The 72089-nt window shown below is 37.6% G+C and overlaps 2 protein-coding genes across 2 annotated transcripts; both read left to right on the forward strand.

Annotated features, from left to right (window-relative positions):
* The first annotated feature begins 6300 nt into the window (after positions 1–6300).
* LOC149178557 (F-box/kelch-repeat protein SKIP20-like) lies at positions 6301–7353 on the forward strand. Its single transcript, XM_089422139.1, has one exon. It carries the CDS (start codon positions 6301–6303, stop codon positions 7351–7353), a length of 1053 nt encoding a protein of 350 aa, XP_089278265.1.
* A 4865-nt stretch (positions 7354–12218) lies between these two features.
* LOC149178558 (F-box/kelch-repeat protein At1g80440-like) lies at positions 12219–57242 on the forward strand. Its single transcript, XM_089422140.1, has 2 exons — positions 12219–12346; positions 56153–57242. Exons 1-2 carry the CDS (start codon positions 12219–12221, stop codon positions 57240–57242), a joined length of 1218 nt encoding a protein of 405 aa, XP_089278266.1.
* The last annotated feature ends 14847 nt before the right edge of the window (positions 57243–72089 follow it).

Raw genomic sequence — 72089 nt, forward strand, 5'->3', positions numbered from 1 at the left:
TTTGGAGGGAGATTTCTTTCTCATCTACTTGGCTTCCTTAAGTGGAGTATTCACCCAATCTAAATCACCCTTGTGTGATTGCAACCTTCAACCTAATTCAAATATGTAATATTCACATGTGTGAGGATAGATTAGCCCACAAAAGGTCCCACAATAATGCCACACTTGATTATCCCTTTATTGCTTTCCCGAATTGTTTTCCTCGAAATGAGGTTGACCACTACTATATATAGTGGTTTTTCCATGACTATTAGGCAGACATGATCACTCGTGTAGGCCGACTTTATCTTTCTAGAGTTTTCCCTTTCATTATAGGCTGACTTGAGTGAGGACTAGTGACAAGTTCTTGGAGGGTGACATATAAAAACAAATTTGACTTTTACAATGTGTAATATGCCTTCAATACATGACAACGACTCTATATACTTTTATGAATAGATGAAAAAATCCCTAAAATATCTCAATGGGAGCCTTAAATGAAAATAAAATCCCTTGCTCATGAAACCCATTAGTGAGGCATCACAATAATTTTATTTTTATTCCTTACATATTTTACATAAAATAATTATTAAATGTGATTATGAAGACTGAACCTAGTTACACTTTTCAACGCTGTAATCCCTTTTGTAATTTTTATTATGAATTGTAATTCATGTAATGAATTGCGGAAATTTAAATACAATGAATCACTAAGCAGAGTGGACATGGATTTAGTGTTTTGAGGAGGATTTGCATGGAAAGTTGACAAGTCAAGGCTATGCATTAATGGCCACCAACCATGTGATTGAGTTTTAATGACCTCCATGGTAGGAAGGGAGATTGAGTACAGGATACCTAAATGGATGACAAGCCCATCACCCCCTTATCATACACCATTATTTGCATTGTGTAGACAAAACATGAGGGCCCTGCAAAGGGGTCGGTGGGAGAAAAGATTCAACTGAGACAGAATAATGGATAACGATTAGGGTGATTTTCACAAAACAACATAGAGAGAATGCACTACAAACTATGGAAAATAGAAACAACACACTATGAAATAAATGTGGGTTGTTTGGAGTAGGAAATCGAAAACATAGTTGTGGCTTTTGGGTTCTTTTATGTTGGGATACACATACAAGGGCTTATGATTAAATCTTCGAGAGTGAAGGAGAACCACTGGACGAGGTTGATGCTAGAGTGGAGGCACAAGGTGTAGCATAATGAAATGAAGGAATAGGTAGATACGTAGAGTATTTGGGAGCCCTATTGGGTTGAGGGAGTAGAATTTATGTGTTATTTTGATCCCTAGTTTGCAGTGGATTAGGGTTAAGAAAAATGCATAAGAACAACATAAATATTACTAATACAAACTAGATGGAGAGAAATTTTCTCCAAGACGATAGATGGAGAAAATGCATAAGAACACTATTGGTAGTTCCTCTCTGGATGTTATTTCCTCCTATTTCTACTCATTGCGGAAAGAAACCCTCACTACCTGACTAAACCATAATATACATGGATATGGATGCACATTTCGACTGAGAACCTCACCTCACAAGCCCATGCCTTCTCTAATCTAGGTATATTGGTTACATTGGTCATTTCTTGTATTTTTTGATGTAGTTTTACTTTTGGATGTTCTAATTTTTGTTTGCAAGAGGTAATATTTTTTCTTGCAAGTACTTCCCCCATCAATTTTTTTATCAAATACTTTTTCTTTCCTTGTCCCCTGCATTTGAATCTTATATGTTCGAGTAAATTGAGAGTTAAATTTTTCCCAAAATTTCGATGGTTCTCATCTACCATTTAGTATGCTCATCCTGGAAGAACCCAAGGTCATTGAAGTCATCATGGAAGGCATGCGGAACCATGGATTAGGGTTAAGAAAAATGCATAAGACCAAAATAAATATTACGCAAACAAACTAGATGGAGAGAAATTTTCTCCAAGATGAAGAGATTCAAGAGGACGTGAGAGATTGGGTTTGAGATACAAGAAATATGTATGTCAATCATATGATATATCTTCAAATTTTCATTCTCTACTAGCATATGAAGTCAATGTGGGTAAGGTACTTTTGGAGAGAAGTGAATTTGAGTAATAAATATTCATATGTGTTGATGCCATCTAGATATAGATAAAGAAATTAAATAACAAAGTGCCTCTCTAGTTGATAAGATGGTTGATGTGGTCTTCCCAAATTTAGTAGAGGAGAATGAGAATCCATAAGAAATACCTAGGGACTCTCCTTCATATATGTTTAGGTTGATAATTTTTGTTTATCTTGACTAAAAAAAATATGCTTCTCATGTTAATTATAGGTATAGATTATATAGTAACTCTACATTAGAATGTTTTTGTTCCATTATTGCATTATCATATCAATATAGTAATATCGACAAAAGCTCTATGCTTGTGGTATGCTATTGTTGTTGTTTTCCTAATGGTTGGCCAATAGCCACAAGAATGTACCTATTTTATTAGTTAATATGAAATTGTTGCTTATATTAGACAGAGAACCAACATAAAGAACAAAAACTAAATTGGATTTCAGAGATCTGTGGTTTGAGTTTTTTGAATTTTTGACCGGAGATTCCACAGTAATAGGATTTTTACACCAACGTTTCGAATCCCAAATGGGATCCATCATCAGGGTAAGAGAAAGATGATAAAAAGAAGAGCCAGATGGAAGAAATAAATACTCATGAGGAATGCATATTAAAGGAACAGCACAGGTCGGCAAGAAAGATTTATAATGAAACCTAATTTTTTTTTTTATTTTTTTTATAAATTAATATCATATATTTATTTAATTTTTAATTTTTAATTTTTATAATTAATATCATTTATTTAATATATATAAAAACTTTAAACTAAAAACAATATTAATATTAATATCTAAAAAACTAATATATATATTAATTAATATTAAAAACATAAATCTATATATATCCTAAATTCCAGTTAATATTAAAAACTAAAAGAACTAATATATATAATAATAATATTAATATCATAAGCCTTAATATCTATATGACATTAATACTTATTTAACCTAAGGACTATCCAACTTAATATTATGAAATTGGATCACTATATAACTTAATATTTATATAACCTAAAAACTATATAACTAATATATATAATAGTATAATAATAAAACCTAATATTTATATCAATATCTAAAACTAATATATATATTAATATCATAAACCTTTATATAACATATATATATATTCATACTAATATCATAAATCCTAAACTATATAACATTAATATTTATAAAACCTAAGGTCTATAAAACTTAATAATTTTTATAAAACTTTATCACTATATAACTAAATATTTATATAACCTAAAATCTATATAACTTAATATATATAATAGAATTAATATAAATAAAACCTAAAATCTATATTAATATCTAAATAAATTACTATTAAAATAACTAAATGAATTAATATTAAAATAACAAAAATTCTATATTTAATTATATATTAAAATCTAAACTATATTAAAACCTACATTAATGATAATATTAAAGTCCATGCTTGTAATTATATTAAAAAGTAGAGCTTAAATAGAATATAAATAACCTAATCCGAAAAATATTAAAACTATGCTAATTTCTATAATATTTATGTTCATATGTAAACTTATATTAATATCTATATTAATTACTATCTTACCTCTTCGACAACTTACCTGGGGCCGGGCAGACGATTCTTGATTTCACTGATCAGGGGCAGCCAGCTACCGCTAATCTCCAAATCGCTGTCTCCGTTCAGATTACAAGGATGCTTCAAGATTTCGAGGGCTTCCCTGATTTTCCGTCTCTGATGCTGCTCTTCTCTCGCGATAATTGATGCGTTTTCTAAGCAAATGTGGTGTTTAGTCTTCGAGGAGTGCTTTGCCAAGGCTGAGGTACGAGATCTTCCATTCCTGATGTCAGCGCCATGTTCTTATGATGAGGGAAAACTCTTGCCTTAATGCTTCTTTTTCTTCAAGAGGGAGGTTGCTAATCCCATCTTCAATGCTACAAATCATCTTTTCAATGGGGAGGCTTTTAGGGGCCATTGCAAACCCCATCCCCTTACTGAGAACATTAACGGCTACCTGGTCAAGAACCTCGGAAGACAGGTTAACTACTTTTCTTCTTGATGTTGATGTTGACCCATATGAGTTTTCACCAGCCTCCTTGTCACCTTTGCTTAGCATATTGCATTTTGCCAAATCTTTATGGATAAAATTGTCATTATACGTGTTTAATTCTAGCCTTTTCACATCCTCATAGAATTTTCTGATACTGTCATGCGCTGACATCAGGAATGGAAGATCTCGTACCTCAGCCTTGGCAGAGCACTCCTCGAAGACTAAACACCACATTTGCTTAGAAAACGCATCAATTATCGCGAGAGAAGAGTAGCATCAGAGACAGAAAATCAAGGAAGCCCTCGAAATCTTGAAGCATCCTTGTAATCTGAACAGAGACAGTGGTTTGGAGATTAGCGGTAGCTCGCTGCCCCTGATCAGTGAAATCAAGAATTGTCTGCCCGGCCCCAGGTAAGTTGTCGAAGAGGTAAGATAGTAATTAATATAGATATTAATATAAATTTACATATGAACATAAATATTATAGAAATTAGCATAGTTTTAATATTTTTCAGATTAGGTTATTTATATTCTATTTAAGCTCTACTTTTTAATATAATTACAAGCATGGACTTTAATATTATCATTAATGTAGGTTTTAATATAGTTTAGATTTTAATATATAATTAAATATAGAATTTTTGTTATTTTAATATTAATTCATTTAGTTATTTTAATAGTAATTTATTTAGATATTAATATAGATTTTAGGTTTTATTTATATTAATTCTATTATATATATTAAGTTATATAGATTTTAGGTTATATAAATATTTAGTTATATAGTGATAAAGTTTTATAAAAATTATTAAGTTTTATAGACCTTAGGTTTTATAAATATTAATGTTATATAGTTTAGGATTTATGATATTAGTATGAATATATATATATATATATGTTATATAAAGGTTTATGATATTAATATATACATTAGTTTTAGATATTGATATAAATATTAGGTTTTATTATTATACTATTATATATATTAGTTATATAGTTTTTAGGTTATATAAATATTAAGTTATATAGTGATCCAATTTCATAATATTAAGTTGGATAGTCCTTAGGTTAAATAAGTATTAATGTCATATAGATATTAAGGCTTATGATATTAATATTATTATATATATATATTAGTTCTTTTAGTTTTTTATATTAACTCAATTTAGGATATATAGATTTATGTTTTTAATATTAATTAATATATATATTAGTTTTTTAGATATTAATATTAATATTGTTTTTAGTTTAAAGTTTTTATATATATTAAATATATGATATTAATTTATAAAAAAAAAAAAAAAATTAGGTTTCATTATAAATCTTTCTTGCCGACCTCAGCTGTTCCTTTAATATGCATTCCTCATGAGTATTTATTTCTTCCATCTGGCTCTTCTTTTTATCATCTTTCTCTGGTGTAAAAATCCTATTACTGTGGAATCTCCGGTCAAAAATTCAAAAAACTAAATTATTAAATAAGATCACCTAATTCATAGTGAAGCCTTGTACTAGAGATTTCAGATCCTAAAAAGACTAGATTTAATAGAATTTATAGTATTTGTGATATTAAAAAGGCTGAAAACTAATAAATTTAGTTAAATCCATGTTAAATGTCAATTTCAAAATATTGAAGATGCCTTGTTGATCTTTTCTCTCCTCTCTCTAGTTTTACTTCCTTACTTTTTATATTTGTAATTTATATTACTTTAACTTGTATTATGCCAAATAAAAAATGTATCATCCACTCAAAATGTTAAATAATTTGAAAGTATTTTATATAGTTTATATCTAAAAACATATAGCACAACTTTAATATTCATAATAAATACGAAAATTTAATATTCATAATAAATACTCATAAATATAAATATGACTATTTTAATTATTAATTATAAGCAAATTAATATGGATGGACATTTCTGGGCTTTAGGGAACAACGAAAATGGTAGTCATCCATTAAAGTCGGCCAATAGTTCACCTCAGGTCAACTGCTCAAGGTATTAATAGAAAGAATTATATCTCAATATAGACAGCCAAGAGACAAAAGCGTGTTAGTAGAAAGAATAAAATCTCCATATACCCATCCAAGAGACAAAAGGGAGTTTCTGAGGTAACACTCAATTTCTAAGCAACATTCACTTACCGAATCTCTCATCATTGCCAATAATGGAAGATTTTCTGAATGTTCCTACTGATATCCAACGGCAAGTGTTGTTGCGCGCTCCTTACATATCACATGATGAGTTGAAGGATGTGTGCAGAAGCTGGAAGGAAATGATCTGTAGTCCCCGGTTCTATGAGGACAGAAAGACCTATGGCACGAGCCAACATTTGATATGTCTTATTCAATCAAATCTCACTCCCGCTGTTTATGGAATAACAGTGTACGACCCTGTGGAGAAGACGTGGGAAAGGACACCACCTATTCCTTTTGATCGTATTCCATTTGCGATCGTGTTGGTTTGTGTGAATGAAAAGCTTGTCGTGTTTGGAGGATGTTTTATCGAAACTGAGATGTGGGTGAGGTTGGACGTTGTTGTCTTCATCTATGATTTTGTGTCCAAAAAATGGCGCCGCGGCTCCAACATACCCACTAGTCGTATCAACTTTGCTTCTGCAGTTTCTTCTTCGAAAGGACTTATCTACGTCGCTGGTGGCGAAGATGAGAATGGCAACTCTCTGTCCACTGTGGAAGCTTACGACGTGGAAGAAGACAGGTGGGAAATCTTGCCTCCCATGACTCAAAACCGCTGTGAATCTGCGGGCGTTTACCTGGACGGGAAATTTATGGTGATAAGTGGAAAGCCATCTGGTGGAGCAGTCGCAGCCTTAAGTAGCGCGGAAGTTTTTGATGAGGAGACGGGCGGTTGGCAGACGCTGGAAAACATGTGGAGTTTACGAAGGCGTATTATGAAGCAGGATTCCGATGTTGTCTGTATATGTGAGAACCTGTACGTGATCGTTTCAAAACAAGTGATGAAGTATGATGCTGAGAAAAATGCGTGGATGCCTGTAGCTTCTGTTCCACAAAATTTAGAATTTATTTTCTGTGCTGCACCGTGGCGTGAGTGGATTTTTGTAAGTGGCGTTAATGAGAAAGATTATCCGATCACCTATTTCTTTCAGCCGTCAACTGGGCAGTGGAAGGCTATTGAAGCAGGGCAAGTGTTTCCTCGTTATCCTTGTCCTTTTGTATCAGCTGTAACCCTCGAAATCTGAATATTCCCTTCTCTTCCATATGTTTTATATTTCGCATCATAAATAATGTTTAGTCATTTTTAAATGGTAATATTGAAATTGCGTTTATGTTATTTGATCTCTCGGACTCTGACTAGCGTCCTTCACTTATTTTGCTTTAATTATGAACCGTAATTTAATCCCATTTTGAAAAGGAGCGATTATCATTAATCTCTAATCCCATTTTGAAAAGGAGCGATTATCATTAATCTCTAAGACTTGTTCTTTAAACAAATTTAACTTTGGGACAATTAATGTTATGCCCCTTACTGTGATATATAGAGTTTGGTTGTTCTATTTTTTTTATATAGCATTACAATATATTCAAGAACTTACAGGAGGTTCCCCTGCAAAAACATTACCCATAACATTCGAGCATTAATGGTGTCTCTGTAATAAACTTCATTGTTATCATTCATGAAGTCATGGACATATGGAAGGTACAATATGCAATTTTGACTCTTTTCTCTAACGGTTAAGATGAATCGACTTTGAATTAGGTACAACGTCTTTGTTGATAGATTACGAGTGTAAGATAATTCTCTTTATAAGGATTTGTGAGTTTCCATTGGTAATCCCACTTTATAGGCATTTTCAAGGAGAACTCAAATAATAAGTGATGAGAGAATCTGAACATTAAATTCCAAATTTTACAAGAACTACAAATAACTTCATATTAGAACCATCGCAATATAACCACCTATAAAAACTACATTGTTTTCGAATAACATATTATTTTATGTTTTTCTTAACAAATCATATTTAATCTACACTTTCCTCGAAAATTATCCATCTCAGATTCCTTTAACATGAAGTGAGAGGATCTAGAAATAACTATGAATAAAAAGAGAACTATGACCCTATCAAGTAAAATGCGGGCTTCATTCAGGAGATCTAGATTCCAAACTAAATACATTTCACAATATTGCCAATTACATAAGACTACTATGGGACATCATTTTGAAAATCCTATATTTCGCATTTAATATATGCCTAGAAATAATTAAACGGAATTTTGACGAGTTTTATAGTAATATTTTGTATAAGAATCTCTTAAATTTAATTAACTTTCAAGGTCTTTTGAATTATATTATTACAATGAGGATATATTTTTCCAATTATTAATTATTATAATATTATGTTTTATATTTACTATAATTATTATAATATAATATTTTATATATATATTTTTTTTTTCTGGTAACTATATGTATAGAATATTTGTACTAGCTATGGATTATGAAACATAACTTTGCTAATATCCACTAGTTTGTGTTTATGGAGAAAAAAGGCATCAACTAGGTGTTTGGTCAATTTAGTGTGATCTAAATTGCTATTTATAATGTCAATCCGGGGTTCGTAAACTGACGAAGTGAAGTGTCGTTTTTGTTTTTTTTTTAAGTTTGTTTTTGGATTTATCTTTTCCTAATGTGAGATGATGAAAATGTGATAAAGCAAGTGGAATATGGATGATTATGGTGATTTCTAAGTGGTTTTTCAAAACTTAAAAGAAAGCAAGCTTTAAAGTGACTGAAATGAAATCAATTCTTAAAAAGATATAAAGACATCAAACAATGAACTAATGACATCGGCCCAGTATCTTTGTTGCTGAATGAAAATGAAAATGAAATCTACACTAAACTCAATTAAAAATAAGAACAACTAATCCACACTATTTCAACTCTTCAACTCAATCTTCCTTGTGAAAAGATATCATGAAATGTTAAGCAATGTGAAATCTAAAAGAAGTTAAACTGCATAAAAGAAGCTAATCACACTACTTTAACTCTCTTGACCTTTTGCCTTTCAGCTTAATTTACCCTGTGAGAAACAATCATGAACAAGTCAAGCAATGTAAGGTCTAAAGTCTAAAGCAAGCTAAATCAAGCTATAATGAGTTATATTCTGGTTCCTAATAAAGTTACTTGATTATAGAAAGAAACCATCAACAGATGAATAACATGATATCTAAGAACAGAAAATAAATGTACTAATCAAGGAAATGACAGTACTGGAAATCAAACTTCAGAAAACAAGAGTCAGGGACAAAGACAAGATGATCTCGTATGCCAATAGTGATAAAAAGAAAAGGTGAAAAATTGCCCCGGGCTGCCTAAGAAAACCTGCAGAAAACACTGATCAGTTCTAACCATAAAAGAGCAGCAATGAAAATGTAAATCAACAGAAATCAAAAAGCTTTGTTATGTACAGCTAATATACATGAAGAAATAAAATGCAACACTTAAATGACAACTGTACAGCTAATATACATGAACAGGAAAAAAATAATGCAAGAGTTAAAAGACAACTGTACAAGGCTTCATTAAGCAGGGGCCCTCTGCCACTTCAACCAATTCAACGAACAGCTACACGCGGAAGTCTAAACCAGTCTTCTCATATATTAAACAACAACGTAAAAGTGCAGTGGGGAAATACAACAACGTTGAATTACATTAACAAAAGATTAATTTTTTCAGCGTTCATGGATGCGTTATTTATAAGGAAAGAGAATTAAACAGATTAACTAAATCTACGCTATTAACCACGCTGCTAGAGACACGTAAATCCTCCTCAGCCCGGATCTAGGTAACTGTCATCATGTTTATTAAATCCGAGAGGTATGGTTGTTGGATTCATGCTACCAGGATGTCTTCGTGGCTAAAGACTGTGCCACGTAGCTTCACGTGCTCAAAAACGGAGCTACGCAGAGTCGTGCCACCGCTGAACACTTCCGTTGACTGTCCTTTTCCCCCCGTTTGATCCCGGGCTTTTATGGCCGTGCTGGATGATCTGAAGGGACACGATCCATGTCCTTGACTCCTGGAACTTGCCCATGTGGCTCATTCCTTCAGAGGACACCTGTAGCATGGTGTTTGACAAAACGGCTGCGGAATCCTGTGTTGGCTGCAGAATCCTGGGTCGGCTGCGGAAACCTGTGTCGGCTGCGGAAACTGAGAAGCTTCTGCAGCTGTCTGAACAAAATTCTAAACCAAACAACAGTCATCAGCGTAGTTAGAAAATCATGTCAAAATCTCCTTTTTAAACTAAAATACAATGATTTAATCAGCTAGGTGGATGAAATGAGTGGAAAAAGAAGGCTGAGAGGGTGTATAGGAAAGTGCAGGTTCGAGGCTCAACATACCCCCACTGTGAAGGTGTTGCATGTCCTCATGCAACCAAAACTTAGTTATTTTCCTTTAATCCATGTGCTCTGAGGCTTCTGCAAGAACATCTAGCCCTCTTCTCTTTCTCTTTGATGCTAAAACAGTCCTTGGTTTCCTGACTAGACATTTGAACTTAAGATTAATCAATGCCATGCTCAGATTTTTACACTTTCTCTTCAGCTTCCTGTTCTTCTTTTGCCACAGTCCTAAATGGAGCATAGTGTTATCATGGACAATCTTGTCTACCTTACTCTGCTCTTTGAGTGCTTCGTTTTCCTGTTTAATGTGCCTATTTAGGACTTCCAATTCAAACACTTCCTGTTTTAAAGACTGTACTTGTGCATCAAGTGGCAAGGTGGTGCTTGGTCCTGCAGCTGAGTGTTCCAAGGACTTTAGGTAGTTGTATACCTCTTGCTGATTAGGATCTAGTTCTGGTGTCTTTCTTGGGCTAGGCTCAAAATCAAAATCTGGTGGAGGAGGAAGACTATCCTCTCTTTCTGGCTGAAAAGGGCTTTCATCACGTGGAGGACTTGGCTCAATGTCTGGCTGAGCTGGACCTTTTTCAGGTGTTTCTTCACCTAAATCAATAAGTGTGATTGTTTTTCTTGGGTTACACTTTTCTTTCCTTTTAGCCTACTGCTCCTCCTCACATGTGGACTAGTGCTCTTTTCCTGTGCACTTTGTTTTCCTTTTTGTTTCTTTGCTATGGCAGCAGCTTGAAGATGTGCTAATCTTTCTGCCAAAGTTTGAGATTCTTCCTCTATGGATGGTTTAGGGGATGGATAGGTTTCTTGAATGATTACTTTGCCCTTGTCCTTCTTCTGTTTCTTGTTTTTACCTCCCTCTTCTTCTTCTTTCTGAATAGTTTCCTGAATGTCTATTATAGGAGAGTCTTGTGCTGTAATATTCTTTTCTTTCCTTCTACTTCTCTTTGGAATTTTTGGGGGACTGCTTCGAGAGGCTTCAGTCAGTTCTTGGAAGTGGTTTCTTGTCAAAAAAATTTCCCAAGTATCCTTAGTGTTTTTCAACTGTTCTTCAATAAGGATTTTTATGAACCCGTGATGGTAAAGATGGGGTTCAATATTACCTACGTGTTTTTGAACAGTAAAGCTCATTTTCTTCAAGCTTGATAACAGAAAATACGGCAAATTAAGGGTATAAACTTCCATAAAATTCATCATTAGCCTGGCATGATACATGTACATGGAGCCAAAATGACCCTCGCATGTGATAAATTTCTGAATAAGTAATAGCAGAGGGGACCATTCTTCTTTTATTGTATGCACAGGGATTCCTTTTGTAAATACAGAGGTATCCATACCTGGGTTTTGTAGCATTGTTCTCTATATTTGATCTTCCACACTTCTGTTTTTGAACCACCTTTCACCTTCTTGCGGAAGACTTGTTGCAGCTGCTATTGTGGCCTCGGTCACTGTAAATTTCAGGTCTCCAACCTCCACTGTTTGTCCATTAAAAGACCTTGCAAAAGATTTAGTCACTTCTTTGTTATAGCCCCTGAACTTTTGAATGAATCTCAGCCACCTTGCTTTCTTCAACGACTCCTTCGTTTGAGGATAACCCTCCAGGTATTTTGCTCCTTCTGGTTCAGCTCTTAGCAGTTTTCCCATCCTCGGCTTTAAATTCCGACTGGAAATTCTACTGCGTATGACGGTTCTGAAAAAAATGGCTGATTACGGGGTTCTTAGGGTAACTGGAGTGGCTGTAATCGAGGTTCGGAATGTATGTGGTGACTATGGCCAGGGTTTGGAGCAAGCCGTAATGGATACAGCGGAAATGGAGAACAGGGAATGGTATGAGTACCGAGGGAGTAAACAGTAACGAGTTCAACATCGAATGCATGCGGGAGTGAAGTGATAAATGGGTAGAATAACGGCTGAGTCCCTTTGGGATCGGATGACTTGCGCACACGTCTCAGCAGACAGCTGCGGGAATTATGGTGAAGGAGAGTCGTAGTACAGTCGGTCACGTCTCCAAAGTACGGCCAATAAATGGGAGAGCAGTCCATAAATTTAGAATGATTATGGGACCGTTAGAAATGAATAAGGTGTATATGGAATGACATCGTGGAAGAGGAGTGGTATGGGGCTTGCCGTATCAAATCATTGCATTTAGTGGAACTTGCCATGGTTTAATAACTATGCATAATAATGACATTGAATTGTTATTTGGTAGAGATTTTTGATCATACCTTTGGAAGTTTATCATTTCTTGATTAAGGCTTCTGACCCATGGTTGTTCTTTGATCTTGAAGATGCCCCATGTCTTTGCTGCACTTGGTGATGATGACACTAACCTTTTACTGTGATTTTTTTGAAAACAGAGTGATGCCGGCTGTAAAGACAGAGTGATGATGGCTGCGGAAATTGTTTCTAGCTGCGGAAACTGGTTCTGGCTGCGAAAACGGTTTCCAGCTGCAGAAACTAAGACAACACCCCTTTTTACTGCACAAAGATAGTTAGAGAAGAACTAACTAAATAAAATAGTCCTGAGAGGGACTTTTATTGATGGAATGAAATGAAATGAGTGGAATGAGATGGAAATGAAGTGGAGTGAAGTGGAATGGAGATGAAAATGAGATGGAGGTGAAGTGAAATGACAAGTGAGCTGGAGTGAAGATGGAAAGAAAGAGAATTTTTTTTGGAAAATATAGAGTGTCAGGTGTCCCTGATTTTCACTCTACATTTTCTGTATAAGACTGCCAATCTATGATTGGTTTTCAGGCTTATACAAAAGATTATTTTTTTTTTTTCTCTTTTTTTTTTTTTTCAACTGAAAGAAACAAAGACTAGGCTGATGGAGGAGAAGGATTCCTCTCCACCAGCCTCATTGCAGAATTTTCTTGAAATATTTTGACAAAGTCCTCTTTTGAGAGTGGCTTATGATAAATTTTCAATCGGTGGCCATTCACAATAAGAGGAGTTTGAAACTCATCAATGGTCTTGACTCGAACTGCTCCATTACTAAAGACTTCGTCAATCTCATATGGTCCAAGCCAATGAGTCTGAAATTTTCCTTTGAAGTCTTTAAACTTGGAATAAAACAGTAACGCCCAATCTCCCTTTTGAAACTTTTTCTCTTTGATATATCTGTCATGCCACTTAGTTCTTTGGTGCTGAACTAGATCAGTCCTTAAAATTGCATCTTGTCTTATTTCATCTAGCTCATTCAGCTGCTCCATTCTGTGCTTTTGGGCTTCTGATAAATTCATCCCCAACTGAACTGCCATCTTGAAGGTCTTGACTTGAAACTCAATGGGGAGCAGGACTTCTTTCCCATAAACAAGTTCATAGGGAGAATGTCCTGTTGTATTCCTCCATGTAGTTCTATAGGCCCATAAGGCTTGAGGAAGCCTTTCTGCCCAATCTCTTCTATGTAGATGAACAGTTTTGGTGATGATGTTCTCAAGGACTTTGTTTGTAGACTCCACTTGGCCATTTGCTTGCGGATGGTACGGAGTAGATTTTCTATGCTTGATTTTGTATTCCTCCATCAGCTTCTCCATCAAATTAGATGTGAGTTGACTTCCCTGATCTGTTACAATTTCTCTTGGGACACCAAAACGAGTAAAAATATCCCCAAAAAGAAATTGAACAACTGAATTTTCAGTGGCAGAAGGCAATGCCTTGGCTTCTATCCATTTAGTAACATAATTAGTGCAAACTAATATATACTTCTTTTGTTTAGATGGTGGATTAATAGATCCAATGAAATCTAAAGCCCATTTTTCAAAGGGTTCGATGAGTACATGTGGCTGTAATGGCATTTCATTTGAAAGAGTTGGTCTCCCAATTCTTTGGCAGCTGTCACACCTCCTGACATATTGTTTTGCATCTTTGAAGAGAGAAGGCCAATAATATCCTAAAGAAAGGATTTTATAAGTTGTCCTCTTGTCAGCGAAGTGCCCACCGCATGGCTCATCATGACATGCCTTGAGGATGTCAGGCATTTCATCTTCTCGAACACATCTTCTGATCACACAGTCTAGCCCTGTTTTGAACAATTCATTAGAAATCCATGAATAACTCGAACTCTCCTGAATAATTCTCCTCCTTTCAATAGGAAACAAATGTGGAGGTAGTTTCCCTGTAACCAAATAATTAGCGATATGTGCATACCAAGGAATTTTAGTAGTTATTGCAAACAAATAGTCATCTGGAAACTTATCCTCTACAGGAGAATCTTCGTTAGTATTTTGAATTCTAGAGAAGAAATCAGCTACTGTATTTTGTTTCCCTGGTCTATCTAACACAGTAATATTGAATTCTTGTAAAAGTAAAAGTCATCTTGTAACTCTGCCATTAGTAACATGTTTGTTCATGAGATATCTAATTGCAGAATGATCAGTATGGACAAAAGTTTCATAGCCTGTTATATAATGTCTAAACTTGTTGATTGCATGAACAACAACGAAGAACTCTTTTTCAGTCACAGTATAATTTAACTTAGTGGGAGTCGAATTTTTACTGGTGTAGTAAATGGCATAAGGAACTAAATCCTTTTGACCCAACACAGCTCCTAGATCTGTATATGAAGCATCTGTAGAAATATGGAAAGGAAGTTTCCAATTTGGCCCTCTCAAAATGGGTGCTTCAGATATTCTTGTTTTTAAAGTTTCAAATGCATATTGACAGTCAGGATCCCACTTGAATTCACAGTCTTTTGTAAGTAATTTGAAGAGTGGAGATGCTATCTTAGTGAAGTTTTCAATAAATCTTCTATAATATCCAGTAAATCCAAGAAAACTTTTAACATCTCTTTGACAATTTGGAATAGGCAACTTGGAGATGACTTCAACTTTTGATCTATCAATTTTAATCCCATCTCCTGAAATATGATGTCCTAAAACAATCCCTTCAGTAAACATCATAAAACATTTTTCATGACTTAATGAAAGGTTTGTTTCTTTACATCTTATAAGGACTTTTTCCAAATTCTCTAATGCCTCTTCAAATGAATTACCATAAACTGTAAAATCATCCATATAAACCTCTACACAATCATGAATTAGATCAGAAAAGATTCCTAGTACTGCCCTTTGAAATGTTGCGGGTGCATTACATAATCCAAAAGGAAGTACTCGGTAAGAAAAAGTTCCCCATGGACAAGTAAATGTGGTCTTGTCCTGATCTTCAGGTGCTACCTGAATCTGATTGTAACCACTAAAACCATCCAAAAATGAGAAATACTTTTTGTCTGCTAGAGTATCTAATACCTAATCAATAAAGGGTAAAGGAAAGTGATCCTTCAAAGTTGCTTTGTTTAATTCCCTGTAATCAATGCAAACCCTCCATCTACCATTCTTTTTAGGTACTATAACCAAGGGAGAAACCCATCGGCTATCTGAAATTGGATAAATGAAGTTTACATTAAGTAACTTTTGGAGCTCTTCTTTCACTATCTCCCGAAGGTTTGGATTCATCCTTCTTTGAGGTTGTCTGATTGGCCTACTGTTTTCCTCAATGTAGATGTGATGAATGCAAGTCTTAGGGTCAATACCTTTCATATCGGTATACTCCCATGCAAATGCAGTAGAATGTTTTTGCAAGATTTTGGTTAGCTCTTCCTGTTGTGATTTTTCCAAGTTTTTGTTGATATTCAATGTTTTTCCTGGAAAAATCTCAATGGCAGAACTACCAAATTCTTCCATAGAGAAAAGAGACATTTGTCTAGATGATAGACACTCGATGTCAGAATCCCACTGAAATTGTGTGTGGTCATATTATGAAGATGGTTCAAAGTTTTCTAATGTGTTCAGAATTTGACTATCTTCACTGATCTCAGAAATGGTAAAGACAGGTTGTATAGTATCTTCATCATCAACCCACTCATTATCTCCTATTTTTGTAATTGCTTTTGCTGGAGGATACAGATTGAACTTCTTTGTCGAATTACCATCAGAAATATACATATCCCCAGACCTACAACTTATGAAAGCATCAGCTGTGGCTAGCCAAGGTCTTCCTAAAATAAGAGGATGTCCTCCTAGATTACTCTTGGGAGTTAAAATCATGAAATCCACTGGATATTCCCAAGAGTCTAAGGAGACTAGAATGTCTTCTAATACACCATCTGGTTTGATAATTGATCGATCTGCAAGTTGCAATAAAGTAGGTGTAAAGAGAAGGTTAGGAAGTTTTAGATGTTCCATAGTCTGTCTACTCATGATGTTGATAGAAGCCCTTAAATCAATCAAAGTATTTGGTATTTCTACCCCATTGATATGTGTTTTGACAATTGGACTACCGGGATCTACATATTTCTGCATAGTAATTTTTCCCATCATGATATCTGCAATTTTCCCTACCAAGTGGATTCTTCTGGTATCTCTTGGTTTCCTTCCTGGTCTTTTAAGGCACAACTCCTTTATTGTTTTTGCTAGAATAGGAATCTCTTTAATGGCTTGTAACAAGGGAATCTTGATACAGACATTCTTCAATTCATCTAGAAAATTATAGTCAGGCAACCAAATTTGTTTTTCCACTCCTTTGTCAATTTGTAATCTTTCAGGAAAAGGAGGTGTGGATAAAGATGCAGGTTGCTCAACTATGGGAGTTGTGGGGGTTAACTCTTTTTCCTTTTCTTTTTGAGTACTTGGGTTTTGAAGAGATGCTTCAGAACCCTTATTGGCTTCAAGAGAATCTTCCTCAAAAATGCTTTGCTTTTGAGCATTTATAGAAGGCTTATCTAAGACTCTACCTGATCTGAGTTGTACATCATTGAGAGGAACAATCATATAGGCAGGAAATTGTTGACCTTCCATCATGTAAGCATTTTGAGGGTTTTTGTTATTGGGGTTTGGCAATGGCTGAGAGGGAAGTTGATTTGACTTTTGTTGGAATGGAAGCAAGAGTTGAGAATTTGGATTCTGTTGAGAAGGTTGTTGTGGAAATGGCAATGATAGTTGTGGATTTTGATTTGGAAGTTGTGGAGCTTGTTGGTTTTGAAAAGATGGGGGATATTGATAAAATTGAGCAAATCTCCCATAAGGATTTTGCATACCTTGTACCCATGATTGAAAAGTATTTTGAGGTTGGGACCAAGGTTGTTGCCAAGGATTCCAATTTGGTGGGGGTTGAAAATTCATAGAGTTGCTAAACCCTTGATTTTGTTGCCCCTGCCAAGGTCTCCTTGCAACAAAACAGAGAGATTCAATTGTATTTGGATCTTCTTGAAATACAGCTTTGAGCCCAGGAATTGAAGGACAATCCTTGGTCTCATGATTCTCTGAACAAATTACACATATTTCTACAACTTTTGCATCCAAGGGACATTCCCTTAGAGCATGTTTCTTCCTACACTTTGGGCAAAAGATGGCCAAAGCCTCAGCTTCTGCTTTCTGCTTATTGTGAATCTTAAGGGTGTCTAGTTTCTCACTAAGACTCCCTAAGATGTCAGTTTTGAATTCATCAAGCATGTTGCCAATCTCAGCCCTACTTACTGATCTAGTTGCAGATTTATTTGCTCTGATGAGAGAAGGATCTCTAGGCCCTTTTTGAGTTTTAGATTTCCCCCTTGAGAGATGGACACATAACTCTGCTATATCAGAAAGTGGAAGTTGAGATATATCTCCCTTTCCCATCATGTTCAAAATATCTATCCATTCATCTCTAATGGCTTTTAATAGAAGGGATTTCAAGGTCTCCTCATCTAAGTTACTCATTTTTGCTCTTTTCAGGTTATATTGAAATCTTTCAAGTAACTCCTCCAAGTTTTCATCCTCTTTTTGCATCATTTTGAATACCTCATCCTTGTGATTGGTGGGCATACAATAGTCCAGGTACCTATCCAAAAATGCTTGTTTCATATCATTCCAAGACCTAATGGATTGAGTGAGTAATCCCATGAACCATTTGAAGGCTGCTCCTTTCAATGTTGAAGGAAACAATTTGAGTTTTTGAGAGTCTTCCAAATAATCATAAGTTCGACACGCGACCTCAAACTCAAATAGAAATGTTTCAGGGTCCTCATTCCTGAACCCATGGAAGTTTGGGAGGACAGATGGTGAGATGTTTTTCATTGTGGCTCGGGAGTCCTCATCGACTGTAGGAAATCTGAATGAGTTATCCCCATCCCTATTTCCCCCAATGTTACCTCTAACTCCTCCATTGTTTCCTCCTCCTCCTCTACCTCTACCTCTACCAAATCCAGTTGCTCCTTCCTCTGTCATGATAGTTTCCCTGGAGACTTCAGAGTCTTCTGGTTCTTCTACTAAGGGTAAATGAGAAGGAATTTCTCCCTCTTCTTCAGATGATTCTACTTCTTCAATTACAATTTGTCTCTCTGTAGAAGGAAGGAAAGGATCTCTTTCTAGTTTAGATTCGATGGAAGATGTGGGAGAGTCGACTCCTGCCTCTTGAATTCCAGGAATCCTAGGGCTATTAGTGTAAGTTGGAGATGATGGAGGTGTCTCTTGTCTATTCCTTAAAGTAGATGGAGTTGTAAAAATCGAACTCTTGGCTCTAGCTAAAAACCTTCCCCTAGAATCTCTTGCTCTATGCATGTCATTTTTTTTATTTTTCTTCAAGTCGGGCTAATAATTCTCTTTCTGATCTTCTAGGTCACTCTAGGTGCAAGAAGAGAGCATACTCAAGAAACTATTAAACCAATAACTTTCTCTTTTCTGATCCTCCAGATCACACTAAGTGCAAGAGGAGAGCATACTTTGAGAGGTTATCAATTTTCCTTTCTTGAAATTTTCTTGTTTTTTTTTTTTTAGAAATTGGCTACCTAATTTCACTTCCCCGGCAACGGCGCCAAAATGTTTGGTCAATTTAGTGTGATCTAAATTGGTATTTATAATTTCAACCCGGGGTTCGTAAACTGACGAAGTGAAGTGTACTATATGTACTAGATAACCATTTCCTTAGTCTTTTGTCGTTTTTGTTTTTTTTTTAAGTTTGTTTTTGGATTTATCTTTCCCTAATGTGAGATGATGAAAATGTGATAAAGCAAGTGGAATATGGATGATTATGGTGATTTCTAAGTGGTTTTTCAAAACTTAAAAGAAGGCAAGCTTTGAAGTGACTGAAATGAAATCAATTTTTAAAAAGAAATAAAGACATCAAACAATGAACTAATGACATCTGCCCAATATCTTTGTTGCTGAATGAAAATGAAAGTGAAATCTACACTAAACTCAATTAAAAATAAGAACAACTAATCCACACTATTTCAACTCTTGAACTCAATCTTCCTTGTGAAAAGATATCATGAAATGTTAAGCAATGTGAAATCTAAAAGAAGTTAAACTGCATAAAAGAAGCTAATCACACTACTTTAACTCTCTTGACCTTTTGCCTTTCAGCTTAATTTACCCTGTGAGAAACAATCATGAACAAGTCAAGCAATGTAAGGTCTAAAGTCTAAAGCAAGCTAAATCAAGCTATAATGAGTTATATTCTGGTTCCTAATAAAGTTACTTGATTATAGAAAGAAACCATCAACAGATGAATAACATGATATCTAAGAACAGAAAATAAATGTACTAATCAAGGAAATGACAGTACTGGAAATCAAACTTCAGAAAACAAGAGTCAGCGACAAAGACAAGATGATCTCGTATGCCAATAGTGATAAAAAGAAAAGGTGAAAAATTGCCCCGGGCTGCCTAAGAAAACCTGCAGAAAACACTGATCAGTTCTAACCATAAAAGAGCAGCAATGAAAATGTAAATCAACAGAAATCAAAAAGCTTTGTTATGTACAGCTAATATACATGATGAAATAAAACGCAGCACTTAAATGACAACTGTACAGCTAATATACATGAACAGGAAAAAAATAATGCAAGAGTTAAAAGACAACTGTACAAGGCTTCAGTAAGCAGGGGCCCTCTGCCACTTCAACCAATTCAACGAACAACTACACGCGGAAGTTTAAACCAGTCTTCTCATATATTAAACAACAACGTAAAAGTGCAGTCGGGAAATACAACAACATTGAATTACATTAACAAAAGATTATTTTTTTCAGCGTTCATGGACGCGTTATTTATAAGGAAAGAGAACTAAACAGATTAACTAAATCTACGCTATTAACCACGCTGCCAGAGACACGTAAATCCTCCTCAGCCCGGATCTAGGTAACTGTCATCATGTTTATTAAATCCGAGAGGTATGGCTGTTGGATTCGCGCTACCAGGATGTCTTCGTGGCTAAAGACTATGCCACGTAGCTTCATGTGCTCAAAAATAGAGCTACATAGAGCCGTGCCACCGCTGAACACTTCCGTTGACTATCCTTTGCCCCTGTTTGACCACGGGTTTTTGTGTCCGTGCTGGATGATCTGGAGGGACACGATCCATGTCCTTGACTCCTGGAACTTGCAGATGTTGCTCATTCCTTCAGAGGACACCTGTAGCATGGTGTTTGACAAAACGGTTGTGGAATCATGTGCTGGCTGTAGAATCCTGGGTCAGCTGTGGAAACCTGTGTCGGCTGCGGAAACTGAGAAGCTTCCGCAGCTGTCTGAACAAAATTCTAAACCAAACCACAGTCATCAACGTAGTTAGAAAATCATGTCAAAAGCTCCTTTTTAAACTAAAATACAATGATTTAATCAGCTAGGTGGATGAAATGAGTGGAAAAAGAAGGCTGAGAGGGTGTATAGGAAAGTGCAGGTTCGAGGCTCAACACTAGGTATGGATTATGGACCATAACTTTTTTAATATCCACTAGTTTGTGTTCATGGAGAAAAAAGGCATCAAGAGACCTGGTGTCACGCCCCCAAGCCTGCGGTAGTCTTTCAACCACTCTAGGCGAGGTGCGGCACCACCGAACACTTTCTTTTCACCAATACTTATGTTCGTGGACTACGCCTAACCACTTATTCCTACTTAGTTTGTGTTTCAGAACCAAGTATTATTAATGGTTCCTTTATACCAATGAACACCCATACACATTCATTAACATCAGCAATTATAAATGAAGAACACAATTGCACAGTATAAAGGGAGGGGCAATTCCTTGAACAATGAGTATGCCCGATAATATATTATACAATCTTTTACAAGTTACAAGCTTTAAAAGTATACTTGGAAACTCCAAGTTTCATACTTAGCCAAATTTACAATCTTTGGCAAACTCGGTTGCCTAGCTCGTCGGCGCCTCCGCACGGTCGCCGCACGACTCACCAACCCTTCGTTCACCTTGTCGCAGAATCATGTTGTTTGCCCAACATGGGTGCGCCTCCAAGTCGCCACACATGGGTGCCTCCACCTGAGACACACCTTTGTCCACATTCTCAACACTTCACCAAGTCACCGTGCACACATGTACGATAGGCGGGCGCTCACCCGAGTCACCCAAGAACCCATGTCAAGTCGTCGCACAAACTAGGCGCCCACACTTGCACTCCTTTCTCCAACCAGTGGGCAACCTTGCCCGCGCCCTTCACCCAAAACCAAGAACGACACTTAACTTCGTGCAGCCTTGCCTAAGAACGGGCGCATCATCCAAATTTGTGCCTTCACCTCTTGTGCATCCACCTTCTAGTTCTACGCCTTCTCTTGACATGAGCGAAGATGTTGTGTGTTGAGAGATGGCCGAAATGAGTCCAACACATCTCCAATATATACCAAAGGTAGGGTGAAGTCTTAGCTACCCAGCCGACTTGTCCAACGCCCCAACTCCATCGCAATCTCGCCCAAGATACATGTCAGCTTACCCATGTTCGTAGGTTGGCCTCCATACATTCAAACCCATGCCTCCACACATATAAACTCATCGCTCTTCCCTCCTACGCACTTCATTATACCTTCGCGTGCCAAGGTCAAGCTTGCACTTCAATTTTCCTTCGTCGCACTTCAAGCCGAGAGCGCTCAAGGATCGCAGGTCCTTACATCCTCATCCACCTGAAGTCATTGTCGTCCTCGACAACATACCATCCTGGTAGCCATCCACCAAGATCAACATCAATCTCTGTCTCATCCTCAGCCCATGATGTCAACTCCTCCACATACTGCAAACATCCCTACAACATATGTAGAACTCCCATCTTCATCATGTGTCATCCTCCTCCTGTGAACTGTCCTCCTCGTCTGCCTGATGTCAACATCTCTCTAGTACACTGCTAGCCCCCATGACTTGAACTAGTCGGGTGATCAATCCAACTGTCACGCTCAAATCATAAGAATATCCATCCTTATGCCTTCACCAATCTATCTCGGATTCTGCCACATCTCAGACTCACCAAGAATCTCTCCCATGCTCAGGTCCATGGAAACTCCATCCCATCTGCAACATGCCATGATGCTTGATTCCAAGCCATCCCTGCACCATCTGCCATACCTGCTCAACCTGTTTTAAAGGACTCACTGCCATGAGTAGCTAACAATGAGCCCCTTCTTTTTGTCATATAAGAAGATGTGGATGGAGTAGAGCCTGGAGGCTCACCCTCACTAATCATCCCAATCCATCTGTCAGGATCTTCTATCTCCATCCTCTGTAGATAAGTGACCCGATCCTCCTCTCGGACATTCGGCCTCACATATGCCTCATCATCATCATCATCATCCTCGACCACCCTTAGCCTTCTTGAAAAGTCTAAGATACTATCAGAAAGAGTCTTGATGACCAATGACTGCTCGGTAAGCTTTGTCTCAACCATAGACAACCGCTTACTCATATCTTCCATCTGCTTCTTGTCCTCCATCTGCATCACTGCCAACTTACAATCAGGCCTTGTCACTCCAATGGTTGGAACACCAATGGGTACATCTTCCCTTCCATCGTAAATGTATAGCCTCTTCAAATGTGGAACAATCATAGAATCGAATTGTTTAAAGAATTCCATTCCTAGCATAGCCTCATAGTCATCAATCCACACTATAGTGAAGTCGACCTTCCGTGTCCACTCACCTAGTGTTGTGTCGACTTTTTCAGCAACAATAAGAACACTATTAGGAGGAGAATTGACTGTCTTCATCTATGCCTTCACCGGTACAAATTTCAGTCCAATTCTTCTCGCAGTATCTTCACCCATGAAGTTGTGAGAAACCCCACTATCCACCATAGTGAGTATATCAGCACTCCCAACCTTCATCCGAACATACTCCAACTTGTTCCTCTCAAGATCCCTCTGAGAGATCACCTCTGTAGCAGTAGCACCACCAAATATTTGCATCATCCCCACAGAAGCTTCTTCATTCTTCGCATTAGATTGTGGAATTGCAACCACTTTCAGTCTAGAAGGGAAATTCTTCACCATATGCAGTCTAGCACATATCCAATAGTTCAAGGCTTTCTTTGTCTTCGAATTATCATCCGATTTCGAAGCATCATCCTTCTTCTTATATTTTGGCTTATCAGACTTCTTCTTCCTATCATCAGAAGTCTCATCATAATGCTCGACCAACCTATCCATAGCAGCAAAAGCTTCCTTAAGTGTTCTAATACTCTGCCTCTTCACTTCGTTATGCGCCCAAGGCTTCAATCCAATAATGAAATTGAACACCTTGTCCCTCTTTTCCATGTCAGGAAGATAAAAAACCACACTTGAAAACTCCCGTTGATATGTCTGAAAGTTCCCGGTCTACTTTATGAACTTTATTTTCATCCTTGCTTCCCATGTTTCATCCTGAGGACTGAAATGGGTCTGCAAAGCTTTCTTCATCTCATCCCATGAAGTAATGTCACCAGCATTGCCATTGGCAATCTGATCCATCCTCCTTCGCCACCACATCTTAGTATCTTTTGTCAAGATCTGAGTAGCTACCTTGACCTTCGTCTCATCATCAGATAGACCCAATCGTTCCAAGTATTGCTCCATGTCCCATAGAAAGTTACCAAGAGTCTTTGCACTTCTTGTACCATCGTAAGATTCTGGTTCCTTGAATTTCACATGAGGCACTCCTCCACCTGAGTTATGCCTCACGGCCTTCTTCAACACCATGATCTCATCTCTGGCTTCGTCAATAGATTTTCGCAAGCCCACGATCTCTGCAAGACCTTCGTCTCTTGCCTCTTCAAACTCCTTGACCCTTACTTCAAGTTGTGTACACAAAAGATCAGTGTACTCGTGTTGAGTCCAGAGTTCCTCAAGCTCTTCCCTCATTTTCGAATTGGCCTCTTGATCTCTCTCGATCAAGTCCATCTTCTTAGTCCAAAAAGCTTCCAAGTCCTCCATCTTCTCCAACACTTTTTCCATGAATGCCATAGTAGCATCCTTTGCACCGTGACTAGACCTAGCCTGAGATTCAGCTGCCATTGCTAACAGCTTCCTTCTTCTTTGCGATCTAGTTTTGACCATCCAATAGCTTCACCAAGATGCCTGCAACCTGAACTAGCACTTGTCTCACTTGTATGTGAAACAACTTCCTTCACCTGCAAGTACCTGCTACACTATCTTCAACTGTCAAGATTTTTCAACCCTGAATCAACTTCAATATTCAACACCAACTGCAACTGAGCTCTAATACCAACTGTCACGGACCCAAGCCTGTGGTAGTCTTTCAACCACTCTAGGTGAGGTGCGGCACCACTGAACACTTTCTTTTCACCAATACTTATGTTCATGGACTACGCCTAACCACTTATTCCTACTTAGTTTGTGTTTCGCAACCAAGTATTATTAATTTTTCCTTTATACCAATGAACACCCATACACATTCATTAACATCAGCAATTATAAACGAAGAACACAATTGCATAGTATAAACGGAGGGGAAACTCCCTGAACAATGATTCTACCTGACAATATATTATACAATCTTTTACAAGTTACAAGCTTTACAAGTATACTTGGAAACTCCAAGTTTCATACTTAGCCAAATTTACAATCTTCGGCAAACTCAGTTGCCTAGCTCGTCAGCACCTCCGCACGATTGCCGCATGACTCACCAACCCTTCATTCACCTTGTCGCATGATCGTGTTCTTTGCCCAACTTGGGCGCGCCTCCAAGTTGCCACACATGGGTGCCTCCACCCGAGACACACCTTTGTCCACAATCTCAACACTTCACCAAGTCACCATGCACACTTCCACGATGGGCAGGCGCTCACCCAAGTCACCCAAGAACCCATGCCAAGTCGTGGCACAAACCGGGTGCCCACACTTCGTGCATGCCTTTCTTCAACCGGCGGGTGACTCTATCCGCGCCCTTTACCCAAAACCGAGAATGACACTTAACTCCGTGCAGCCTTGCCCAAGAATGGGTGCATCATCCAAATCTGCGCCTTCACCTCTTGTGCGTCCACCTTCTAGTTCTTCGCCTTCTCTTCACATGAGCAAAGATGTTGTGTGTTGAGAGATGGTCGAAATGAGTCCAACGCATCTCCAATATATACCAAAGATAGGGCGAAGTCTTGGATGCCCAACTGACTTGCCCAACACCCCTACTCCATCGCAATCTCGCCCAAGATACATGTCATCTTGCCCATGTTCGTAGGTCGGCCTCCATGTGTTCAAACCCATGCCTCCACGCATATAAAATCGTCGCTCTTCCCTCCTACGCACTTCATTATACCTTCGCATGCTAAGGTCCAGCTCGTACTTCAATTTTCCTTCGTTGCACTTCAAGCCGGGAGCGCTCAAGGATCGCAGGTCCTTACACATGGTCTCCTTGAGATTAGAAAATTAATCTATGACATCCAATATGACTTTTAGAGATGGAAACTTGTCATTTGATTCTGATCTGGAAAATCTTCGGCCTTGGAATTATCACACTTAACATAACAAATTGATCCCACAAGCATCGCGCTTGTCCTCAGAGATCGTTGTGTAATTTTTGACAGTCAAAACAGGAGGAAAGATCCCACATGGCCACACTATCTCGAACTCGGTCAAGGATCGGTTGGTTGATGATGAGGCATCCTTCTATTCATGTGGATCTTTCAACCCTATCTCCAAGCTTCCAGCTAAACCCATGAATAAATAGTTAGCATATAGGGACATGACTCAAAAATTCACTTAAATTCAATCAAAAATAGAAAAATGATGTGAGTTAAGTGCATTTAACTCTTAGTCATGTATGAGTAGGGTTTAGGGAGTGATGTAGCTAATAGGGTAGGTAGTAGGAGTACTTTCATAGGAAAAAGATGGTGAAAATAGGGATAAGAGGTAGAAACATGGGGACAAAAATGAGTACCAACATCCCCCCATGCTGATTCGAATGCATGTCCTTACGGATGTTTCCATAGTATGCCAAAAATAGTACCGACGTGGTAGCAAAAGAAACTTTGGTCAAAGACTAGCGGCCTTAACCAAGACCTCCAACCCATGTTTAATTGGAACAAAACACTTCTGAAACTACAAAAAAAACTCTTGAGCACTTATCTTTTTGGTGGGCTTCGTCTTGGAGATTTTCCTAAGAAGCAATTTTTTGTTTTTTTGCTTCATCTCATCATTCCAGGAATACAACCAAAGATTAGTTTCTTTGATTTGATGGTTAACTTCTCCAACATACTAAAATAAGGCTCGATACTTGTTTTCTTTCTTACGAAGTTTAATAGTCTTTCTCTGCAACTTCACTAAATGAATACTCGTGTTTTCTTCTGCTATAGGAGTCATATTTTTCATGGGTGTTGTTGATTAGTGAGAGGCGCTACCTTCTAGTGTTTTTATATGACTTTTCCCTCATAAGGAAGCTCGTTGAACTTCTCTGTTGACCTTTTCACTAAGATTCTTGTTGGTTAAGGACTAAATAGGGGACTGTGTTTCCAAATCTTGTGCAATGCTGAAGGGGATGTGTGTTGTAGATGCTAAGACAAGACTTTCTTTAGGGGAAGAATGCAATTCCTTTCCATCTAAGTCAAGAGAGGAAATAACATCAATAGACTCAGAATTTATAACTTTAGGTGTCTTAAGTTTGTTCATGCTTCTAGTTCTTCAACGACCTTGGATCGAAGTCTCTCCCTTGGAAATTGCTAGAACTTGGGCTAGAAAAAGAGCTTTCCTCCACTTAGGCTTTGGTTTGGCCCCTGCATGAGCTTCAGGAGTTTTCGATGCATATATTTTACCTTTCAACCATACAATATCAGTTGGATTAGGTCGGTCTTAACTACTCCTACTTCACTTGTTCCTTCACTTATTTACCCTTTTGCCTTTTGAGGATGACCTCTCTTTCATAGTATTAGAATAGGGTGTCGATTCATGAGGGTTTTTGAAAATAGGAGAGACAAGGTTATCTATAGGGTAGGCGTCATTTGGGAATGTTATGACAAGGTCTCTCCTCTATGCTTAAGTGACTGTCCCACCAACCATTCTCGACCTTTGAACTATGTCTCTTCCCCAGGAAAATTTTCAATTAGGAATTCTTCTGAAGACCTTCGCCGCTTTGTAAGCTTAGAAACAACTACCATTTTAATAAGACTGTGGTGATATAAGGTTTTCTCAAGGTTCCTGCTCGCTAATTGTACCCCTAGATACATTTTATGCAAGCTTAACTTCAAGAAATGTGCAATATTGATCTTGATATCTTTTACAAAATGTGATAATAGTCGAATATGATATAAAAACAATATAGCATAATTTCCCTCAAAGGTAACAAAACGATGTAACATGGTGATTAAAGGGTGCCATTTCTCTTCGATACAACTCGGTAGTATACGTTTCATCGAGCTGACTAACTGATAGAATGGCTCTAGGAATGAAGAACAATTTGGAACGTGTAATTGGAAACCCTTTAAGAATGGTTCACCCACGGAGGGTAACCCTATACTGTGGCTAAGAGACTCCTTGATAACCTTAAAATCCAAATTAACAACTTTAACATGCTCTCCATCAAAGTTCTGAGAAAATTTAAGGGCTACTTTATCATTATCTCCTTGAAATTCTCTTAAAAATGGAAACCATCCCCGCTACTCAAGAACTTCATTGCATTGTTGATACTCAGAGTTGTAGGAAAATTGCCCAAAGATTGGCTCATGAAGATCGACCCCCATGCTTGTGTAAAACCACAATTTCCAAATCCAATTGAAAATTTTAACTCTCTGCTTGTAATACTGAGATAGGAATACAATTCCCTTATGATTGAAAAACAAATTGGTTGCCTTGATGTTGATGAGAATTGTCCCCATTGTGTCGATGACTCCACCCTCATAGTTCTAATGATTTCACCCTCATCGTTCCTCCATGGGAATGGTTATCACGGTGACAAGTAGTATAATGCTGAAGGTGTGATAATAGCCATGGTTCATATGTGGTTTAACTGGATAAGATTGATAACGATTAGGATGACAGGGAGGATTTAACATAAGATGAAAGGGTTGACAGGGGTGTTTTAGGAATGATGATAGGGATAAGGTAATGATTATAAGACAGAGAGTGTAAGGGATTTGCTATGAAATAAAGGGTACAAGTGTTTAGGGAACCAGTGGTTGCATATCACTCGACAACATTTTAACTATTATAAATTAAATATAAAAAAATTATGAGAACATACCTTACTAACTCAAAATGATTTAGCATACTGAGCTGTAGAGATCGACCATCTTTGGTTGATAGTAGAAGAGGACACTGATGATGAAGTGATGCTTATGAAAATGAAGCATAAACACCAAATTTTCTTTAAAAATGTTGTTCCCAAAATACATTCACAATAATAGACTTTATTTTTTACATATTAGAGCACATAAAGTTGTTAAGTACAACAAAACTTGGAGTACAAAATCTACAAGTTTCTCCTTGATTGAATGTCATGAAATCTATTGAAAGTTGCCTTCAAAACATGGTAAGCCTCCTCACCATCCCATAGATTTTAACTAGGCAAGGGATGATATCTACCTGAGGAATTTCATATTTAGAGAGCTTGAAATGACCAAAAGGAAAGCTCTAGGTGGGTTCCTTTTCAATAATTATTATTCTAAGCCTAGAAAAGAATAATTCTATACCCAACAAATCCCTAACTACTGCTACTCTATAATTTTAACGAGCCTAAAGTAGCCACTAATCGAGGTTGTTATATTTAGAGATTCTAAACCACCCAAAGGAGACTCCAAGGGGCTTCTTTTCCGTAAGTATTTCCTTAAGTTCAGAAAATAATAAATTTGTACTCAAGGAATCCCTAGGCTACCATTGTTCCATGTAATTTTTACGATCCTGGATCAATCACTTCTTAGGAGTTTTGATTTTTGAGTCTGAAATCATCCAAAGAAGACTCTGACAGGCTCCTTTCCCATAAATAATATGTCAAGTCTGGCTAGAGTAATAAACTTACCCAAGACAAAATTGTCCTTTATTCTACATGAGTTGTGGGGAGAAACACCTAAAGATATAAAAAAATCACATCCCACTCATTATATATATATATATATATATATATATATATATATATATATATATATATATATATATATATAGATAGATAGATAGATAGATAGATAGATAGATAGATAGATAAGAAATCAACCCAATGAACTAGCAAGATGTTGTTCATTTTCTTGGACCAACTCCTTCTCTGGATCTCCTCTTACCTCCTGCAGAAATTGTTGTCGGGAGAATGGTTGGTGATAAATCTTGAGTCGACGGCCATTTACTACAAAAGAGGTGTGATTTCCATGAATAGTTTTAATGTAGAATGAGCTATTTTCATAAACCTCATCCACCTCATAGGGACCTAACCACCTAGTGGAAAATTTACCTTTGAATTGTTTGAAATTACTGTCATAAAGTAAGGCCCAATATCCTGGATGTAAAATCTTCTTTTTAATAAACTTATCATGCAAATTAGCTCTTCGATATTGCACCAACATGGTTCGATGGAATGCATCCTCTCTAATCTCGTTAAGCTCGTTCAACTACATTAACCTTTGTGCTTTGGCTTCATTAATATTCATCCCGAGTTGAGTGGCAGTTCGATATGTTTTCACTTGGAACTTAATAAGTAGCAACACATTCTTACCATAAACTATCTCATATGGGGTGTTCCCTGTCACATTCCTCCAAGTTATGCGGTAAGCCCATAATGACTCCAACAACTTGTCAACCCAATCCTTGTGATGTAATTGAATGGTCTTTGTTAGGATGGATTCTAACACTTTGTTTGTGAATTTCACCTACCCATTGGCTTGGGGCTGGTAAGGAGTATAATTTTTATATCTCATTCGATATTGTTCAGTGAGAGCCTTGACCAATTTCGATGTGAACTGTGTAGCCTAGTTAGTAAAAATCTCTTGGGGTAATCCAAATCTAGTGAAAATGTCTTCAAAAAGGAATTCCATTACTGCCTTTTTGGTTGCCCCATACAAAGCTTTCACTTCCACCCATTTCGTAATATATTTAATGCAAACTAAAATATACCTTTTCTTCTTTGACATAGGGGAGATATGTCCCATGAAATCTAATGCCCTCTCCTCGAAAGGTTTTATTGATATATGTGTCTAAAGGGGCATCTAATCCAAAGGAACTCACGTTGCAATCCTCTGACAAGCATCACAACTGGATACAAACTTTTTGGCATCTTTGAAAAGCGAGGGCCAATAATACCTGGTACGAAGGACTTTGTATGCAGTCCTTTTCTCTTAAAAGTTCCCCCACATGGCTCACTATAGCAGGCCTTCAACACATCAAATATCTCATTTTCTCGCACACATCTCCTGATTATCAAGTCGGGCCTAGTGTAGAACAAGTATCCATCAATCCAGGAGTAGTTGGCACTACATTGTATAATGTTATGTTTCACCCTGGTAGACAGATTCTGAGGCAACTTCCTGACACCAGGTAGTTGTCAACATCTGCAAACTAGGGAGTAATGGTAGATATATAAAACAATTCTTCATCTGAGAATGGTACTATGTTTGGTACATTTTCCGCCATGAAGTTAATTCAAGACAAGAAGTCAACTGCAAAATTATCTCGCCTAGAACTATGAATCACAATTATATTAAATTCTTACAAAAGCAGCAACCATCTAGTAATCCTACCATTAGTGATAGGTTTGTTCATCAAAAATCTAATGGCATAACCATTAGTATGGACAAAAGTCTCATAAGTAGTTATGTAATGTCTAAATTTGCTAATGGCATGAACAACTACTAACAATTCCTTTTTAGTAATAGTTTAGTTTAGCGGGGGAAAGATTCTTGCTAACAAAGTAAATAGCATAAGGAGAATGATCTTCCCCTTGTCCTAAAACTACTCCAAGTGTGGTATTAGAAGAATCCTTGCAAATGTGGAATGGTAAGGACCAATTTGGTCGCTTCAATACTCGAGCGGTGGATAACCTGTCCCTTCATACCTGAAAATCATGTTGACAATCATCATTCCAAACAAAATCAATGTCCTCAGTTAATAGTTTAAATAAAGGGGTTGTAATTCTTGTAAAATTTTTAATAAATCGAGGATAGTAACCCGCATGTCCCAAAAAGCTACTTACCTCTTTTTGTGTACTAGGAATTGAAATATTGCGAGATCACCTCAATATTGGTTGGATCAACTTTGATTCCTTCAAATGAAACATGATGGCCCAAGACTATCACCTTAGTTTGCATTATTTTACATCTACTACTGCTAAGGGCTAGGTTGGCTTCTTGACATCTAATCAACACTTTTTCTAGATTTGCAAGAGCTTGGGAAAAGTCATCTCCATATACCGTGAGGTCATCCATATAGACTTCTACACAGTCATGGATCAAGTCAGAAAAGATGGCTAGGACAACTCACTGAAAGGTGTTTGGGATGTTTAAAAGGTGAAAATGAAGAACTCGATAAGCATAGGTACCCCAAGGGCAAGTGAAAGTGATATTCTCTTGGTATTCCTTAGGTATTTGAATCTGGTTATACCCTCTGTACTCGTCTAGAAAAGAGAAATACTTTTTACCAGAAAGTGTGGAAATTACTTAATCAATAAATGGCAGTAGAAAATAATCTTGTACGGTGGCTTTGTTTAACTCCCTGTAATCAAGACATATGTGCCACTTAATGTTCTTCTTTGGAACTACCACCAAAGGTGACGCCCATTTGCTATCTGAAATAGGATAGGTAAAAATTGAAGCAAATAACTTCTGAAAATCATCTTTTACAATTTATTTCAAGTCTAAGCTCATGCATCTCTGTGGCTGCTGGATTGGTCTCATCTCTTCATTGGATTAGATGTGATTATTTCATGTATTTGGGTGTATGCCATTCATGTCCAAATAGTCCTAGGCGAAAGATCTGGATTTTTCTTGAACCATGCTCAACAGGTTTCTTTCTCTTCTTCATTTAGTTCATTGCCAATATACAAAAATTTTCCTTCACTGATTTCAATTGGCTCCGTCGTGAGGTCATTGTTGTCCTCTATTGTCGTGAATAAGGAAAATATAGCTAGATGATAAGCTTCCTGAAACTCATTACTGAAAACATGTTGATAACCAATAAAAGAAATTCGATAAACAATATAAGAACGATTAGAAAAAAATTACTGCAAAATATGATCTTCTGATTGTTCCCGGAGTCCTCTAGATTGTTCTAATGATAATAAAGGAAACATACAATCCTCATCTCCATAAGGACTCTCTATGCATAAGACTACTTCAACAACAGTTTGAGCACGGGGGAAGACTAACAAGATTTGATTATATGAACCATTGGAAATGATCATTTCTCCATTTCGGGACCCTATCACAACATCCATAGTAGCTAACTAAAGGCATCCTAGGACTACAGGGTGTCGTGGTTGTTTAGGAGAAATGAAAATGAAATCGATGGGATATTTCCAAGAACCAATGGTGACTACTATGTCTTCTAGAGTTCCCATGGGTTTAATAATGGATTTATCTGCTAATTCTAAAATAATAGGTGTAGGTTTCATCCCTTGAAATTGTAAAGATGTCATGGTTTCAAAAGTCATAGTGTTAATTGTTGCTCCTAAGTCTACAAGGGTGTCTGGCAGAAGTACTCCATTGACTTTGATGGTCACTATGTGATTTCCTGGGTCAATATATTTTAATGGTAAATCTGAGATCATTATGGACATTTCACTCATGACTTTTACATTTTGGTTCTGGTGTCCTTTCCTTCTTGGCTTCTTAATACAAAGGTCTTTAATGATTTTATTTAAGATTGGAATGTCCCTGATGGCTTGTAATAGAGGAATTTTAATAAAAACATTCCTTAATTATTATTCTAACTCATATTTGATTGGGACCTATTCCTTCTTAGCAAGTATTCTTTCCAGGTAAGGAGGTTCATTTGGTTCTAATTTTTGTTTTTTTTTTTTTCTTGTTGAATGTGATTTTCAGTTTGTTCTTGAGGGGCCTCTTCTTGAATAATGACAACTAAATTTTCCTTATTTATTGTTTTCCTAGATCATAGTTGAATCTCATTTATTGGGACAACAATGATCATATAGGTAGGAAAAGGTTGTACTTCCATATTTTGTACAGGCTGAGGATGTCTATTATGGTTGGGATTAGCTATGGGTTGTGTAGGAAACAAATTAGGACGAGTTAGGTTCAATGATGGTGGTGCCTGCGAGGATGATTGGTTTGATAGTGCAGGTAAAATATGGTGGAGAGGAGGAAGAGGCAGTGAGTGTTGTTGATAATGATTTGTGTTGTACCCTTACTTATAAGGTTGAATGTTCATATTGTAGGACGTACTAAGCATGTTTGATTATGGAGGATAAGATTGTTTCTGGGTCTGAAAAGTGTTTTCATAAGGATTTCCCCTCCAATACTGATTCCAAGGAGTGTTTTATGATTGAGGATTGAACCAAGGAGGAGAAGATGGTGGGAAGCTCCAAGGTTGATTCTGACCATAAGCTTGAAAATTGGAAACTTGAAACATGTTTTGATTTGGGTTCCTCCAAGAGGTGGATACTTCATGGTTGCATGTTCTAAAGAAATAATCCGACAAAACTAAATAACATTAATGGGACAATCCCTCTTAGCATGCTTATTTATGCATTTAGGATAAAAGATTACCATGGGAACCCTCTCATCTTATTGTTTCTTTCTAAGTTTTATTGTGTCAAGTTGGTTACAAATAATGTTTAGGATATTTGTTTTGAAGTTTTCCAATAAGTTTCCTAATTCCACTCAAGCGACATCATTGTGTACATATTTTTTTATTTCTTGGCACATAATATTGGTAATTGTCATGGAGCTTCTTTCCTACTTCATATCATCCCAAGAGTAGATGGTGTGTTCACCTAGGCTCATAAACCATCTAAGGGTTGCATCTTTAATGGTGGATGGTAATAGCTTGAGCTTATGTGCATCCTCATAATAATTATAGATCCTACATAAAATTTAAAATTCAAATAAGAAGGCACCTAGGTCTTCGAAGGACATACTGCAGAAGAGCGGATGAGATGCCTTTGGTATTTTTTTTTAATAGTGATATTAATGGTTACATCGAGAATAGGAAACCCAAAAGTGGTTTGTTCTTCTCCTTCTTCTTCTTCCAGTCCTCCCCTCAGTCCTTCATGGTTCCCTCCTAATAGGTTGTGATGTGGGCCTTCTCCTTCCCCTCGATGTTCCTCATTGTTTATGTTCTCTCCTTCCTGGTTGGGCATGTCTACTATAGGTTCTTGAATAGGTCTTCTCATCATTACCTAGTCAACAAAAGGTAGTGAAGGATGTTCCTCAACATTAGTTGATTCTAGATCTGTGACTGGTTCTTCTAATACAATTCCTTTTGTACTCCCAAAAATAATGTGTTCAACTATTTCCTTCTCTTGATTTAGGATCTCCCCCTCCAAAGCCACTTTGTTGTCAACACCTCCTTCTTGTTGCTTTATTCCTCGATACCGATTCGTAGGATTAGTGATTGGTGTGGTTGTTGGACCGAAAGTTGTAGGAAACTTTGAACTAGCAATAAATATGCCTTGACTATCCCTAGGCATACTTCTACTTCTATGGATAAAGAAAAGGAAATACAAGTTCAAATATGAGCAAAAATGATCAGAATTTGGAGGAACCCCACAATAGTGGATGCGTGGCTCTTCACTCATATCTTACTATACTCTCTACACCCTTTGACTACTTGCAATACCCTTGAAAATATGTAATAACAATCTTACCTGAACCAATTAGTGATTAAACCTCCTAATATTTAATTGTCATCCAGGACTCATAAGCATGAGTTGTACTACATTTTTGGCTCAAGATGAATTTCAAAGTATATAATTTTCCTTGATAATGATCGTTAAGTACAAAATGATGAAGAACACTTATGAATCAAGAAAACTAGCACTAATCTCATTTTGAGAAAACATAAGAAATATAAAAGAAATCAAATTAACTCAATTGTTATACAACCAGCTCACAAAATAGAATAAAGAGATATATCAACAACTTAAAACATAGCCTCTTCGAGGGGGAATCCTCCTTTACATTACACAAATGAAAAATTATTGGATGATACAAATGACAAGACTTCCTTTCTATACACAGGAGTCTAAGTGGTCACAATATAATCAAAGCCGACATAACAATAATAATGTAAGGGCACAACAATAACAATAGTGGGCTTCTATGGGGCATAATAATAAAAATATGGGGACAACATGGGCACAACAATAACAATAAGGGGTACAATAACAATAATAATAAGGAATACACTAGTATTATAGGGACCTAACATGCCCCTCTCCTTCAAAAAAGTGGTTTCCTCAATGCTTGAGTAGTTTCGAATGATTTTGTATAATATTCTCATCCTACCATGTAGAATCTTCAGTGGGAAAGTTCTTCCACTTGATGAGAAACTCTAAAATTGATCGATTTCGCAATTTTCAAGTTCTTCTTTCTGTGACTGCTTTAGGTTCCAATATGATTTTTCCTTCCTCTTCAAGCTTTGGAAATATTGCTTGAACATAGAGCTTGTCACCTATAACATTTTTTAAGCATGAAACATGGAAAACTGGGTGCACTCGGGAAGATGCAGGAAGTTCAAATTTGTATGCCATAGTACCAATCTTTTGCAACACCTTATATAGACCATAATACTTTGCTAATAATTTATTATCATTCTTAGCTTCCTTGAGGGACATTTGTTTGTATGGTTGTAGCTATAGAAATACCCAGTCACCTACATCAAAACTTCTTTCGCTGTGATGTTGATATGCCTGTTGTTTAATTCTATTCCACACCAAAGTGAGGTTGTCCTTTAAGAGTTGGAGAATTTTTTGTTGATTCTCGATGTGATCTTCCACTACTTGAACCTTAGGATTATCTCTAAAATATGATCTGATGGAAAATGGATGATATCCATAAAGCTCTATAAATGGGGTCATTTTTGTTCTAGTATTGAAGGAAGTGTTATACCACCATTCAGCGAGAGGCAACCATTTGACCCATTGTGTCTATTTATCAGATACAAAGCAACATAAATATCCATCCAAAAAAAATTTCACTATCTCAGTTTGCCCATCTGATTCAGGATGCTAAGATGAGCTATGAGCTAACTAAGTACCCATAAAAGAAAATATTTTTGTCCAAAAATTTCCAGTCAAATAGGATCTCTATCACTTACAATAATTTTTTGGTTTCAACGTAGCTTTTGAATTGTTTCCATAAATGTAGTAGCAACCCTAAGACCTGATGAAAACATGATTGCAAATTGACCATGAAACCATAACTGAAGACAACCTGAAGAAGGGTCAGCAAGTATACTCTATGAGGGAGAAATTTAGATTTTCTAAAGAGAATACAACCATCAGTGGATCAGTTTGACATGACCTAATTAAATGATGTAAAATTTCAGTATGAGACTACTGAAATGAAAATGCAAAGAGAAAATTTTTATCCCTAATGGAAGTATGCAAATACTGACAGTAACACTTTCAATGCAGATCCCATTAGAGGATCTTGAGGATATTTCATATCATATTCTGCAATTGTTACCCTTTTGATGGATGTATGATGAGCCTTGTCCTCGATGATTTCTTCCTTTATTCCATAAGTGTCATTTGAGCTTTCAATGAGGTTTCCAAGTGCTATATCATTCATAGTTGACTACCATAAATTTTGTCCCTCCTTGATATTACCTATGGTGATGTGATGTGCTATTACTTGTAGTTCTTCTACCATGGTGTCATTTTCTAATATGACTTATCCTATATTATTTCCAATGATTCCTATCTGCATAGCAGTAATTTACACAACTGAAGAGTAATTTAGTGCAAGATATTATCTTATTCATTAGAGAGATCTCTCGCTTCCTCCTTCTTAAGCTTCTTCATCTCAGGTTCTTCTTTCTTCGGTAATATGGGCTTCTTCCTTATTTCTCTTGTTATTGTCCTTCTTAAGTTTAGCACAATCTCTTCCATAGTGCCCATATTTGTGACATCCATAACATTGAACCTTAGCCATGTTCTTCTTTTTCTAAGGACCAAATTTACCAAACTTTCCTTTTATCTTTGTGATAACAACATATGCTTGAGTTTTCTCATTTGATCCTATCTTATTTTTTTCCTTTATTCTGGTTTATTCAATCTTTCATAATTACCATAGATCCTGGAAAGGAGTGGCTCCATTCTTCCCATAAATACTTGAAGTGAAGCTGCCCCATTCCTCTTGTACTACATTTAATACTATAATGGTCATTTCTTTGTCAGGCATTATTTCACCCAGATCTTGAAGTTGATCTCCTATTTTTGAAATCCTCATGAAAGATGAGGCTATTCTTTCTCCCTTTCAAATGTTCAACTTGTAGAGTTATTGTCTTAGCGAGATGACTTCTCCTGCAGTACTTACGGAAAAAAAAAAAAAAAACTCTACCAATTTGTTATATATATCTTTAGAAGTGCTTAATTTTGATACACATGGGATGGGAGAGTCCTTAATCAATTCTATCCAAATCCTCTAGGCCCCCACTACCCTTTTCATGTATTCAATAGATGATTGAGAATATTATTTAGGAGGTTGGGTTATTTACCCTTTAATGTGTTTTATGACTTCATTCTAATTAAGGTTTAGATGTGTTTTTTTTTTCCATGTAGGAAAATTTGAAGCCCCAACTAGATTCTTTATCCCCTTGTCAAAATAAATTTTGATAGATTCAGATGAAGTCATAAATATACTTACTTGAGTAGATGTTTCTTTCTCTAGTTGCTTCCTCCTTTAACTTGATAGTGGTATAGATAGTAGAAGGCTACTTCTTGATAGATTCTTTCTACAAGAGTAATCCTTGATCCATTTTCAAAAGGGATCACTTTTATGGAGTTCTTAAAAGGTTAACGTTATTCTTTAATGAGAGACAACTTGCTTAAAAAAGCCATTCGAAGCTGATGACAATTTTATTTGATCTAGAATTATTTGGTCTTTTGAAAAAGCTTCCACTCCTTAGATGATGGTTGAGAGATGATCTTGGAAATTCTTCTAGGGTTTTTGGTCCTTTTTTCTGCTTCCTCCTTGATGATGATCCCAAGACGTTTTCTGAAGTAGATTTCTTTGATCTAGGGTTTTGGTATGATGTATATCTTGAAATTTCACTTTGATATCCTTCCACTAACCTTGATGTCTCTATTTGATTAAATTCCCGTTCTAGACTTTGTCACCTTAGCTCTGATACCATGTTGAGAAATGTAGGGCATCGATAGTTAGGTGCTTTCTCTACTTTGATAGTTTCCTCAGGGAGTCTTTCCACTTCTTGATTATGATATTCTATTTCTTATGTTACTATTGTGTTCTTTTCATCAAGACAATTACCAATTCATGAACAATAAGGAGACAAGAGACACAGTATATAGGTTGTTAGCCATGGCCAAAACCTCTCAATCTTTGCTAGGAAAAACGAAATAAATTCTTCTTGTAGAACCTTCAGTGTACAAATACCAAGACCATGAAAAAGACCCTTGACACTAGATTCCTTCCAAGGCCAATTCACACGCCTCCTCTTTAACCTTAGATAAATGCTCTACTTCTTCTTCTTCTTCTTTGATTCCTTTAGAATTTTGGCCCCTTCTTGTAGGTCTTCAACCTTTTGCTTCATAACAGAAACCCTAGATCCACTGTTTGATCCTTGAGTGGTCTCCTTGTGGAGGGAGATTTATTTCTCATCTACTCAGCTTCCTTGACTGAAGTCTTCACCCAATCTAGATTAGCCTTATATGATTGCAACCTTTAGCCTGATTCAGATATGGCATATTCACATGGGTGAGGGTAGATTAGCCCACAAGAAGTCCCACAATAATGTCACACTTGATTATCCCTTAATTTCTTTACTGAATTGTTTTCCTCCAGATGAGGTTGACCACTGCTATATATAGTGGTTTTTCCATGACTATTAGGCTGACATGATAACTCGAGTAGGCTGACTTTATCCTTCTAGAGTTTTTCCTTTCATTATAGGCTGACTTGAGTGAGGAATAGTTATGATTTCTTGGAGGGTCACATACAAAAACAAAATTGACTTTTACAATGTGTAACATGCCTTGAATACATGAGAATGACTCTATATACTTTTATGACTAGATGGAAAAATCCCTAAAATCTCTCAATGGCATCCTTAACTAAAAATGGAATCTCTTGCTCATGAAACCCATTAGTCAAGCATCACAATAATTTTATCTTCATTCCTTACATATTTTACATAAAATAATTATTAGATGTGATTATGAAGAATGAACCTAGTTACACTTTTCAACACTATAATCCCTTTCGTAATTTTTATTATGAATTGTAATTCATGTAATGTATTGTGGAAATTAAACACAATGAATCACTAAGAGGATTCGACATGGATTTAGTTCTTTGAGGAGGAGCTGCATGGAAATTTGACAAGTCAAGGCTATGCATTAATGGCCGCCAACCCTATGATTGAGGTTTAATGACCTTCATGGTAGGAGGTAGAATTTAAGTGTTCTTTGGATATCTAGTTTGTAGTGGATTAGGGTTAAGCAAAATGCATAAGAACAATTTAAATATTAATAAAAAAAACAGATGGAGAGAAAATTTTGTCCAAGATGATAGACGGAGAAAATTTTGTTTGCAAGAGGTAATATTTTCCCTTGCATGTACTTCCCCTATCAATTTTTTTATCAAATACATTTTCTTTCCTCATCCCCTCCATTTGAATCTTATACGTTCGAGTAAATTGAGGGTTAAAATTTTCCCAAAAGTTCGATGGTTCTCATCTACCCTTTAGGATGCTCATCCCGAAATAAGCCAAGGTCATTGAGGTCATCATGGAAGGCATGTGAGACCATGGATTAGGGTTAAGACAAATGCATAAGAAGAAAAATCTATGACGTGTTTCTGTCAATTCCACTTTCGTAAGTGACTCATAGTGTGTTGAATCATAACATAGTAACTTCTCATCACATGTTTACCCCGGTTGGTCGATTACTTGGGTAGATGTGGGAGGAGGGTGTTACACATTTGATCTCAAATTCTATCGCAACATAATGATTCTCCTAATGCTATTGATTTATTAATTTATTCCAATATGATATATTATCCAAGTACTTTCTTATTGTCTTAATAATGGTATACATTTTCATCTAGACACCTTTAGAGGTAAGCTATTCTAGAGTGTATCACAAAAATTTGGATTTGAATGCTTGATACTACATTTGAATTATTTTTATATTCTCTTTTCAATTTTCATGGAGAAATATATATCATGTCCAACATATTCACCTTTAATGACATCTCTAAAGCATAGATAGTAAATTAGATCCTCCTTTATTAATAAACAACTTCCTTTAATGACCCATCTATGTTCTCCAACTACATTTTGGGTATCAAGGGCATGTTGTACCTTCTAGACGACCTCCCTACTCATTGACATACGTTATAGATTTTGTAGGACACCTTTGCATCATTGCAAAGTGTGGGCCCCCATAATCATGTGTGCAAGATCATTTGCACCATTTCCCTTTCTGGATAATGGTGTCCATATGCACTTGCATGAACCTCAATATGTATCATAGGTCGCTCATGCTCCAATATTTATGTGTGTAATCTATCGCCTGCATGCAACTTATACAAAAAAACTACAATGAGCTAATAATCTATCATTCTCACCACCAGTTGCTTCCTTCATGTGATGGCATACCCCTCTCGTGCTATACCCATCCTCAACCAATGAAAAACCTTCATAGAATAATCATCTCCCATAGTAACATGAACCTTCTATGCATTTCACAGATTAACTTTTAAGCTTCCTCCATCTCTTCCTTTGGTCATGTGCGATAGATGCTCAAGTCCTATGTTCAATTTTCTTGATGGGAACCCTACTTGAAAGTCATATTCTTGGGAACACAAAAACCCCCTGGAGATCATCTCCCCTAACATAAGCTTGATGATGAGGTATTTCAACAAAACATGGTTTGTGTGTAGCCTGAACTTGTTCCCTAGTAAGGAATTCCTAACCTTCTAGAGTGCATACATCATTGTCAGTCCTTGATCCTCTATTGTGGTATCATTTTTCTTTGTTATGGATGACTACTTTATGGAAAATGAGGTAGGATGAATCATGTACCTTTTTCTAAGTTGTGCATCGATGAGTGCATCTCCTCTTATAAATTTGCAGTAGTATATAGGGAAATCCATCCCTATGTATTTTTCCCTAGTAACCCCTAATATTGTGCAATGAAACATCCAACATTGCAATCCTTAATTCCTCTAGAACCGAATCCTCGAATTCCTCCAAAAAAGTAGTTACTTTTGATAATCCATCAAAACAAGGTGGGTTATGCACCTTAGTCCCTATCCAATGCGCTGCCCTACTAAGGTGTGCACATATTTCAGGCTTTACTTCATGTAACCTATTTTTCCAATTTTTCATTGTAGCTTTAGAGTCTAAAGCACGGGATCTCGTACAAAGCCAACTAAGTACCCATTTCGTAGTATGGATTCACATAATGCTCCCTATGACCTGTAATGTAGTAAATATTGTTCAATTCATCCCCACTTAAATCCCCTATAACCAACTCAAACTACCACTCTCCCTCACTTTCGTCTAGAAACGTGATCACTAAAACTTCTCCTTCTTGGAAGATCATCAATTACTTCTTTAAGTTGATAATTACCTAGTTGTTAAATGGTCGATCAATTCCCAATAGGGAAAGTTATGGTACAATATCGTCCGCAATTTATTTGATATCAAAATATACACTACTGTTGACTCCATCGATATCCAATGGTACATTTGTCAACCTACTAATGAGAAAAAATTGGTACTAATTTTCTAAGCTCAATTGGATAGGGGACCAAGTCAATTTTTGCTTCGGGATAATTTCCCAAGTACTTTTAGGTAGAATATTCACATCAGATCCTAGATCAAATATGATATTTTGAATTTCATAATCTCCTACCTACGCATCGAATCTAAATTCCTTACTCATCCTGTTTGATTGTGTAACCTGGTTTACAACGTATGGTGAAGTCCACACAAAAGCCACTTTTGTCTCCTTAACACATTGTTTGACCATTCCCTTGAACTTTTCCAATATTTTTTCATCCTCCATTAAATTCAATATAACTTTTCAATAGGTTCTATATTTTACCTATCTTTGCCTCCAACTCTCTATGAGAAGTGTTCTCATATACAAAAGGAGTTGCATGTTCGTGAATACCCTCCTGTCTATCCCTTTCTGTGGTGAATTTTTTATCTATGCTTCCTCGTAGGCCTACTTCTCCTTGATCCGATCATACTTTGGATGGGTTTAAACAACCTTCCTTACTAATTATAGTTGTTGGACCCCTTTCTTTACAGCAAAAACCCCTATCATGGTGCTTCCTTGCGTTACTAATTCAACATGTGGCTAATTTCTATGTCATGTTAGGTGTGGAGCCTGATTATGTTCATTATTCAAAGGTATTGCAGCATTGGACCCCAGTTCCTAATGGGGTGGCAACATTGTCATTATTTTTTCTCGAAAGGGGGTCCAGGGGGTGAAGTTAATCTAGGTCGTTAATTAGGTGAAATTCTAACAGTAGAAGTAATGTTTAATTTATGGTTTTTGGATTTAGAAGGTGACCCCTCACTATATATGATGGAATTTTATTGCGGCTATGGAGGTGTGTATTCTGAGTGACAAAGAGAGAGGAGATTGTGTAAGAGCAAAGAGGTTACGACAGACCTTCTGTAGGTTGTATCTCTTCGTTTAGCTTGATAATATAAAAGGAAGGACTAGTTTTTTCTCTGTGGACGTAGCCCAAATTGGGTGAACCACGTATATTTGTGTCTCTTTTGTTTCATGTGTTTTATGTGTTTATATTTCTGCAATATTTTGTGTGTTCCATTGCTCTGTAATATATAATTTTATAACGTTTCGTTTAGCCACGATCATCTAAAAAATCAAACCATTCTTTTCCTGCCACTTTGCAATCAATTGGGGGAAATTGTTCATCCCATGGTTTAGTGCCCTATGATAGGTATATCTCCAACAGGGTTTATGAAAATATTATGCAAGATTCCCATGTTGTAAATAATTATAATAGACCATGGGTCATCAAACCTTCTCAAATCTTCGTTGTCCTCTTGTTGGCCCTCCGAGATCTCTAGCGAACATCCCCTGTCCCCAACTTGGCTATTTATACTAACAAGTTGAATTTTATCAGTACTAGTTGAAGCCTATTGTTGTTTCTTCAATTCCCTTTGGCCCATGCACCCAAAAGAAATCAAAAGATAATTTGCACATTAGATGTAGTGCATGGTAATGGTGGATATCGTGCCCAACTAATTTTAAAAATTAATAAGAGAAAATACACGTAGAAGTCTCATAGTTCTGCATCACAGGATAATTTTGTGAGGTGAAACCCTAAAATCGACATACCTCACACCACAAACCTTTTCCTTGTGCAAATCAGTTAGATACACTTATTTCCATGTAATTTATCAGTAGCTTACACTCATTTTCATGGTGCCACTCTATTCTGTAAATTGTACACCAAACATTCTCCTACTTCTCCTTCTGCTTAGTCAAATTTTGCAGCTGAAGAGTTAAAGTAGCAAGTTACATTTGAACATGCACCATTCCACTACTTACCTCAGTTCCTACGCGAGAGACCTCTAGCTTTGGCATGATATCCAATGACTCTTGTTGTCAATTAATTTGTTATTGTGTTAGGGGAATTCAAATGTGTGGGATTACTTCGATAATGAACCACTCCATTTTTTATGCATATTGGGTTTCAAAGGATAATTTTCCCTTTAATATTTTGAATCTCTTGTCAAACTCCCTAACAAACTTGTTTTGAAACTACTTAATGTCTTTCAATCCATAATACATTGATGTTTTGACTTCGACTTCTAAAATTTCTTAATCAAAGACTACTTGATTCCCACCAATGGCTAGATCTATCCATATTCAGTTGTGCTTTTATACTTGATATACCAAGTTAAAGCATAATCCATGAAGGTAACCTCTAGTTTCCTTATTGTGGACCTAGTTCACTATCTATATGACCTCACAAACAAGAGAATTTTGTTTCGCAATAAAAATTAACAACAAGATGAAACATAAGAATCCTCATCTCTACTCCCACCATTGTGCTCTGGGTAGTGCCTCCTAACAAAGGGTTTCCTAGTGTGCTCACTTTAGTACCTAACAAATGTCTGCTACTCTACACAACAAAGTGAACTAAAACACTTTGTCACAACCTCTCTTGATGTCTGACAAATGCCTATAAGTAATCAACATATTATGACTGTAATTACCTACTACCATATTCATCATGGTATGTTGAGTCTTACCTGAATATTCTTTGAAATGTGCGAGGTGGTGTGCTCAACACCATCCATGGTCTTAATAGGTGAACCAAGATGCATAAACTGTGTATTCCTTGGGCTAAGATGTTGGTATTCTTCCTCCTATGCTTCAATGAGTGGCGTGATGAAATACATTCCTTAGATACTTTTGCCACTTGCATTTCTTCTCATGCTCCATTGGCCTTCTCTTGCCCCTCTCCCCAGGTTTCTCATAGTGGCAGGAATTGATGTTGATCGATTTCCTTCTACATAGTTCGACTAAAATATATGTCCACTTCTCAACATTCCACCTTCCATTATTTCTACCTCCATTATGTCTTTATGATGCCTTCACATATGCAACTCCTCCAACAACCTATTGCTTCTAATGCAATATTCCAACTACATCATAATCCATCCCCTTCCCTCCTTTTGCATCCTTGTTCTCTTAAACTTAGACCACCCCTAGCTCTTCCCAAATTTACCCATAGTGCATGAATGGATTAGCCATCCATAGCATAATATTCCATATGAAAGGTTTTGCAATCACATAGAAACATTTTAATTGACATAAATATCGACCAGATAAATCTCCGTTGTGGAACCTCCAAAAAAATTCATTACATTACACTATGTGATACTATGGGCTCTATTGCAAACATGACAATATATGTTTTCTAGCACACTTTCAAACTAGAAGTTTTCAACATGAAAAATATTGTTTCTTACTTATTTCAAGTGGCTCTCCCTTTTTGGAGTCCACTGTCTTAGCCCAACTTGTTGATAGTTTATATTATCATCCACTAGTTGTTGAATCTAGTTTGTTAAGATGATCAGGAATTCTGTAAAGAATATATTCTGGAAAACAGTGAGCACGTATTTTTGCAAACAATATTCAATGCTAATTCTTCAGTCCTTGTTCTAACTCACCAAAAAATCATGTTGCTTCTGCTCAAACAAACTAGTACTTTCTACCTTCTTTAGATTCCATGGCTCCCACATCCTTCTTACCTAATAATCCCATCATAAAATGATCCTGGGCCTTGCGAAGGAACCCGTTATTGGCACGGGATTAGTCAAAATTGTATTGACATGTAGTCTCGACTAATAAAGCCTTGTCCAACACTCACCCTTTTGGAATCACGAATGAAGTGGATGAAGTCTCACTCAAGTTGCCTATGGGGGACAAATAGAACCAATATTTTACAGTTAGATGGGAGAGTTTTATATACATTCTTAGGTTTATAAATTGTTTTAATATACTCACAACATGTTCATTATAGGTTTCTAAAAGGTGTGATTAATTCATATGTTAGAAAATACTTTATGAAAACATAAAGCTAACAATATTCTTTCTCAAAAGACAAAGAAACAATTCCAATTCATGACTCACATATCATGATAAAATAACACCAAATCAAACATACAAAGCACCCTAGCCATAATTTCCATTACTTCTTCAAAAATATTCATGATGCACTACAAAATTGTACTCCAAAATGTGAGCCACAAGCCTAATATTCTTGAGAAGCAAAGAAAAGTATAGACATTAGTGCAATAAAGTATTAACCATCTCTATGTTTGTTAAACATTCAGACACGAGACTGGCATAGAGACTCAAGCATTAAAAATTTAGACACATAACCATCTCAATCCAATGAAAACAAAAATGGAACAATAGATACCAAGCTAACTAAAATCATCCCCACTTGAACTCAACGATAGAGTGACTGGCTAAATTGAACTCCACTGAACTCAACCCCCTTCCTCTCAAACCCCCAAAATTGAAGAAATATTATCCCTTTATATATTTAAAAACATCTTTCTTATCATCATTCATTCAAATTCCGTCCAACTTGTCAAGTCTCCCATGTTGGTCTAACTGCCTAAAATATTTTGACAACATCGTCTAGTTGTCCCATTCACCTTGCTCGATAAGTAATCCATACTTGAAATATCCCCTAACAATTCCTTCTCCACTTATTAACTTTCCCTTTTCAATAAATTTATTTCAACCTAATCTCACCATTGTAATTCTTTTCACTTATTCATCTCACCATTGCAATTCTGGTCCTTTGTTTGCTACATGTGATATTCCTCCTACTTAGAAAATTTTCAAAATTATCAAAATTTTTCTCCATGGCCCTGACAGTAACCATTGACTTTGGAATCTTGGATTATTTGGGCATTTTCTTTAAAAAGGAATTAGGGAGTAGGTTTTGTGCGAGCTCTTGGGCTAAAAGTTTTCAAGACAATTAGTTTTCAAGATAAGTGGTGGTGGAAATGGGCATGGAGGTAATGGTTTGTGTGGCCTTGTCTCTGTAAACTTGATGGATTAGAAATCCATCAAGATAAAAAGTGATAAGGACATGTAAGAAAGGTATGGATTTATCCAATTCAATTTTGATGCCAAATTGAATGTGGAGAGAAATCCTATTAGGATAGGAGAGAAAGGTGTTAAGAGTAGGTAGGCCATGTTCCCAGATGAAAAAATTGTCATGTAAAAATTGATATCAACACTTTGACTATTGATGCCAAGTGTAACAACCCTTCCTCTATGTTGAGGAAACTAGGGCATCGATAATTAAATGATATCTCTGCTTTCATAATTTCTTGTGAGTGTCTTTTCACTTCTTGATTATGACCTTCTTATTGTGTTTTTCTCATCAAGAAAATTACCAATTCATGAGCAATAAAGAGACAAGCTACATAGTATATAGGCTATCAACGAGGGCCAAAACCTCTCACTCTTTGAGAGGAAAAACCAAACGTTTTCTTCTTCTCAAACCTTTAATTGATGAATACCAAGATCATGACAAAGACCCTTGACACTAGATCCCTTCCAAGCCCAAGTCATAAGCCTCATATTTATCCTTAGATCAATGCTTCTCTTCTTCTTCTTCTTCTTCTTCTTCTCGACTTCCTTTGACCTCTTCTTGTAGGTCTACAAATTTTTTCTTCATAAGAAAAACCCTAGATCAGTCTTCTGATGCTTGAATGGTCTCCTTATATAGGGAAACTTCTTTCTCTTCTACTCGATTTCCTTCACCGATGTCTTCACCCAATCTAAATCACCCATATATGACTATAACCTTCGGACACCTTCAAATTCATAATATTCAGATGTGTGAGGGTGGATTAGCCCAAAAACAATCCCATAATCATGTAACATCCTTCACTATCCTTTCTTCTTTATTTTTTGATGTTAAGGATCCTTCTATAATGAATTTTACACTTGATTATCTCATACTTTCTTAACCAAATTGTTGTCCTACAAATGAGCCTCGGCACTACTATATATAGCGATTTTTCCATGAATATTATGCCAACATTATCACTAGAGTAGGCCAAATTTATCTTTCTATAATTTTCCCTTTCATTGTAGGAAGACTTCACTGAGGAATAGTGCCAAGGTCTTGGAGGGTGAATGAAAAAAAAGAAGTTGACTTCTACAATGTGTAACATGTCTTCAATACATGACAACAACTCTTTAGACTTTTATTACTAGATGACGAAATCCCTAAAGGCTCTCAATGGGAGCCTTAACTAAAAATAAAATCTCTTTCTCATGACACCCATGAGTCAAGTATTATAATAATTTTATTTTTATTGTTTCCATATTTTACATAAAATAATAATTACATGTCATTATGAAGACTGAACCTAGTTACAATTTTTATCACTCCCTCTTAACTAGGGAGGTATTCATAATCGTACTTGGTCATTCTTAATCTAAATAATTTCTCATAAGAAGAGTTGGATTGGTAACCCATCTCTATATCATCATATCAACCAATATTGTCACATATCAAGGCTTCACTAACAAATCTATCTCTCCACAAGATTTGAGCTCAATGTTGGGGAGATAAATGATTTATAAACACCCTTACCATTGTCTCCTTGGGAACATACCCCACCTGGGTTCTCAGGTTGTGTTCCATCAGGACTACTCTTATCTTTGATTCCCAACTCCCAATTATTACCTTGGATCCCAAATCCTCCAAGAATGACTACTATTATCTTGGATTCCCTACCTCATCCTCAAAGAGCATAAAATGTTAGATGATTACAAAATCCTCCATTCTATCTTCCCAAGTGAAGACCAGAATGATGTGTCTATCTATTCCTCTTAATTATGGAGGACATATATATTCCAATAAAGGGAGCTACTCATTCCTACAAAAGAAATGTACATAAACCCCCTCTTGCTTAGGAATTTTCCAAGTTTCTTCCAAGTAAGAAACTTGTTTCCAGGCTCCCTCTTAATTAAGGACCTGCAATAGCTCCTCAGATGGAGAAGAAAAGATAACCAACTTCTTTAAGAGATCCTTCCTTCAATGTCATGGATTTCTTCTTTGTTATGGATTCTTCATCTTTTGGTATTTATTCGTAGGGAAGAAACCATCCATCACTCTCATCCATGGGTCAGTCATTTTATTATTCCTTTCATGAGGAAGTGATCCATCAGTCCACATCTGGCCTTGCTTCACGTCATGTTGCTTTCTTCATACTATCTCCTTTGGAAGGATATTACATCCTTGTACATGGTTCTCTTCGAAGAAATTCATAGTTCTTCCCTTGGAAACCCTGCATAAGCCCATCCAGATATTTCTTTAAAAATAAAGGAATGAACATTAAAATCATTAGCTTTGTGATGGTATTTCATCCTAATATCTTCTAGTTTGTATCAACATCCAACATACATATCGACACATCTCCAAAGATTTATATTTTCAAGGATATCTTTCTTTTTCAGTCTCCATCAATGTCTTCGTATCTTCCAATGATATATCATAGTCAAATCTTGTTGATCTTTCAGATATTGATTTCCTTTACCATTGTTTCATTTTCCATGATCTAGTACTTCCCTTCTTCACACATTTCATTCCTAAGAGCTTCTAATAAGAGTTCCTAAATTATAGTCAGCCACCTCATACTTCACATGACGACATATTATGTTGATTTCATCTACTGAATGTGTGACCCATGCATTCCTTCATCCCTTTGAGTGAGGATATCCTTTCTTTTGATCATGCTATTAAGATATACCATTGGTTCATGATATATGCAACTATATGACATGACTTGCACAAAATCAAATATAAGCACACATACCCCATTTTTCCTTTGGGTCATCGAGACTCCAAGCAACAACTTCTTCTGAAAGAGCTTCAATCCCTTGATCTTCTTCACTTTTATATCATCATAGCAGCATCTCATGCATTCTACGAGTTTCAAATTCTTGATGAAACACATTCTTCCCCTGGTGATCGGTGAACCTTTCAATGAAGATCCATTTAGAGGATCTTGAGGATGTTTTATATCTTATTCTGCAGATGTTACCCTTTTGATTGGTGTATGATGAGCCTTGTCCTAGATGGCTTCTTCCTTTATCCAATAAGTGTCATTTGAGCTTTCAATGATGGTTCCAAGAGATATATCCTTCATAGTTGACTACCATATATTTTGTTCCTCCTTCATATTACCTATGGTAATCTGATGAGCTCTTACTTCTAATGCTTCTACCATGATGTCATTTTCAAATATGACTTATCCTATCTTATTTCCAATGGTTCCTATCTATATAGCGATAATTTACACAACTGAAGAGTACTTTAGTGGAGCATATTATCTCATTCATAGTAGAGATCTCTTGCTTCCTCGTTCTTAAGCTTCTTCATCTCAGGTTCTTCCATTTCTTCGGTAATATGTGCTTTGTCCTTATTTCTCTTGTTATTGTCCTTCTTAAGTTTAGTACAATATCTTCTATAGTTCCCATATTCATGTCATCCATAACATTGAATCTTAGCCATGTTCTTCTTTTTCTAAGGGCCAAATTTACAAAACTTGTCTTTTCTCTTTATGATAACAAGATATGCTTGACTTTTCTCATTTGATCCAATGTTAGTTTTTTCCTTTATCCTAGTCTCTTCAATATTGCATAATGACCATATATCCTGAAAAGGAGTGGCTCCTTCCTTCCCATAAATATCTGAAGTGAAGTTACCCCATTCCTCTCCTAGTGCATTTATTACTATAATGGTCATTTCTTTGTCAGACATTATTTCACACAGATCTTGAAGTTGATCTCTTATTTCTGAAATCCTCATGAAATATCAGGCTATTATTTCTTCCTTTGAAGTGTTCAAAATGTAGAGTTACTTCCTTAGAGAGATGAATTCTCCTATAGTACTTACGGAAAACAACTCTACCAATTTGTTTTTATATCTTTTGAACTGCTTAATTTTGATACACATGGGATGAGAGAGCCCTTAATGGATTATATATCAATCCTCTAGTCCCTCACTACCCCTTTCATGCATTTAGAAAATGTTTGAGAATATTATTTAGGAGGTTGGGTTATTGACCCCTTAATGTGCTCAATGACTTCATTCTCAATAAGATTTAGATGCATTTTTTTCTTCCATGTAGAAAAATTTGAAGCCCCAACTAATTTGTTTCTACCCTTGTAAAAATACATTTTGATAGATTGAGATGAAGTCATAAATATACTTACTTGAGTAGATGCTTCTTTCTGTAGTTTCTTCTTCCTTTAACTTGATAGTGATATAGATAATAGAGGACTACTTCTTGATAGATTCTTTCTACAAGAGTAATCCTTGTTCCATTTTGGAGAGAGATCACTTTGTTGGAGTTCTTCGAAGGTTAAATCTTTGATTTAATGAGAGACAAATTGTTTAAAAAACCCATTTGAAGATGATGACAATTTTATTTGATCTAACATTCTTTGGTATTTTGAAAAATCTTCCACTTCTTAGATGATGGTTGAGAGAAGTTCCTAGAAATTCTTCTAGGGTTTTTGGTATTTTTTCTGCTTCCTCCTTTATTATGATCCCAAGACTTTTTCCGAACACGATTTATTCAATCTAGTGTTTTGGTATGATGTATATCTTGAAATTGTGCTTTGATATCCTTCCACTAACATTGGTGCCTCTATTTGATTAAATGCCCCTTCTTGAATTTGTCACCTGATCCAGGTGGATGTTGGTGGCCACCCACTTATCCCACTTCGACCCTCACAACTGTCTCTTTTAGTTTTTCAGTTTCTGTAATTGTAGCACAATTTACTATTTTTAGTAGTTTTTCGGGTTGTGAACTTCTGGAGCCTTTTTGAGGCACTGAATGATATTTTTTGGAAAATATAGGAGCAACATGGGTCCATGGACTAATGTTTCTCTTCCCAAAGTTGTAGTGCCTTTATAGATATTTATTACGAGCTATTCAATGCATTAAACGAACATTGGGTGTCCAAGTTACGACCCCAGGAAGTTGATGTAACAATTTACCCAAAACATGGCTCACAGTTTGGTGTTTCATCTTCTAGGGTTAGGTTTTTGGATGTTAAGGGTTTTCCATTGTTTCTCAACAATAAATAGGGCTTCCAGCCTCATTGTAACACAGCTCAGAGGAATGTAGCCACCACATCTCTTCTCAGATATAAGCTACTATCGCCCTAGCTGGTTTATTTTCCATTTCTATTTGTAAGCATATTTCATTATTCTACATTAATGAAATGAAGTATTATTTCCGCTACATCTCTATGTTTATGGTTATTTATGTAATTTGTTCCATTCCTGTTTAATTCCAAATCATCACCTTAGCTCCAATACCATGTTGAGAAATCGAGGGCACCGATAGTTAGGTGCTTTCTCTACTTTGATAGTTTCCTCAAAGAGTCTTTCCACTTCTTGATTATGATATTCTATTTCCTATGTTACTATTGTGTTCTTTTCATCAAGACAATCACCAATTCATGAACGACAAAGAGACAAGAGACACAATATATAGGTTTTCATCCATGGCCAAACCTCTCGCTCTTTGTTAGGAAAAACCAAATAAATTCTCCTTGTAGAACCTTCAATGTATGAATACCATGACCATGACAAAGACCATTGGCACTAGATCCCTTCCAAGGCCAAGTCAGATGCCTCCTATTTAACCTTAGATAAACTCTCTACTTCTTCTTCTTCTTCTTCTTCTTCTTTGATTCCTTCAGAATTTTGGCCCCTTCTTGTAGGTCTGTAACCTTTTGCTTCATAACTAAAACCCTAGATCCATTTTTTGATCCTTGAATGGTCTCCTTTTGGAGGCAGATTTCTTTCTCATCTACTTGGCTTCCTTAAGTGGAGTATTCACCCAATCTAAATCACCCTTGTATGATTGCAACCTTCAACCTGATTCAAATATGTAATATTCACATGTATGAGGATAGATTAGCCCACAAAAGGTCCCACAATAATGTCACACTTCATTATCCCTTAATTTCTTTCCCGAATTTTTTTCCTCCAAATGAGGTTGACCACTACTATATATAGTGGTTTGTCCATGACTATTAGGCAGACATGATCACTCGTGTAGGCCGACTTTATCTTTCTAGAGTTTTCCCTTTCATTATAGGCTGACTTGAGTGAGGACTAGTGACAAGTTCTTGGAGGGTGACATATAAAAACAAATTTGACTTTTACAATGTGTAATATGCCTTCAATACATGACAACGACTCTATATACTTTTATGAATAGATGAAAAAATCCCTAAAATATCTCAATGGGAGCCTTAAATGAAAATAAAATCCCTTGCTCATGAAACCGATTGGTCAGGCATCACAATAATTTTATTTTTATTCCTTACATATTTTACATAAAATAATTATTAAATGTGATTATGAAGATTGAACCTAGTTACACTTTTCAACGCTGTAATCCCTTTTGTAATTTTTATTATGAATTGTAATACATGTAATGAATTGCAGAAATTTAAACACAATGAATCACTAAGCAGAGTGGACATGGATTTAGTGTTTTGAGGAGGAGTTGCATGGAAAGTTGACAAGTCAAGGCTATGCATTAATGGCCACCAACCCTGTGATTGAGTTTTAATGACCTGCATGGTAGGAAGGGAGATTGAGTACGGGATACCTAAATGGATGACAAGCCCATCACCCCCTTATCATACACCATTGGTTGCATTGTGTAGACAAAACATGAGGGCCCTGCAAAGGGGTCAGTGGGAGAAAAGATTCAACTGAGACAGAATAATGGATAACGATTAGGGTGATTTTCACAAAACAACATAGAGAGAGTGCACTACAAACTATGGAAAATAGAAACAACACGCTATGAAATAACTGTGGGTTGTTTGGAGTAGGAAATCGAAAACATAGTTGTGGCTTTTGGGTTCTTTTATGTTGGGATACACATACAAGGGCTTACGATTAAATCTTCGAGAGTGAAGGAGAACCACTGGACGAGGTTGATGCTAGAGTGGAGGCACAAGGTGTAGCATAATGAAATGAAGGAATAGGTAGATACGTAGAGTATTTGGGAGCCCTATTGGGTTGAGGAAGTAGAATTTATGTGTTATTTTGATCCCTAGTTTGCAGTGGATTAGGGTTAAGAAAAATGCATAAGAACAACATAAATATTACTAAAACAAACTAGATGGAGAGAAATTTTCTCCAAGATGATAGATGAAGAAAATGCATAAGAACACTATTGGTAGTTCCTCTCTGGATGTTATTTCCTCCTATTTCTACTCATTGCGGAAAGAAACCCTCATTACCTGACTGAACCATAATATACATGGATATGGATGCACATTTCGACTAAGAACCTCACCTCACCAGCCCATGCCTTCTCTAATCTAGGTATATTGGTTACATTGGTCATTTCTTGTATTTTTTTGATGTAGTTTTACTTTTGGATGTTCTAATTTTTGTTTGCAAGAGGTAATATTTTTTCTTGCAAGTACTTCCCCCATCAATTTTTGTATCAAATACTTTTTCTTTCCTTGTCCCCTGCATTTGAATCTTATACGTTCGAGTAAATTGAGAGTTAAATTTTTCTCAAAATTTCGATGGTTCTCATCTACCCTTTAGTATGCTCATCTTGGAAGAACCCAAGGTCATTGAAGTCATCATGGAAGGCATGCGGAACCATGGATTAGGGTTAAGAAAAATGCATAAGACCAAAATAAATATTACGCAAACAAACTAGATGGAGAGAAATTTTCTCCAAGATGAAGAGATTCAAGAGGATGTGAGAGATTGGGTTTGAGATACAAGAAATATCTACGTCAATCATATGATATATCTTCAAATTTTCATTCTCTACTAGCTTCTCATGTTAATTATAGGTATAGATTATATAGTAACTCTACATTAGAATGTTTTTGTTCTATTATTGCATTATCATATCAATATAGTAATATCGACAAAAGCTCTATGCTTGTGGTATGCTATTGTTGTTGTTTTCCTAATGGTTGGCCAATAGCCACAAGAATGTACCTATTTTATTAGTTAATATGAAATTGTTGCTTATATTACACAGAGAACCAACATAAAGAAACTAAATTATTAAATAAGATCACCTAATTCATAGTGAAGTCTTGTACTAGATATTTTAGATCCTAAAAAGACTAGGTTTAATAGAATTTATAGTATTTGTGATATTAAAAAGGCTGAAAACTAATAAATTTAGTTAAATCCATGTTAAATGTGAATTTCAAAATATTGAGGATGCCTTGTTGATCTTTTCTCTCCTCTTTCTAGTTTTACTTCCTTACTTTTTATATTTGTAATTTATATTACTTTAACTTGTATTATGCCAAATAAATAATGTATCATCCACTCAAAATGTTAAATGATTTGAAAGTATTTTACATAGTTTATATCTAAAAACATATAGCACAACTTTAATATTCATAATGAATACGAAAATTTAATATTCATAATAAATACTCATAAATATAAATATGAATATGACTATTTTAATTATTAATTATAAGCAAATTAATATGGATGAACATTTCTGAGCTTTAGGGAACAACGAAAATGGTAGTCATCCATTAAAGTCGGCCAACAGTTCACCTCAGGTCAACTGCTCAAGGTATTAATAGAAAGAATTATATCTCAATATAGGCAGCCAAGAGACCAAAGCGTGTTAGTAGAAAGAATAAAATCTCAATATACGCATCCAAGAGACAAAAGAGGGTTTCTGAGGTAACACTCAATTTCTAATCAGCATTCATTCACCGAATCTCTCATCATTGCCAATAATGGAAGATTTTCTGAATGTTCCTACTGATATCCAACGGCAAGTGTTGTTGCGCGCTCCTTACATATCACACGATGAGTTGAAGGATGTGTGCAGAAGCTGGAAGGAAATGATGTGTAGTCCCCGGTTCTATGAGGACAGAAAGACCTATGGCACGAGCCAACATTTGATATGTCTTATTCAATCAAATCTCACTCCCGCTGTTTATGGAATAACAGTATACGACCCTGTGGAGAAGACGTGGGAAAGGACACCACCTATTCCTTGTCCTTTTGATCTTATTCCATTTGATCGTAAGTTGGTTTGTGTGAATGAAAAGCTTGTCGTGTTTGGAGGATGTTATATCGAAACTGAGATGTGGGTGAGGTTGGACGTTGTTGTCTTCATCTTTGATTTTGTGTCGAAAAAATGGCGCCGCGGCTCCAACATACCCACTAGTCGTATCAACTTCGCCTCTGCAGTTTCTTCTTCGAAAGGACTTATCTACGTCGCTGGTGGCGAAGATGAGAATGGCAACTCTCTGTCCACTGTGGAAGCTTACGACGTGGAAGAAGACAGGTGGGAAATCTTGCCTCCCATGACTCAAAACCGCTATGGACCTGCGGGGGTTTACCTGGACGGGAAATTTATGGTGATAAGTGGAATGCCATCTGGTGGAGCAGTCGCAGCCTTAAGTAGCGCGGAAGTTTTTGATGAGACTGGCGGTTGGCAGACGCTGGAAAACATGTGGAGTTTACGAAGGCGTAATATGGAGCAGGATTCCGATGTTGTCTGTATATGTGAGAACCTGTACGTGATCGTTTCAAAACAAGTGATGAAGTATGATGCTGAGAAAAATGCGTGGACGCCTGTAGCTTCTGTTCCACAAAATTTAGAATTTACTTTCCGTGCTGCACCGTGGCGTGAGTGGATTTTTGTAAGTGGCGTTAATGAGAAAGATTATCCGATCACCTATTTCTTTCAGCCGTCAACTGGGCAGTGGAAGGCTATTGACGCAGGGCAAATGTTTGCTCGTTATCCTTATCCTTTTGTATCAGCTGTAACCCTCGAAATCTGAATATTCCCTTCTCTTCCATATGTTTTATATTTCGCATCATAAATAATGTTTACTTATTTTTAAATGGTAATATTGAAATTGCGTTATATGTTATTTGATCTCGGTCTCTGACTAGCGTCCTTCACTTATTTTGCTTTAAATATGAACCGTAATTTAATCCCATTTTGAAAAGTAGCGATTATCATTAATCTCTAAGACTTGTTCTTTAAACAAATTTAACTTTCGGACAATTAATGTTATGCCCCTTACTGTGATATATAGAGTTTGGTTGTTCCATTTTTTTAAATAGCATTACAATATATTCAAGAACTGCTTTACAGGAGGTTCCCCTGCATAAACATTACCCATAACATTCGAGCATTAATGGTGTCTCTGTTTTCCATGAGGAATAAACTTCATTGTTACAATTCATGAAGTCATGGACATATGGAAGGTACAATATGCAATTTTGACTCTTTTCTCTTACCGTTAAAGTTGTGTTATCCAACGAAATTATATTCTTTATATTCTTGCGATGATTTGCATTTTTTCGACAACAGAGCTTCATTTACTGTAATGTCTTTATAACCGTTCAGGAATGGTTGAGTACTACTGAGGTGCCTTCTCTCGCATTTCTTGATTGTTTTTTCCATTATCGTACAGCTCTTCATAAATTCTATGAATATGATTGAAATAATTCAAATATATGATTATGATATAAATTTTTATTAGTATTAAAAAATCATTATTTTGTTTTATAACAAATAAATAATTTCCTTAATGAGATAATCACTAATCATAGGGAATATAAATTGAAATAAGAATGCAACTTATATTTTGAATGCCACCATATTTTAGATTGGAAAAAAATAAATATAATGAATGCTCTTCATGAAACATCATAGAATGCCATATTGGAAAAAAATAGAAATAATGAATGCCCTTCATGAAACATCATAGAATGCCTAAAATGAGGCAAAAGTAATAAGTACCTAAGATTTCATTTGGTATAACTAGAAAATCAATATTTCTTAACAATAGTTCTAAAAATTTCATTGGTAAAATAAGTGGAAAATTATATATTGGTCAACTTTCATCTCTCAATATTCCAATTATTATTTTAATTGTGTATTACCAACTTAACAGAAATACACAAAATCCTAAATCTAATACACAATTATTATTTCAAACCAAAGTACAAACTTTCCAATTATACAATTCCAATTTATCAATCCTATCAGCCTCTCTTTGCACTTTTTAAGGTAATTACTCATATCTTGCATGTATTTTTTATACAAATGCTCAGACCACAAACGCACTATCCAATTTTCCGACGATTCTTGTGACCATTGCATAGATTTCTCCCAGGCTTACATGATTCTCTACGCTCATTGAAATCTTGAAAATTAGACTTTGGTCACCACAATCAATACCGCCAAGAAAATATGCTCGATAATAGTATCTACGAAATATTCTGAAGTCTTACTTCACAAATTACACACACAGCTCAAAAGTTCATAAAGAGTTAAATAACTATACCCTTCGGTCACATAAACACCAAAAACTAAAACGTAGAAAAAGTGAATTGAACCACAAAAAAAACAAAAAATCTTGCCACAATTAAAATGCTCCTCTACTACACACTTGGAAAATTCATGAATACTAAGATAACTACACCCTTGTGAAATTCATGAATACTAAGATAACTACACCCTTGTGTCACATAGACACCAGAAACTAAAATCGACAGAAAGCAATATGCACAAAAGAAATAAGGAAACATTGTTTCCTCAAGTGTAACATGGCCCATCACCCATAGACTAGGGTAACAATGGAAATTCATCATAAAGGAATGCACATTCTTAATGTTCTAAGTTTTTTTACAAGTATTGGAGCAATTGGTAATCCCACTTTATACGCATTTTCAAGGAGACCTCAAATAATAAGTGAGGAGAGAATTTGAACTTTAAATTTCAAATTTTACAAGAACTACAAATAACTTCATATTAGAAGCATCGCAATATAACCACCTATAAAAACTACATTGTTTTCGAATAACATATTATTTTATTTTTTTCTTAACAAATCATATTTAATCTACACTTTCCTCCAAAATTATCCATCTCAGATTCCTTTAACATGAAGTCACAGGACCTTCGCGTGCCAAGGTCAAGCTTGCACTTCAATTTTCCTTCGTTGCACTTGAAGCCAAGAGCACTCAAGGATCGCAGGTCCTTACATCCTCATCCACCTGAAGTCATTGTCGTCCTCGACAACATACCATCTTGGTAGCCATCCACCAAGATCAACATCAATCTCTGTCTCATCCTCGGCCCATGATGTCAACTCCTCCACATACTGCAAACATCCCTACAACATATGTAGAACTCCCATCTTCATCATGTGTCATCCTCCTCTTGTGAACTGTCCTCCTCGTCTGCCTGATGTCAACATCTCTCTAGTACACTGCTAGCCCCCATGACTTGAACTAGTCGGGTGATCAATCCAACTGTCACGCTCAAATCATAAGAATATCCATCCTTATGCCTTCACCATTCTATCTCGGATTCTGCCACATCTCAGACTCACCAAGAATCTCTCCCATGGTCAGGTCCATGGAAACTCCATATCATCTGCAACATGCCATGATGCTTGATTCCAAGCCATCCCTGCACCATCTGCCATACCTGCTCAACCTATTTTAAAGGACTCACTGCCATGAGTAGCTAACAATGAGCCCCTTCTTTTTGTCATATAAGAAGATGTGGATGGAGTAGAGCCTAGAGGCTTACCCTCACTAATCATCTCAATCCATCTGTCAGGATCTTCTATCTCCATCCTCTGTAGATAAGTGACCTGATCCTCCTCTCGGACAGTCGGCCTCACATATGCCTCATCATCATCATCATCATCCTCGACCACTTCTAGCCTTCTTGAAAAGTCTAAGATACTATTAGAAAGAGTCTTGATGACCAATGGCTGCTCGGTAAGCTCTGTCTCAACCATAGACAACCGCTTACTCATATCTTCCATCCGCTTCTTGTCCTCCATCTGCATCACTGCCAACTTACAATCAAGCCTTGTCACCCCAATGGTTGGAAAACCAATGGGTACATCCTCCCTTCCATCGTAAATGTATAGCCTCTTCAAATGTGGAACAATCATAGAATCGAATTGTTTCAAGAATTCCATTTCTAGCATAGCCTCATAGTCATCAATCCACACTATAGTGAAGTCAACCTTCCCTGTCCACTCACCTAGTGTTGTGTCCACTTTTTCAGCGACACTAAGAACACTATCAGGAGGAGAATTGATTGTCTTCATCTGTGCCTTCACCGGTACAAATTTCAGTCCAATTCTTCTCGCAGTATCTTCACCCATGAAGTTGTGAGAAACCCCACTATCCAGCATAGTGAGTATATCAGCACTCCCAACCTTCATCCGAACATACTCCAACTTGTTCCTCTCAGGATCCCTCTGAGAGATAACCTCTGTAGCAGTAGCACCACCAAATATTTGCATCATCCGCACTGAAGCTTCTTCATTCTTCACATTAGATTGTGCAATTGCAGCCACTTTCAGTCTAGAAGGGAAATTCTTCACCATATGCAGTCTAGCACATATCCAACAGTTCAAGGCTTTCTTTGTCTTTGAATTATCATCCGATTTCGAAGCATCATCCTTCTTCTTATCTTTTGGCTTATCAGACTTCTTCTTCCTATCATCAGAAGTCTCATCATAATGCTCCACCAACCTATCCACAACAGCAAAAGCTTCCTCAAGTGTTCTAATCCTCTGCCTCTTCACTTCATTATGCGCCCAAGGCTTCAATCCAATAATGAAATTGAACACCTTGTCCCTCTCCGCCATGTTAGGAAGATAAAAAACCACACTTGCAAACTCCCGTTGATATGTCTGAAAGTTCCCGGTCTACTTTATGAACTTAATTTTCATCCTTGCTTCCCACGTTTCATCCTGAGGACTGAAATGGGTCTGCAAAGCTTTCTTCATCTCATCCCATGAAGTAATGTCACCAGCACTGCCATTGGCAATCTGATCCATCCTCCTTCGCCACCACATCTTAGCATCTTTTGTCAAGATCTGAGCAGCTACCTTGACCTTCGTCTCATCAACAGATAGACCCAATCGTTCCAAGTATTGCTCCATGTCCCATAGAAAGTTACCAAGAGTCTTTGCACTTCTGTACCATCGTAAGATTCCGGTTCCTTGAATTTCACATGAGGCACTCCTCCACTTAAGTTATGCCTCACGGCCTTCTTCAACACCACGATCTCATCTCTGGCTTCATCAATAGATTTTCGCAAGCCCATGATCTCTACAAGACCTTGGTCTCTTGCCTCTTCAACCTCCTTGACCCTTACTTCAAGTTGTGTACACAAAAGATCAGTGTACTCGTGTTGAGTCCGGAGTTCCTCAAGCTCTTCCCTCATTTTCGAATTGGCCTCTTGATCTCTCTCGATCAAGTCCATCTTCTTAGTCCAAAAATCTTCCAAGTCCTCCATCTTCTCCAACACTTTTTCCATGAATTCCATAGTAGCATCCTTTGCACCCTGACTAGACCTAGCCTGAGATTCAGTTGCCATTGCTAACAGCTTCCTTCTTCTTTGCGATCTAGTTTCGACCATCCAACAACTTCACCAAGATGCCTGCAACCTGAACTAGCACTTGTCTCACTTGTATGTGAAACAACTTCCTTCACCTGCAAGTACATGCTACACTATCTTCAACTGTCAAGCTTCTTCAACCCTGAATCAACTTCAATCTTCAACACCAACTGCAACCGAGCTCTAATACCAACTATCACGCACCCAAGCCTGTGGTAGTCTTTCAACCACTCTAGGCGAGGTGTGGCACCACTGAACACTTTCTTTTCACCAATACTTATGTTCATGGACTACGCCTAACCACTTATTCCTACTTAGTTTGTGTTTCGCAACCAAGTATTATTAATGCTTCCTTTATACCAATGAACACCCATACACATTCATTAACATCAGCAATTATAAATGAAGAACACAATTGCATAGTATAAATGGAGGGGAAACTCCTTGAACAATGATTCTACTTGACAATATATTATACAATCTTTTACAAGTTACAAGCTTTACAAGTATACTTGGCTTTACAAGTTACAAGCAAACTTGGTTGCCTAGCTTGTGGGCACCTTTGCACGATTGCCGCATGACTCACCAACCCTTCATTCACCTTGTCGCATGATCGTGTTGTTTGACCAACTTGGTCGCGCCTCCAAGTCGCCACACATGGGTGCCTCCACCCGAGACACACCTTTGTCCACAATCTCAACACTTCACCAAGTCACCATGCACACTTGCACGATGGGCAAGCGCTCACCCAAGTCACCCAAGAACCCGTGCTAAGTTGTGGCACAAACCGGGTGCCCACACTTCGTGCACGCCTTTATTCAACCGGCGGGCGACTCTATCCGTGTCCTTTACCCAAGACCGAGAATGACACTTAACTCCATGCGGTCTTGCCCAGGAATGGGTGCATCATCCAAATCTGCGCCTTCACCTCTTGCGTGTCCACCTTCTAGTTCTGCGCCTTCTCTTCACATGAGCAAAGATGTTGTGTGTTGAGGGATGGTCGAAATGAGTCCAACGCATCTCCAATATATACCAAAGATAGGGCGAAGTCTTGGATGCCCAGCCAACTTGCCCAACACCCCTACTCCATCGCAATCTCGCCCAAGATACATGTCATCTTGCCCATGTTCGTAGGTCGGCCTCCATGCGTTCAAACCCATGCCTCCACGCATATAAAATCGTCGCTCTTCCCTCCTACACATTTCATTATACCTTCGCATGCTAAGGTCAAGCTCGCACTTCAATTTTCCTTCATCGCACTTCAAGCCAGGAGTGCTCAAGGATCGCAGGTCCTTACACATGGTCTCCTTAAGATTAGAAAATTAATCTATGACATCCAATATGACTTTTAGAGATGGAAACTTGTCATTTGATTCTGATCTGGAAAATCTTCGACCTTGGAATTATCACACTTAACATAAGAAATTGATCCCACAAGCATCATGCTTATCCTCAGAGATCATTGTGTAATTTTTGACAGTCAAAACAAGAGGAAAGATCCCACATGGGCACACTATCTCGACCTCGGTTAAGGATCAGTTGGTTGATGATGAGGCATCCTTCTATTCATGTGGATCTTTCAACCCTATCTCCAAGCTTCCAGCTAAACCCATGAATAAATAGTTAGCATATAGGGACATGACTCAAAAATTCACTTAAATTCAATCAAAAATAGAAAAATGATGTGAGTTAAGTGCATTTAACTCTTAGTCATGTATGAGTAGGGTTTAGGGAGCGATGTAGGTAATAGGGTAGGTAGTAGGAGTACTTTCATAGGAAATAGATGGTGAAAGTAGGGATAAGAGGTAGAAACATGGGGACAAAAATGAGTACCAACATCCCCCCATGCTGATTCGAATGCATGTCCTTATGGATGTTTCCATAGTATGCCAAAAATAGTACCGACGTGGTAGCAAAAGAAACTTTGGTCAAAGACTAGCGGCCTTAACCAAGACCTCCAACCCATGTTTAATTGGAACAAAACATTTCTGAAACTATAAAAAAAACTCTTGAGCACTTAGCTTTTTGGTGGGCTTCGTCTTGGAGATTTTCCTAAGAAGCAATTTCTTGTATTTTTGCTTCATCTCATCATTCCAGGAATACAACCAAAGATTAGTTTCTTTGATTTGATGGGTAACTTCTCTGACATACTAAAATAAGGCTCGATACTTGTTTTCTTTCTTACACAGTTTAATAATCTTTCTCTACAACTTCACTAAATGAATACTCGTGTTTTCTTCTCCTATAGGAGTCATACTTTTCATGGGTGTTGTTGATTATTCAGAGGCACTACCTCCTAGTGTTTTTATATGAATTTTCCCTCATAAGGAAGCTTGTTGAACTTCTCTTTTGACCTTTTGACTAAGATTCTTGTTGGGCAAGGACTAAATAGGGGACTGTGTTTCCAAATCTTGTGCAATGCTGAAGGGGATGTGTGTTGTAGATGCTAAGACAAGAATTTCTTTAGGGGAAGAATGCAATCCCTTTCCATCTAAGTCAAGAGAGGAAATAACATCAATAGACTCAGAATTTATAACTTTAGGTGTCTTAAGTTTGTTCATGCTTCTAGTTCTTCAACGACCTTGGATCGAAGTCTCTCCCTTGGAAATTGCTAGAACTTGGGCTAGAAAAAGAGCTTTCCTCCACTTAGGCATTAGTTTGGCCCATGCATGAGCTTCAGGAGTTTTCGATGCATATCTTTTACCTTTCAACCATACAATATTAGTTGGATTAGGTCGGTCTTAACTACTCCTACTTCACTTGTTCCTTCACTTATTTACCCTTTTGCATTTTGAGGATGACCTCTCTTTCATATTATTAGAATAGGGTGTCGATTCATGAGGGTTTTCGAAAATACGAGAGACAAGGTTATCTATAGGGTAGGCGTCATTTGGGAATGTTATGACAAGGTCTCTCCTCTATGCTTAAGTGACTGTCACACCAACCATTCTCGACCTTTGAACTATGTCTCTTCCCCAGGAAAATTTCAATTAGGAATTCTTCTGAAGACCTACGCTACTTTGTAAGCTTAGCAACAACTACCATTTTAAGAAGACTGTGGTGATATAAGGTTTTCTCAAGGTTCCTGTTCGCTAATTGTACCCGTAGATACATTTTATGCAAGCTTAACTTCAAGAAATGTGCAATATTGATCTTGATATCTTTTACAAAATGTGATAATAGTTGAATATGATATAAAAACAATATAGCATAATTTCCCTCATAGGTAACAAAATGATGTAACATGGTGATTAAAGGGTGCCATTTCTCTTCAATACAACTCGGTAGTATATGTTTTTCCGAGCTGACCGACTGATAGAATGGCTGTAGGAATGAAGAACAATTTGGAATATGTAATTGGAAACCCTTTAAGAATGGTTCACCCACAGAGGGTAACCCTATACTGTGGCTAAGAGACTCCTCGATAACCTTAAAATCCAAATTAACAACTTTAACATGCTCTCCATCAAAGTTCTGAGAAAATTTAAGGGCTACTTTATCATTATCTCCTTGAAATTCTCTTAAAAATGGAAACCATCCCCGCTACTCAAGAACTTTGTTACATTGTTGATACTCAGAGTTGTAGGAAAATTGGCCAAAGATTGGCTCATGAAGATCGACCCCCATGCTTGTGTAAAACCACAATTTCCAAATCCAATTGAAAATTTTAACTCTCTGCTTGTAATACTGAGATAGGAATACAATTCCCTTATGATTGAAGAACAAATTGGTTGCCTTGATGTTGATGAGAATTGTCCCCATTGTGTCAATGACTCCACCCTCATAGTTCTAATGATTTCACCCTCATCGTTCCTCCATGGGAATGGTTATCACGGTGATAGGTAGTATAAGGCTGAAGGTGTGATAATAGCCATGGTTCATATGTGGTTTAAGTGGATAAGTTTGATAATGATTAGGATGACGGGGAGTATTTAACATGAGATGAAAGGGTTGACGGGGGTGTTTTAGGAATGATGGCAGGGATAAGGTAATGATTATAAGACAGAGAGTGTAAGGGCTTTGCTATGAAATAAAGGGTACTTAATAGAAGAGGACACCCATTTCGTAATATAATTAATGCAAACGAAAATATACCTATTCTTCTTTGACATAGGGGAGATATGTCCCATGAAATCTAATGCCCACTTCTCGAAAGGTTTTATTGATATATGTGTCTAAAGGGGCATCTAATCCCAAGGAACTCATGTTGCAATCCTCTAACAAGCATCACAACTGGATACAAAATTTTTGGCATCTTTGAAAAGCGAGGGCCAATAATACCTGGTACGAAGGACTTTGTATGCAGTCCTTTTCTCTTAAAAGTTCCCCCACATGGATCACTATAGCAGGCCTTCAACACATCAAATATCTCATTTTCTCGCACACATCTCCTTATTATCAAGTCGGGCCTAGTGTAGAACAAGTATCCATCAATCCAGGAGTAGTTGGCACTACATTGTATAATGTTATGCTTCACCCTGGTAGACAGATTCTGAGGCAACTTCCCTGACACCAGGTAGTTGTCAACATCTGCAAACTAGGGAGTAATGGTAGATATATAAAACAATTCTTCATCCGAGAATGGTACTATGTTTGGTACATTTTTCGGCATGAAGTTCATTCAAGACAAGAAGTCAACTACAAAATTATCTTGCCTAGACCTATGAATCACAATTATATTAAATTCTTACAAAAGCAGCAACCATCTAGTAATCCTCCCATTAGTGATAGGTTTGTTCATAAAAAATCTAATGGCATAATCATTGGTATCGACAAAAGTCTCATAAGTGGTTATGTAATGTCTAAATTTGCTAATGGCATGAACAACTACTAACAATTCCTTTTCAGTAATAGTTTAGTTTAGCAGAGGAAAGATTGATCCAGGTGGATATTGGTGGCCACCTGCCAAGTCCACCTGGACCCCCACCATTGTCTTTCTCAGCATTTTCAGTTTCCTTAATTGTAGCACAACTTACTATTTTTAGCAGTTTTTCGGGTCCTGAACTTCCGGAGCCGTTTTGACGCCCTAAACGACATTTTTTGGGAAATCTGGGGGCAACATGGGTCCATGGATCGATGTTGCCCTTCCCAAAGTGGTAGTGCTCGGATAGATCTTTCTAACGAGCTATTGTACGTGTCAAACGGAGATCGTATGCCAAAGTTACGACCCCGGGAAGTTGATGTACCAATTTACCCAAACGGGGCCCACAGTGTGGCGTTTCATCTCCTAGGGTTAGGTTTTGGAATGTTAAGGGTTGTCCATTGTTTCTCAACAATAAATAGGCCTTCGAGCCTCATTGTAACACGGTTCAGAGGCATGTAGCCATCACATCTCTTCTCAGAGATAAGCTACCATCGCCCTAGCTAGTTTATTGCCATTTCTGTTTGTAAGCATATTTCAGTATTTTCCATTAATGAAATGAGGTATTATTTCCGCTGCATCTTTGTGTATATGGTTATCTCTGTAATTTGTTGCGTTCCTGTTTAAATCCGGATCAGTGGTATCAGAGCGGTCTGCTTTTTCTCTGTTTTTCTTTGCATGTCCCCAACAAGGTCGGGATATAAGGAGTTAGGGCTTGAACTGGTTGAACCTTTGCAAGACCAGCCTCGCAAATCCTGACGGCCTCCCATGGCGGACGAGAAGAAAGACGAGGGGGCAGGAGATCCCATCAAAATCTTGCTCGAAGAAGCGCTCGAGCGACAACGGAACGCGATGATGGACAGCTTTGCGCAGATCCTTCAGTGGCTACCCAGAAGCGGCGCATCGGCTTCCAGTAGCTCGTCTGGAAACGCCACACCCTTTAAGGTACAAGTTAATTTTGAAATCCCCATATTCGAGGGTCAGATAGACGCTGATGCCGTAGATAAATGGTTAAATCTGCTAGAGGGTTATTTTTCTGTTCATGAATTTTTGAGTCGGGAAAAGATTGTTTTTGCTCTTCTCAAAGCAGCCCCCCACGTCAAGGACTGGTGGGAAACCTACTGCGAGCAGAAGGATGAAAGTACTGGCTCACTATTTTCAGCCGCACCCACCTGGGATTCGTTCCGGGATGCCATCAAGGAGCAGTACTACCCTGTCGGAAGCTATGAGGATGAATACATAAGGTGGACCACGCTGCGGCAGGGAAGGGACCAAGACGTGCCGGAGTTCACCAATCTTTTCCATACCCTTCGCACAAAGTTGGGTATCAAGGATTCGGAGCAACATTTGATACTCAAATACCGTGGCTGCCTGCACAAGTACATCCAGGAAGAAATACAGTTCTTAAACATCCCCTCGCTCGGCGCAGCATACCGGTATGCTGTCAAGGTCGAGCAGAAGTTTAAACAAAAGAAGCGAGACTTTGGATCTGCGAATCCAAAGCAGGGGAAAGGTGCCCCTAAACCACAGAACAAAGGACAAAGCCAAGGCGGGACAGCCCAAGACAACCAGCTGAAGCTGCAAGCAAAGAGCAACGCCGCGAAGCCGAGAAAGGACACTGGAAAATGGTGCGAGTTCCATAAGAGCTCCACTCACAACACAAGTGAGTGTCGGGCCAAGCAGTCACTGGTGGCTGAGCTAAAGGTTTCAGAATCAGATGCATGTTCCGACTCTGAGTCAGAACCCGATAAGGGGTATGAAAAAGGGAAGCAGATCATTGATGCGGATCCCAGCGCCACTGTTGCTACCGCAAAGATCCAGAAAAATGAACCCGAAGATCCAGAGGAGGAGCAGCGTCTCTTCCACTCCCAGATGTGGGTAAAGGGCTCCCTGATACAGTTCATTGTTGATAGCGGGAGTCAAAAGAACCTCATTTCGGCAGAGGTCGTGAAGCGGTTGGGCTTACCAACCACAGCACATCCACAACCATACACCATTGGGTGGCTTCACCAAGGGCGAGATCTTCGCGTGAGCCAGCAGTGTCGCCTTCCATACAACATCAAGCCCTTCACGGATGAGGTATTGTGTGACATTGCTCCCCTTGAAGTTTGTGATGTATTACTAGGAAAACCATACTTGTGGAAGCGACATGCTGTGTATGAATCAAGGCCCCGTGCTGTTATTATTACATTGGGAAATAAGTTGTTCAGGATACCAGAGGTAGCACCACCTGCCGCCATCTCTTTGATTACTGCAAAACAATGCAGTAAGATCATTTCCAAAACCAGGAAATTTGTTTTCCTGATGATACGCCCTCAAGGGAAGAAGAAGACAGTGGCCGCGGCCTCCAAACAGGGTTCCTCTGCACGGCAGCTACAGATGGACAAGATTGTGGAGGAGTACGAAGACATCTTCACCTCCCCGGCAGGGGTTCCTCTGCACTGTCAAGTCAAGCACTCCATCGATCTGACCCCAGGTGCGCCGCTACCCAATGGACCAATTTATCGGCGCTCCGTTCTGGAGAACAATGAAATCAAGAGACAGATTCAGGAGCTCCTGCAGAAAGGTCACATCCGTCCGAGTTCTTTGCCCTGTGGGAGCCCGATAGTGTTGGTACAGAAGAAGGATGGGACGTGGAGACTCTGTATTGACTATCGGGCGCTGAACAAGATCACTGTCCGTAATAGGTACCCGATCCTGCGGATTGATGACCTCCTAGACCAACTAAAGGGGGCGAAATATTTCAGCAAGATCGATCTGAAGTCAGGATATCACCAGGTACCAATTGAACCCTCAGATGTGTGGAAGACTGCCTTCAAATCCAAGGAGGGCCTCTTCGAATGGTTGGTCATGCCTTTCGGATTGACGAATGCTCCTGCAACCTTTATGAGGCTAATGGATGACATCTTGCGGCCATTCACCAACTCCTTTGTAGTAGTATACTTGGATGACATTCTGATCTTCAGCCAGAGTTGGGAAGAGCACCTCCACCACATCCGACAGGTTCTCCAAACACTGCGGCAACACAAGCTATGTGCCAATTTGGAGAAATGCACTTTTGGCATGACCGAGGTTCAGTATTTGGGATACATCATTGATGAACAGGGGGTGCATGTCGATCCAGCCAAGGTCCAAGTCATTCGGGATTGGCCCTCTCCAACCACTCTAACAGAGCTCCGCAGCTTTCTAGGTCTTGCCAACTTCTACCGCAGGTTTGTGTTGGGATTTTCTCATATTTCTTGGCCCTTGAGTCAAGTCACCAAGGGCGGGGCGAAAGCAAAATTCTTTTGGTCTGAATCTCAACAGAAGGCATTCAGGGAGTTGAAGGATCGCCTCTGCACGGCACCAGTGCTCGCGTTACCAGATTTACAACAACCATTTGAGGTCGAGACAGATGCCTCTGACTATGCTATTGGGGCAGTCCTTACTCAACATGGACATCCAGTGGCATATCACAGTGAAACACTTTCAGACACAGTCCGGAAGTACCCCACTTATGATAAAGAGATGTATTCCATTGTACAGGCCTGCCGACAATGGAAGCATTACATTTTGGGGAAGGAAACGGTCATCCACACAGACCACCGACCTCTGCAGTTCATACAGACCCAAGGGAAATTGCAGAATGATCGCCATCAGAAGTGGTCTACATACCTGCAACAGTTTCACTTGAATATCAAGTATAAAAAGGGCAGCACCAATAATGTTGCAGATTGCCTCAGTCGACCACCGATCATGGCGCTAACCACCGTGCTCAACTCTTGCGGGCACGAGACTTCTGATTGGCCACTTCTCTACAAAAGCGACCCAGAATTCGGCCACACATACCAGACACTCTTGGAGGGTCGGCAGGTTGCAGATTTTCACCTCCAGGATGCCCTATTATGCCACCTCGGTCACCTCTGTGTTCCTTCAAGCGAGCGTGCCAAGATGATTTGGGAAGCACACTACAGTCGGGCTGCTGGGCATTTCGGGGTCGAGAAAACAGTGGCAGTACTGCAAAACTATTTCTATTGGCCGAATCTTCGACAGGATGTTGGGAAGTACATCCGATCATGTACTGCCTGTGCCATTGCCAAACCGACCATTAAGAAGCAAGGCCTCTATACCCCGTTGCCTACCCCTAGTCGACCTTGGGAATCCATCTCCATGGATTACATGTCAGGCCTTCCTTCCACTAAGCATGGAAATGACTGTGTTTTTGTGGTCGTCGACAGGTTCTCAAAGATGGCCATTATGATGGCCTGCAAGAAGAATATCACAGCAGAAGCCACTGCTAAACTCTTCTTTGAACGAGTGTGGGTGCACTTTGGGATCCCACAGTCTATCATCTCAGATCGGGACAGTCGGTTTCTCAGCACCTTTTGGTCCAGTCTCTGGTCAATGCTGGACACCAAACTCACGAAGTCCACAGCCTTCCATCCTCAAACTGATGGCCAGACAGAGGTTGTCAATAGGATGATTGTGCACATTCTGCGCATGTATAACTCAAAGAATCCACGCACATGGGACGAGAGCCTCCCCTACGTTCAGCACAGCTACAACCGAGCTCTTCACAGCTCCACTGGCCATAGCCCTTTTCAGGTGGGTTTGGGATTCCAGCCACTATGCCCCATTGATGTGGCCATGCCACTTGCAGCTACTCACATGAATTCAGCTCATGTCCAGTCCGAAACAGATAAGGCCACCAGCTTCATGGAGCAAATCCAACATATTCGCCAGCAGGTCCATGACATTCTGGAGAAATCAAATTCCAAGTACAAGCAGCGACATGATCAACATCGGGTGCCACACAAGTTTCAGGTGGGCGACAAAGTCTGGTTGCATTTGCAAAAGGAACGCCTTACTGGAGCCTATCGGAAATTGAGAGACAATGGGAGACAATGCATTTGAGCTCAGCATTCCCCCATTCCTTGGCCTGCACCCAGTATTTAATGTGAACCGCCTTCGGCCATACTTTCCACCATTGCTAGACACATCCGACATTGCAGAACAGCTCAAACCCACAGAATTAAATCCAGATTGCATGGAACAAGCTGCAACTGATCGAATCATGGACACACAGATCAAGAACACTCGCCAACAGAATATCCAACTGTATCGAGTTGTCAAAGCGGGCCAACTCCTTCAGCAGGGCAAGTGGCTCACCAGGGAACAAGTTCAGCAAAAGTTTCCTCATCTCATGGAGGAGCTCAACGCAATGGGGACCATTGCTTCCTAAGGGGGGAGGAATGATCCAGGTGGATATTGGTGGCCACCTGCCAAGTCCACCTGGACCCCCACCATTGTCTTTCTCAGCATTTTTAGTTTCCTTAATTGTAGCACAACTTACTATTTTTAGCAGTTTTTCGGGTCCTGAACTTCCGGAGCTGTTTTGAGGCC

This window comes from Pinus tabuliformis, chromosome 4_1, assembly GCF_031772625.1.
Source record: "Pinus tabuliformis cultivar Carrire ecotype Pingquan chromosome 4_1, CPIR1, whole genome shotgun sequence".
Taxonomy (NCBI): Eukaryota; Viridiplantae; Streptophyta; class Pinopsida; order Pinales; family Pinaceae; genus Pinus; species Pinus tabuliformis.

Bases quoted from the DNA above. Each gene is read 5' to 3' on its own strand.
- LOC149178557 (XM_089422139.1), top strand. From the start codon at position 6,301: ATGGAAGATTTTCTGAATGTTCCTACTGATATCCAACGGCAAGTGTTG.
- LOC149178558 (XM_089422140.1), top strand. From the start codon at position 12,219: ATGGCTGATTACGGGGTTCTTAGGGTAACTGGAGTGGCTGTAATCGAG. The intron at 12,347-56,152 runs GTATGAGTACCG...ATTTCTAATCAG, and splicing joins GAAATGGAGAACAGGGAATG to CATTCATTCACCGAATCTCT.